The sequence below is a fragment of the Haematobia irritans genome, chromosome 3 (genome assembly GCF_050003625.1).
Source record: "Haematobia irritans isolate KBUSLIRL chromosome 3, ASM5000362v1, whole genome shotgun sequence".
In the NCBI taxonomy this organism is placed as follows: Eukaryota; Metazoa; Arthropoda; class Insecta; order Diptera; family Muscidae; genus Haematobia; species Haematobia irritans.
The window spans coordinates 70,581,455-70,653,543 of record NC_134399.1 but is presented as its reverse complement, the minus strand read 5'-3'; the positions used below and the strand labels follow the sequence as shown (position 1 = coordinate 70,653,543).

Below are 72,089 nucleotides of genomic sequence, written 5' to 3'. Positions count from 1 at the left end.
GACCATATACCAACACCATGTACCAAATTTCAGCTGGATCGGATGAAATATGCTTCTCTTAGAGGCTCCACAAGCGAAATCTGCGGATCGGTTTATATGGGGGCTATATATAATTAAGGACCGATATGGACCAATTTTTGCATGGTTGTTAGAGACCATATACCAACATCATGTACCAAATTTCAGCCGGATCGGATGAAATTTTCTTCTCTTTGAGGCTCGGCAAGCCAAATCTGGGGATCGGTTTATATGGGGCTATATATAATTATGGACCGATGTGAACCAATTTTTGCGCGGTTGTTAGAGACCATATACCAACACCATGTACCAAATTTCAGCCGGATCGGATGAAATTTGCTCCTCTTTTAGGCTCCCCAACCCAAATCTGGGGATCGGTTTATATGGGGGCTATATATAATTATGGACCGATGTGGACCAATTTTTGCATGGTTGTTAGAGACCATATACCAACACCATATACCAAATTTCAGCCGGATCGGATGAAATATGCTTCTTTTAGAGGCTCCACAAGCCAAATCTGAGGGTCCCTTTATATGGGGGCTATACGTAAAAGTGGACCGATATGGCCCATATGGTCAATAACATCCGACCTACATCGATAACAACTACTTGTGCCAAGTTTCAAGTCGATAGCTTGTTTCGTTCGGAAGTTAGCGTGATTTCAACAGACGGACGGACGGACGGACGGACATGCTTAGATCGACTCAGAATTTCACCACGACCCAGAATATATATACTTTATGGGGTCTTAGAGCAATATTTCGATGTGTTGCAAACGGAATGACAAAGTTAATATACCCCCATCCTATGATGGAGGGTATAAAAAGGAAGGTGTGATTGAAAACAAGTATATACAGCCGTAATATTATGTACACTCCACCATGGATTGTGTAGAAACTTCTACGAAAGACTGTCATCCACAATCGAATTACTTGGGTTGTGGTATCTTAAAACTTCTTAACATCGTTTTCTAAATTGTGAGTTAGTCCATACGTGGTATATAATGGACAAAAAAGTTATGTATAGGTAAGTCTACAAATAATTACGAATCGATATGGACTTTTTGCACAATACGTAGAGAGCCAGAAATGAAATATGGGGGTCGCTTATATGGGGGCTATATACAGTACGTCAAGAAAGTCTTTTGACATTGCCAAATATTTCAAATTCCAGAAATAATTGAAGTAAAAATCGAGTTGTTAATTCGTTTAGAGAAAAATAAAATATGTATACTTTGCAAAATACATAATAAAATATTTTTTAAAATTAAATTATATATAATTTTGGAACAAAACATAATTTTTATCCTATTGTCAAAACACTTTCTTGACATACTGTACATACAATTATGAACTTGATATGGACCAATTTTTGTGTGATTGGGGATCGATTTATCTGAGGGCTATATATAACTATAGACCGATATGGACCTAGTTAGGTTGTAACTGACTCGGATGAAATTTGATCCTCCAAGAGGCTCCAAAACCAAATCTCGAGATCGGTTTATATGGGGGCTATATATATGATTATGGACTGATATGGACCACTTTTGGCATAGTTGTTAAATATCATATACTACCACCACGTACCAAATTTCAACCAGATCGAATGAATTTTGCTTCTCCAAAAGGCACCGGAGGTCAAATCTGGGGATCGGTTTATATGGGATCTATATATAATTATGGACTGATATGAACCAATTCCTGCATGGTTGTTGGATACCATATTCTAACATCACGTTCCAAATTTCAACCGAATCGGATGAATTTTGCTCTTCCAAGGGCTCCGGAGGTCAAATCTGGGGATGGGTTTATATGGGGCCTATATATAATTATGGGCCGATTTCTACCAATTTTTGCATGTGTTTTTGAGGCCATGTAACACCACGTACCAAATATCAACTGAATCAGATGAATTTTGGTCTTCCAAGAGGCTCCGGTGGTCAAATCGGGGGATCGGTTTATATGGGAGCTATATATAATTATGGACCGAAGTGGACCAATTTTTGCATGGTTGTTAGATACCATATACTGACACCATGTACCAAATTTCAGCCGGATCGGATGAAATTTGCTTCTCTTAGAGGGGGCCCAATTTGGGGGCCCGTTTATATGGGGGCTATACGTAAAAGTGGACCGATATGGCCCATTTGCAATACCATCCGACCTACATCAATAACAACTACTTGTGCCAAGTTTCAAGTCGATAGCTTGTTTCGTTCGGAAGTTAGCGTGATTTCAACAGACGGACGGACGGACGGACGGGCATGCTCAGATCGATTCAGAATTTCACCACTACCCAGAATTTGTATACTTTATGGAGTCTTAGAGCAATATTTCGATGTGTTTCAAACGGAATGACAAAGGTAATATACCCACCATCCTATGGTGGAGCGTATAAAAATGTTCCTGTTTTTTGTACTGCATTTTGATATATGGTATAATTTATTTTTTTTTTTTGCAGTTACGTTTTGCGTTGGTTTATTTGATGGGCACGAAGTAAATATGGAATGATTACTTATTGTTGAAATTGAACAAAAATAGAGTGTATAAAAATATGTGATGTTTGCTTGCACGACATTATAAATACAAATAAACAATGAATTAGTTTAAAAATAAATAAAAACAAATAAATCAAGTTAATTTTGTGTTTTCTTTTCTCAAGTGGCGTCCGTTTTTCGACGACGAAAAAGGTTTTTTCATAAAGATCAAAACATTTTAGGTTGTGACCGTGTTCTTTTAACTGGAAGAAAAAAATTTTTGACGAATACCATAACATTTTAGATCGTGACCATTGTATTTGCATTTAATCAAAATTCTTTTTATCAATATAATAACATTTTAGATGAGGACAATTATATTTTTCTTAGAACTGTGTTCACTGAGCCAACATGGTTGCAAATGAAAATGTTACATGGTCGCCGCAAAAATAGTTCCTATCATATTATTTTGTTCTTCCAATAAGATTGTGACAATCATGTTTCATCTCTGCGTGTAGGAAAAAACTTTATATCAGAATGATAGTTCCGTCTTTTATGATAAGTAAAATTCGCATTCGTATTATTTAATAAGGACATGAAATCTTCTCACGACAACATTTTTCCAGTGTTCATTTGAGCAACATGGGCTTTAACGAAGCCCCACTAGAAGTAGCATAAAAGCGTTAAATCACACGATCTAGGCGGCTAATTGACCGGTCACCGAACTCGTCTCTAAATAATTCCATTGTTACGCGTGCTGTGTGGTATTTGGCACCGTCTGCAATTAGTAGCTATTGAAATGCTTCTGACTGATCCTCATTCAAAAAACGACAATTTAAATCGGCTTATGTCCTGGGATGAATCACAATGCTACTAACAAATATGGGAAATATTTAAATCTGTACCAATTTTGAGGCAACTTCGCAAAAGTGTATTTATGATTTATCGGTCGATAGATGCGTATTAGAGTAATAGGAAAATTTTAGTCATTTTTACAAGTTTTCGACTTAGCAGTGGCGATTTTATAAGGAAAATGTGGATATTTTGGCCATTTCGGCCTAAATCGGAAAAGCAATATCGAAATCTGAACCGATTTCAATAAAATTCCGCATACATAGTTACTACACACAAAAAAAAAATTGTTCTGATTCAATCACCAAATTAATTGATCCAATTAATTTTTTAATTGAAATGTCTTCAATCACGAAAATGATAGTATCAATCACAGTTTTAATTGGGCATAGAAAAAATTCTTGATTAAAGAATTAATTGATTTTTTCAGCAAATTTCAATTAATTTTTTAATTGATTCAATTAAAAATTTAATTGATGTTGATTGCAAAACTCAATTAATTTATTAATTAAAAAAGGTAACTATTTTTAATTACTTTCTGAATTGACTTAGAGTTTTTATTTGGATTAACAAATCATTGTTTGAAATACATTTTTAATTAAAAATTAAAAAAAAAATCAGCACTTTTTTTAACCGAATAAGTCTTCCGAATTTGATTAAAAAGTTAATTGTATCAATTAGTTTTTTAATTAAAAATTTTAAAATTTTCAATCACTGGCTTAATCAACTTAATGTTTCTATCATGATTAAAAAGTTAATTGTATCAATTAATTTATTAATTGAAAACATTTTCAACTTCAATTAACTTTTTAATTGGAAATATTTTGGTGATATTTTTTTCTGTGTATGTTAATTCTACTCCCTCTGCAAAATTTCACGTAAATCAGAGTAAAACTTTTGCCCTGTGGTCATATTACTCCAAATCGGGCGAATGATATATATGGGAGCTATATCTAAATCTGAACCGATTTCAATAAAATTTACCTTGACTTCACTACTAATTGTATTTCTTGTGCAACATTTCAAACAAATTAGGGTAAAACTCTGGCCTCTGGGGCCATATAAGTCCATATCGGGCGAAAGATATATATGGGAGCTATATCTAAATCGGAACTGATTTTAATCAAATTTGGAACACTTAACTATACTATTAAACGCATTCCTTGTGCAAAATTTGAAGCAAATCAGGACAAAACTCTGGCTTTTGAGGCCAGATAAGTCCAAATCGGACGAAAGATATATATCTTATTCGGAACTGATTTTCAGGCCAAAACTTTTGTGGTCATATAAGTGCAAATCGGACGAAAAATATATATGGGAGCTATATCTAAATCTGAACCGATTTGGCTGATATTTTGCATATTTTACGAGAGCCGCAAACCATTTGGCTGAACAAAATTTTAGGAAAATAAGTTGATAAATACGTCAGTTATGACCAGATCGGTAATAAAGATATATGGCAGCTATATCTAAATCTGAACCGATTTTCTTTTTCAAAATCAATAGCGATTGTCTTTGCGCCAAATTAAAACTCCGTGCCAAATTTTAGGACGATCGGACTTAAACTGCAATCTGTACTTTTCACACAAAATTACATATACAGACAGACAGACAGACAGACGCACATCGTTAAATCGACCCAGAATTTAATTCTAAGACGATCGGTATACTAAACGATGGGTCTCAGACTTTTCCTTCTTGGCGTTACATACAAATGCACAAACTTATTATACCCTGTACCACAGTAGTGGTGAAGGGTATAAATAGACAAAGCTCACCCGGTTCCAAAGATTTTGTTTTTAAACTAAAGATTTTGGTATTGATCCCGAGCCAAAGAAGCGGAGAATTGTAGTAGGGATATTTTTAAAACTCAAATTTCTTCTAAATGTGAGTTTTGGGTACTTGATACTAGGAAACAAATTTGAATAAATGTGTTTCTGTTTTTTTTCTGCATGTGCTATTAAGTCCTATCAAAAGGTGTTAAAGTCAACTTAATTTTCAAAATTCAAATTCGACTTTTATTAGGAATTATGCTATGTTTCAAGTAAAAAACTCATTAAAATAAATGTTGAAAAACAATTTTGATTTTTTTCTGAATTATTAAAGTCAAGTTGACCTTTGTAAAACTAAATTTACTTTTATATAAAGATACCCATTTCTAAGTCGTAACGACTTCATTGAGAAGTTTATCGACTTTTGGACTAGGAAAAAAACTTTATATCAGAATGATAGTTGCGTCTTTTATGATAAGCAAAATTCGCATTCGTATTTTAAGGACATGAAATCTTCTCACGACAAAATTTTTTCAGTGTTCATTTGAGCAATCGAGATATGGGTAACCAATTTGTGTGATTGCTTTAATACGGTGTTTTCGAGAGACCAACACTCATACTAACAAACACCGACGATAGTCGGTTGCATTTGATATTGGTGGTTGAAATTTTTTTTACCAATTGATGTTTTAAGATTGCAAATGTTGGTGTTTACTAAATACACTGGTAGGTTGCGGTAGATCGCAGCCGTTCTCTGGTACAGGATATAATATGTGCATTAGAGTTAAATTCTGAGTCGATTTAACGATGTCCGTCTGTCTGCCTGTTGATGTATTTTTGTGTGCAAAGTCCAGCTCGCAGTTTAAGTCCGATCGTCATCAAATTTGGCATAGGGTCCTTTTTCGGCTTAAAGACGAGCCCTATTGATTTTGGGAAAAATCGGTTCAGATTTAGATATATCTGTCATATATATTTATAACCGGTCTTGTCATAAATGACGTATTTATCAACCGATCTTCTTTCAATTTCGTATAATCGAATATTTTGTGAGTCTCGTAAATTTTGCAAAATATCAGTCAAATCGGTTCAGATTCAGATATAGCTCTCATATATAGCATTCGCCCGATTTACACTCATATGGCCTCACAGGCCAATCTTTTATTCCGATTCACGTGAAATTTTGCACAGGCAGTAGAACTAACATTATAAATATACACACCGAATTTGGTTGAAATCGGTTCAGATTTAGATATAGCTCCCATATATAGCTTTAGCCCGATTTACACTCCTATCGGCCCAGAGGCCAATCTTTTTTCCGACTTAGTTGAAATTTTGCACAGGGAGTAGAACTAACGTTATAGATATGCACACCGAATTTGGTTGAAATCGGTTTAGATTTAGATATAGCTCCCATATATAGCTTTCGCCCGATTTAAACTCCTATGGCCCCAGAGCTAAAAGTTTTACCCCGATTTACGTAAAATTTTGCACAAGGAGTAGAACTAAAATTATAAATATGCACACCGAATTTGGTTGAAATCGGTTCAGATTTAGATATAGCTCCCATATATAGCTTTAGCCCGATTTACACTCCTATCGGCCCAGAGGCCAATCTTTTTTCCGACTTAGTTGAAATTTTGCACAGGGAGTAGAACTAACGTTATAGATATGCACACCGAATTTGGTTGAAATCGGTTCAGATTTAGATATAGCTCCCATATATATCTGTCGTCCGATTTACAGATATGGCCACCGTAGATCAAAATTTTCCTCCGATTTACTTAAAATTGTGAACAGGGAATGGAAATATGATTTTTACTATGCATGCCAAATTTAGATGAAATTGGTTCAGATTTAGATATATCTACCAGAGGTCAAAATTTCACTCCGATTTACTTGAAGTTTTGCACAGACAGTAGGGCTAACATTCCTGCAACACATGCCAATTTTGGTTAAAATCGGTTCAGATTTGGATATAACTCCCATATATAGCTTTCGCCCGATTTAGATTCATATGACCACGGAAGCCAAAGTTTCATTTCGAAAATTTTGATGGTTTGCACTGAGAGTTCAATTATAATTTTAGCAATGTGTGCCAAATTTTATCAAAATCGGGATTAAACAAAGCCCCAATATAACATATATGAATTAGACAAAGCCCCCATATATATGTTCTTCCGATTTTAGCAAATATGGCCAAAATACCCATATATTCCATGTAAAATCGTCACTGTTAAGTCGAAAACTCGCAAAAATTATTCAAATTTACCTATACTCTAATTCGTATATATCGACCTATAAATTATACATGAAGATTTGCGAAATTTTATTAAATTTAAATATTTCCAATATTTTTTACTGACATTGTGGTCCGTCTCGGTCATAAACCAATTTAAATTTTGAGTCTAGACATTTTGTGAATGTTTAAAACAAATTGTCCAATTCGGTTCATATTTAAATATTTGTATATGGGAAAATAAACATTTATATAGCTCCTAACAAATTTGAAAGTGTTAAGATGTTGGTATACATAGTGGTGAAGGGTATAATATAGTCGACCCCGCCCGACTTTAGACTTTTCTTACTTGTTACAAATTGGAAGACTTCTTCGCTTCCACCGGGGGTGGTGGTGAAGGGTATAATATAGTCGACCCCGCCCGACTTTAGACTTTTCTTACTTGTTACAAATTGGAAGACTTCTTCGCTTCCACCGGGGATTGAACCTGGGTATGTTGGCACCATAACAGAACTCTTTAGCACACTCAGCAACAAACGCCATTGAACACGATGCAACAAAACGTCTATTCAAATGTTTGTGATATGAACCTAATATGACATCATGGAATGACATTCTAACTACTTCCTGAGATGTTCTTTATTAACTTGAATGAAGAACAAAAGAACGCTTGTTCAAATCTCACCAGCGACAATTTTTTTCAAATATTTTTCTAAAAAAATCGCTAAATTAGTGTGGGTAATAAATCCAAATTTGAAAAAATCGAACAATATTCTTTTGTAAAACCTACAAGTACGTATAAATACGATCGCCTAGTACATCAAAATTTGAAATTTGAGTAACATTGGTTAATAAATAAGAGTATTATGGCCAAATTTGGGAAAATCGAGCGATGCATATATATGGAAGCTATATGTAAATCTGAACCAATTTGCATAATATTCAGCGTGTTTGATTAATACCACAAAAGGTTACCTTGTGCAAAATTTGAGTAAGATTAGTTAAGAAATGAGGCCTCTATGATCAAACATAAGGTTATTAGGGTCAAATTTTTTAAATCGGACGATGCATATATGGGAGCTATAGCTACATCTTAACCGATTTCGATGAATTTTTGCACATACTGCTAGTACTATAGAAGATTAAATTTGGCCAAATTTGAGTAAGATCGGTTGATAAATAAGGGTTTTATGGCCAAATTTAGAAAAATCGGGCGGTACATATATATGGGAGCTATAGCTAAATCTAAACCGATTTCGATGATTTTTTGCACGTATAGTTAGTGCTATAGAAGATTGCCAACTTTGAGTAAGATCGGTTAATAAATAAGGGTTTTACGGCCAAATTTGGCAAAATCGGGCGATACATATATATGGGAGCTATATACAAATCTGAACCGATTTAGATGAAATTTTGCACATACAGTTAGTGCTATAGAAGATTACATTTGGCCAAATTTGAGTAAGATCGGTTGATAAATAAGGGTTTTATGGCCAAATTTAGAAAAATCGGGCGGTACATATATATGGGAGTTATAGCGAAATCTAAACCGGTTTCGATGATTTTTTGCACATATAGTTAGTGCTATAGAAGATTGCATTTAGCCAACTTTGAGTAAGATCGGTTAATAAATAAGGGTTTTACGGCCAAATTTGGCAAAATCGGGCGATACATATATATGGGAGCTATATTCAAATCTGAACCGATTTGGATGAAATTTTGCAGACATGAAGGGCGATGGAAAAGATTAGCTTTTGCCAAATTTGGTGACGATCCGTTTGAAAAAACGCACAACGTGACCCCATTTGTAAAAAACGGGCGATATATATATATATATATATATATATATATATATATATATATATATATATATATATATATATATATATATATATATATATATATATATATATATATATATATATATATATATATATATATATATATATATATATATATATATATATATATATATATATATATATATATATATATATATATATATATATATATATATATATATATATATATATATATATATATATATATATATATGGGAGCTATATCTAAATTTGATCCGATTTCTTCCAAATTCAATAGCGTTCGTCCTTTTGCCCAAAAAAATCCCTGTACCAAATTTCATCAAAATCGGTTAATAATTGCGACCGGAATCCTGTGAACAACAAATACATGTACAGACGGACGGACGGGTACCAAGCGCTAGATCGACTCAGGAGGTGATTCTGAGTCGATCGGTATATATTTTATGGGGTCTAAAATCAATATTTCTGGTAGGCACATTTTTTGGCAGATCAAACTTATTACACCCTGACCACTATGTGGTTTAGGGTATAAAAAATTCTGTCGTAAATTCAAGGATTTCATGTTTTTAAAATACGAAAATCGCTTAGCATAATAGACGCATAACTTTGATATAAAGGGTTTATCCTTGTCCAGAAGTCGATAATCTTTTCATTTAAGTAGTTTTGTCCTTATAGAATTCTATCTAAACATGGAATATCATGGAAGAAAATTTGTTTCGACTAAATTCAACATTTCTTTAATAGTTCTGAAAAATTCTTCAAAATTAAAGAAATCGTGTTTACATTTTTAAAAAATATTGTCTTAGATGTGTCCTTACTTTGATACTCCCCCTCTTTGACTCGGAATCAATACCAAAATCATTAGTGTAAAGACAAAATCTTTGGTACCGGGCATGCTTTTTTTTCAGTGTAGCACATTATGTCGTGGGTAATAAAGAATGCAGTCATAAACTCGTACTATAAACTCGTACTACATTACAAAATGGCTGACTGGTACTAAAAACATTACAAAGAGTCACTGTCACTTTCATATTTCCTCCAGTTTAATAACTGTCAAATTATAGCAAAAAGCAAAAGTAACCATATTGCGGAATCCCAGGAACCAGGTTAATGGTTTAAACAATTTCCAAATAATTGAAATGTTTTCCATTTATAATCATTTGTAAGTTTATATACTACGGAAACCACCTGTCCATTGCTGACTGCTATTTTTCCTAACATCCAAGGAATATTCATTTGTTGCTGGTTGTTACATTAAAGTGTAAAACTTAAGCTGTCCCATTAAAAGGGATAGACCAAAAAAAAAAAAAAAAAAGAAAGGAAACATACGATGTATTCCTTTAACTCTATGGAATATTCATTTCATTCCATTTCGTTGGTCTAGTTTTTGTTTTGCTATGGTGGTGGTCATTGCTATGTAGCCTTGATAATGGAAAACACCAGCTGTTCAAAGTCATATCAGCAAATACAAATGGAAATGAGAAGACGAAACCCGAATTTGATTAGAAATTCATTTAAGGATTGCAAAATAACAAGACAGAAATTTTCCTTGATAACCGAAGAAAACAACAAACCATGAATTTTAAAATAAGACTGCTAGTTTTCAAAAGCTATTTATTTTTAAATTACCAAGTACTTTTTCTTTCGTTCTTTTCACTGGATTCCTTGAAATGGTAGAAAATAGTCCGTTGTGTTATAAGAACATATTTAGTATTCCTACCATGATTACTAACCGGAAAACAAAAGGCTTTCGAAACAATACCCTTAGTGGTTCACCGAAAATACTTGAATTGCAATAAGTATTTTGAGAAAATTTTGGAATATATGCCAAACGTAAGTTGCTTTGATGTGTTCGCCACATTCTTTGGATTTTTGCACCCTGCACCACTTTGTGGAAAAGGGTATTATTAGATAGTGAATATGTTAGCAATTTTCTTCGTCAGTCTTTGCACACATTTTTCCAATCAAAGTCTAGATCGCAGTTTTAATCCAATCGACTTCAAATTTGGCACAAGTATGCGTATTGGGTCAGAATAGAAACACCAAACAATTTTGTTTAAAACCCATATTTTAAAAGTGATATGAAGATATTTTAAATTAAACAAGTATATACAGCAGAAAGTTCGGCCGGGCCGAATCTTAAATACCCACCACCATGAATCAGATATAATAGTTTATTTTGAAAACTCTTCGTAGTTGCGGGTTACTTGATAATATATAGGATTTCAGGGGCTTTGATGACAAATATTCTTCCAAGCAAATCAGTTCGTCCTGCAAGCTTCCCGTAGATAAATTTAAAGATTCTACTTATGAAGATTAGATAATATTCTGGATTTATAAGAACCAATTTTGTTTGAGTTGTAGAGAAATCATAAACACATAGTGTAAATGATGAAATAGCACCTTGATTTGAAATCTTAAATCGGTAGATTTTCACGGCGATCGGACATATCCCTCAACGGACATATCGCCAAAAATAATTTTTGGGCGTTATGACCTCCATTGGGGCGGTACATCGCCCAATTTTAGTTTGGGCTTTATGTCCTCCCTCATTGCGGTCATATGTCCCAAAAAATAGGCGGTCAAAACGCCCAATATTTTATGGGGATAATGAATGTTGGAATACATATTAAAAACTGTCCTAAATGAAGTAGTTTTGATCCCCAATTTCGGTTAGTTAAATAAAGGGTGGTTAAAATTTCAAGGGCCGATATCGATTTTGAATAAAACACAAACTATTTAGGAAATTATTGTTATTTTATTTTATTATGATATATTGGTATTACTCAATTATGTATGGAACAAAATATCGGCCAAATGGGCGCCGCGACCTCCGTGGCACACCTTCATCCGATGGTCCAAATTTTCGATGACGCTGAGGCGTAATGGATGTTCTATGCCGTTAATGTGCCGAATTATCTCATCCTTTAGCTCTTGAATTGTTGCTGGCTTATCGACGTACACCTTTTCTTTCAAATAATCCCAAAGAAAAAAATCCAACGGTGTCAAATCACATGATCTTGGCGGCCAATTGACATCGCCATTACGTGAGATAACACGGCCATTGAATTTGTTGCGCAAAAGAGCCATTGTTTCGTTAGATGTGTGGCAAGTGACACCGTCCTGCTGAAACCACATATCGTCCACATCCATATCTTTCAATTCGGGCTATAAAAAGTTCGTTATCATCTCACGATAGCGAACACCATTCACAGTAACTGCCTGACCGGCCTCATTTTGGAAAAAATACAACCCGATGATGCCGCCAGCCCATAAACCGCACCAAACAGTCCCTCAAAAATTTTAATCGCATTTTTTTTTACCGGTCCATTTGGTAAGGCATCGATATAGACAGATTTAACTTCTTGAGGGTACACCCAAAGCAAAAATATTTTCCTCCGGAAATAAATTTTAGACAAACGAAATTCGTTTAGATAAAACTAATCCGAGTTTTTGATTCAACGATTGTCTCTAAAATGTGTGTCTAAAGAAAACTTTGCTTGTCTAAAATTTCGTTCCTCAGAAAAGAAAACACTTCTTTTAGCATATAGCATGCGCACTGATCATGAAAATTGCTTGAAACTGAAAGCAGAATTTCTAGATTTTACTCCTCATATTCATTTAAATAGTGGCGGAAATATCTACAGATTTAAGATTTAAAATCAAGGCGTTATTTCATCATATAAACGATATGTTTATGTCTTCTCTAAAACTCAAACAAAATTGGTTCTCATAAATCCAGAATCTGATCTACTAGATCATAGGTAGAATCTTAAAATTTTTTCTTCGGGAAGCGGACTAGTTGAACTGATTTGCTTGGGAGAAGATTTGTCATCAAACCCCCTGAAATTCTATATATCATCAAGTAACCCGCTACGACGAAGAGTTTTCAAAGTATGCTACTATATTTGATTCATGGTGGGGGGTATTTAAGATTCGGCCCGGCCAAAGTTACTGCTGTACATATGTTTTTTACATAAACGTCATCCTTCGCAATGCAAATTATATAATAGAGTATATTTTCTTATTCACTTTGTTTTTAAGTAGTATAAAACGTTTTCTAAATTGCGTGTTAGTCCATACGTGGTATATATTAGACAAAGAAGTTATGTATAGTTAAGTCTACAAATAATTACGAATCGATATGGACTTTTTGCACGGTACGTAGAGAGCCAGAATTGAAATATGGGGGTCGCTTATATGGGGGCTATATACAATTATGAACTTGATATGGACCAATTTTTGTGTGATTGGAAATCGATTTATCTGAGGGATATATATAACTATAGACCTTTATGGACCTAGTTAGGCATGGTTGTTAACGACCACATACTAGCACAATGTACCAAATTACAACTCACTCGGATGAAATTTGCTCCTCCAAGAGGCTCCAAAACCAAATCTCGGGATCGGTTTATATGGGGCTATATATGATTACGGACCACTTTTGGCATGATTGTTAAATATCATATACGATCACCACGTACCAAATTTCAAGCAGATCGGATGAATTTTGCTTCTCCAAAAGGCACCGGAGGTCAAATCTTTATATGGGAGCTATATATAATTATGGGCTGATACACGCAAAAAAATAATTCTTTCCTCCCAAACGAAATTTTAGACAAACAAAGTTCGTTTCTTATTTGCTTTTCGCTGTAAGGAAGTGCATTTGGAAGAAAAGTATATACTTTTTGTGATAAACATTTATTCGTTTCCAGGATGTAACAACAATTTCATAAAGACTAATTAAAAAAAATGTTTCTTGCTAATTGCATTTTCCCTCACATCTTTCTCACATCCACGAGTTTTTTAGTTCTTAACACCTTTTCCTGTAATACCAACAATGTAGAAGAAATTATACGAATTTATAAATTTTAAAATTTTTTTTACCTTTCGCCTGGACGGAGAATCGAACCGCGGACCATGCACTTTGTAAGCCAACACACTAACCACTGAGCTATGTACCTGTTATGGTCATCAATAGATAATTATCCATATAAGTTATATTTATATAGCATAGCTTGCGGCGCCCACGAACTGAATAAACAAAGTTTATTTAACAGAAACAAACATTTAGTTTGGCACCGTGGAGCAGTAGTTGCTACGTCTGACTCTCATGCCAAGGGTCGTGGGTTCGATCCCTGCTTCGACCAAAGTTTTTTTTTTTTTTTACATACATTCCACATATGTTCGGAAGATTCCGAAAAAATGTTCAACATTACATTGTACTATATTAAATTTTGAACTGTAAAATGTGTTTTATTAAAGACCAAGAGTCAGAAAAGAACAGTGTTTGATATAAACGAAATGGACTCTGTTGTTGTTTCAAAAATAACTTTTTTTATTGAAAAAATAAAAACTTTGTAACAAACGAAATTTTTTGGTGGTAAAAGTTTAAAATTTTCGAAGCAATTCAAAAAACTCTAACAAAAGAAAAACGTTTTCGGTACACGTTTTCCAAACGTTTTTTTTTCTTTGCGTGTAGGAACCAATTCCTGCATGGTTGTTGGATACCATATACTAACATCACGTACCAAATTTCAACCGAATGGGAAGAATTTTGCTCTTCCAAGGGGCTCTGGAGGTCAAATCTGGGGATCGGTTTATATGGGGCCTATATATAATTATGGACCGATTTCGACCAATTTTGCATGGGAGTTTGAGGCCATATATTAACACCACCTACCAAATTTCAACTGAATCAGATAGATTTTGGTCTTCCAAGAGGCTCCGAAGGTCAAATCTTGTGATAGGTTTATATGGGGGCTATATATAATTATGGACCGATGGTCCATGGTCATTAGAGACCATATGCTAACACCATGCACTAAATTTCAGCCGGATCGGATGAAATGTGCTTCTCTTAGAGGCCTCGCAAGCCAAATCGGGGGATCGGTTTATATGGGGGCTATATATAATTATGGACCGATGTGGACCGATTTTTTCATGGTTGTTAGAGACCATGTACTAACACCATGTACCAAATTTCAGCCGGATCGGATGAAATTTGCTTTTCTTAGAGGCCTCGCAAGCCAAATTTGGGGGTACGTTTATATGGGGGCTATACGTAAAAGTGGACCGATATGGCCCATTTGCAATACCATCCGACGACCTACATCAATAACAACTACTTGTGCCAAGTTTCAAGTCGATAGCTTGTTTCGTTCGGAAGTTAGCGTGATTTCAACAGACGGACGGACGGACATGCTCAGATCGACTCAGAATTTCACCACGACCCAGTATATATATACTTTATGGAGCCTTAGAGCAATATTTCGATGTGTTACAAACGGAATGACAAAGTTAATATACCCCCCATCCTATGGTGGAGGGTATAAAAATGAATCATGATAATAATAATTTATATTAAAACATAATGAAATGATTACAAAATTTTGATAAAAATGAAAATATGTTTAAAATTAAAATTAAGTTGAAAGGTTTAATAAATTGAAAAAAAAAAGTTTTGGACATTTGTGTGTTTAAAACAAAGTAATTAATTAATAAATAAATTTAAAGTATCAAGTAAAAATACAAAACAGTTAAAATATAATATGTGTAAATGATTGATAACTGGATTAATTAATTTGCAAAGACTGCTAATGGGCAAAATTTTTTTTTTTTTAATTTCATTGTGTTGTTAGTTTGCTGCAAATTATTAGGTAGATTATTCCAGAGACGTATGGTGTAAGCAAAGAATAGGCTTCGATACCGCATTGGAACAATTTTTTTACCCCTGGGTTGATTATTTTTTGAAGGAATACAAGTGATCTTATATTAATCATATCATCAAATGATACCCCAAATATCAAGGATCTATATCGTGAAATAGGGTCACAACGCCTCAATCCGTATACACGCAAAAAAATAATTCTTTCCTCCCAAACGAAATTTTAGACAAACAAAGTTCGTTTCTCATTTGCTTTTCGTTGAAAGGAAGTGTATTTGGAAGAAAAGTATATTTTTTTGTGATAAACTTTTATTCCTTTCCAGGATGTAAAAACAATTTCATAAAGACTAACTCAAAAAATTTTTTTCTGGCTAATTGCATTTTCCCTCACATCTTTCCCACTTCCACGAAGTTTTTTAGTTCTTAGCACCTTTTTCTGTAACACAAACAATGTAGAAGAAATTTTACGATTTTATTAATTATAATTTTTTTTTACTATTCGCCTGGACGGAGAATCGAACCGCGGACCATGCAATTTGTAAGCCAACACACTATCCACTGAGCCATGTAGCCGTTATTGTCATCAATAGACAATTACCCATATAACTAAGTTATATTTATATAGCATAGCTTGCGGCGCCCACGAGCCGATTAAACAAAGTTTATTTAACAGAAAAATACATTTAGTTGGGCACCGTGGAGCAGTGGTTGCTATGTCTGACTTACATGCCAAGGGTCGTGGGTTCGATCCCTGCTTCGACCAAGTTTTTTTTTTTTTACATATATTCCAGATATGATCGGAAGATTCCGAAAATTTTTTCAACATTACATTCTACTATATTAAATTTTTACTATGAACTGTAAAATGTGTCTTATTAAAGACCTAAATTTAGAAAAGAACAGTGTTTGATATAAACGAAATGGACTGTGTTGTTGGTTCAAAAATAACTTTTTTTACTGAAAAAATAAAAATTTTGTAACAAACGAATTTTTTTTGGTGATAAAAGTGTATACTTTTCGAAGCAATTCAAAAAACTCTAACAAACGAAAAACGTTTTCGGTACACGTTTTCCAAACGATCATAATGATCTCAACTTAGTATATGCCTGACCTACCACAATATTAATATGATCCGATCACGACAACTTACTATTCATGACAATGCCAAGGTTCCTAGCAAAAAAACAATGCCTATTCGTTGTTGTCAATTCTGATATCCGGTTCATAAGGAATCTGTAAGCCCCGCATGTGTAGCACTAAGCACTTTGACTTCAATGGATTAACCAGATGAATGGCTACCAGATCATCATTAAGCCTCCTAATCAGGATTTCGTAAGAACACCCAGAAAAGGAATATGATCACCTCAAACATGTTTCAAGAGCACCATATTACTTTTTCACAGCGACCATGTAGCATTTTTGTCGCAAAAATATTCTGCTCTTGTCAAACATAACATGCTTTCCGAAATCATATACATAGAAAAAAATATCACCAAAATATTTCCAATTAAAAAGTTAATTGAATTTGAAATTTTTTTCAATTAATAAATTAATTGGTACAATTAACTTTTTGATCAAGATAGAAACATTAAGTTAATTAAGTCAATGATTGAAAATTTCAAAATTTTTAATTAAAAAGTTAATTGATACAATTAACTTTTAATCAAATTCGGAAGACTAAGTCAGTTTATGATGTTGATGAACATTTTTTTAAATTTTTTATTATTTTTTTTTTCAAACAACCAATTGTTAATCCAAATAAAAATTCTAGGCCAATTCAGAATTTAATTGAAAATAGTTACCTTTTTTTTTATAAATAAATTAATTGAGTTTTGCAATCAACATCAATTAAATTTTTAATTGAATCAATTAAAAAATTAATTGAAATATGGCAATGAAATCAATTAATTTTTTAATCAAGAATTTTTTCTTTGCCCAATTAAAACTGTGATTGATACTAGACATTTCAATTAAAAAATTAATTGGATCAATTAATTTCGTGATTGAATCAGAAAATTTTTTTTTGTGTGTACCTAATTTCCGAGAAAAGAACATGGTTTAGACAAACCTGCTACATGTTTTCCGTGAAAAAGTAACATTTTGCTCTTGGAACATGGTTGAGGTGACCATATTCCTTCTCTGTATGAATTAAGATCCTGTGCAAGATATATCTGAATATCGTCAGCATACATATGAATCTTGCTATTGAGTAAAATGCCTGGTAAATCATTAATATATACAGAGAAAAGATGTGGCCCTAGCGTCGAACCCTGTGGAACACCTGGTGACATGTGGAATGGGTCTGATATTCCATTTTCCGTATGAACCGTCTGTTCCCTTCCAGCAAGATACGATGCTAAAAGACGCGTCGCGCTTCGAGAGAAATTAAAAATGTATCTCAATTTGAGACATAGAAGGTCGTGATCCACTGTGTCAAATTACTTTGAGTGATAAAGTAAAACGAGCATAGATACCTTTCCACTATCTTGTTCCTTTCTCAAATCCTCGCAGACATCAACCAAAGCAGTCACATAACTACACCCAGAAAAAAGTGACCCCTTCTTTAAGTTAAAATTAACTCATTGTGAAGAAAGTTGAACTTCGTATAGCGCCAAAGACATTTTTATTTGTTTGAACGATGTGATTTTCGTAGAAATTAGGTATAATGCATTCCAAATATTAGTTAACATTTTCCTATATTTATGTACCACTATACTACAGAATGAAAAAATTTAACTGATTTGAATTCATATATGGAATGATTTTATTGAAATCTTTTCATTCGCATGGACAAATCTTACACATTTGTGGTAAAACTTTTACTTCATAATTAGAACTGCTTACCTTCGTTTTTAAATACAATTTTATTTATTTATATAAGCAATTTTATCTTCAATAAAAGACATGTTTTATTAATATATTGAATATATTTATTAAGAATCAACAGCATCGAATCTCCTTGAAATATTAGTTTATTATTCCGCTGTTTCCAATTTCCTTGTGATATTATCAACTGTAAAACGCACTTTTTCTTCTTCTTGTACTTTTCACTTTTAATAAGTTGCTGCCTAACGATTTTGTCCTCCTTTTACAATTTCAATACCTACAAATATAAAAAATCATAAACCATTTTTGTTACAAAAGGTTAGCGTCACTGAATATTACCTGATAATTGAAGATTCCAAAATGAAGACAAATGAAAGGGTTGTTATTCTGCTGGTGTTTTCTTTCTTTATATACTATCACGAACATTGATAGATTTATTTTCAAAAAACGAAAATTTTTCTCACTAATTTAAAATAATAAATATTTTATATATTTTATTTGTTATTTATTATATTATTTTACCATATTATTTTTTAACAATCTTTCCGTATACCACAACAACGCGATTCCAACTAAAAAACAACCCACGCGCAAACATATCGATTACACCCACGCGCAAACACATCGATTGCGATGACAGGTATCGATTACAGGTATACAATAGAAATATAGGAAAATTTCCTATATTCTAACAAGTGTGTTTCCTTAAGTTTTGAAAGGATTGCATACTTCTTAGTACGAATGAACTAAAATATTTTTCTATGCCAAGTGTTGTTCGTATGTATGAAAAACTTTCTATTATAAAGGAAGTCGCAATTATCATTTTATAAGAAATTTTACTAATTTTGAGGAAACTTGGTTTTAGTTCGGTTTTTGTTTATTTTTACGAATGCTTTGTTATCGGTGAATAAAATTTTCTTGTTCAGTAGTAAATTCTTATACCCAGCGAAGAAAATAGTATGAGTAAAATTCCATGCCTTATTCTAGTTAATGAACTATTCCTAACTGCTTACAGTTTAGGATTTTTTTACTGAAACGAGTAAATTTTATTATTTCTCACAAAAATTTACCTTAATGGAAATAAAATGGATAAACTATATTGATGAAAAATTTTTCCTTTAGTTTCGAAGGCACTTTTTTTCTGGGTGTATGATCCGAGCGAAATCCACACATACCGCGAAAAGAAAATGAATATTCGATAAATGAGATCTGTAGCCCAATTTTAATTTTATTGATCCTAGATTTAAAGCCAGACACGTCGCTAAAAATGTCTTTATTTTAAAGAATCTGCTTCTTTGGCTCGGAATCAATACCAAAATCCTTAAGGGAAGGTTAAAATTTTTGTATCCAAGTAAACTTTTTTTGAGTGTGAATAACTTTATTAATATATCGCAACAAGATAATGCAAATTCATAGGTTGGGATCTGTATCCTAATGTCAATTTTTATTAATCCTAGATTTAAAGCCAGAGAGGTCCCTAAAAATGTGTTTATTTTAAAGAAGCAGCATTTTTGGCTCGGAATCAATACCAACATCGTTAAGAGAAGATCAAAATCTTTGGATCCAAGTAAACTTGTTTTTGAGTGTAAAAAACTATTTTAAGTGAAAGAAAATTTAATTTTGAGTCTATTTCCAAATGTAAGTCATTTCATAATTTTGCTGTCGATTACGAGTAGAAAGTATATGTACAATATCTGTCAAGACAAATAGTTTCAAAAATTCAAAAACAGGATTCTTGTACTTTCGAATAAAAATGCACCTTCTAAAATATAGAATTAAAATTTTAATTGAGTTTTAAAAAATATTCAATTAAAAATTCAATTGATTCAGCAAATTTTTTAATTGAAACAAAAATCAATCACAAAAATTAATAGTATCAATTAATTTTTTAATTGGATCAATTAACTTTTTAATTGACCTTCAATTAATTTTTTAATTGATACTATCATTAAAATTTTAATTGAGTTTTAAAAAATATTCAATTAAAAATTTAATTGAATCAGCAAATTTTTTAATTGAAACAAAAATCAATCACAACAAGTATATACGGCCGTAAGTTCGGCCAGGCCGAAGCTTATGTACCCTCCACCATGGATTGCGTAGAAACTTCTGTTTCTATTTCTTCTGTCATTCACAATCGAATTACTTGGGTTGCGGTAACTTTTGCCGATGACAAGGTATCTTAAAACTTCCTAATACCGAAATATATACCACGTAGTCCATACGTAGTATACATTAAACTTAAAATGGCCCATTAAATACGTATATAATTAAGTTTGACAAAATTTTCTATAGAAATAAAATTTTGACAAAATAAAATTTTGACTAAATAAAATTTTGACAACATTTACTATAGAAGTAAAATTTGGACAAAATTTTCTATAGAAATACGATTTTAACAAAATTTTCTATAGAAATAACATTTTGACAAAATTTTCTATAGAAATATAATTTTCAAAAGATTTAAAATTTTGACAACATTCTCTATAGAATTAAAATTTTGACAACATATAGAAATAAAATTTGACAATATTTTCTATAGGAATAAAATTTCGACAAAATTTTCTATAGAAATAAAATTTTGACAAAATTTTCTATAGAAATAAAATTTTGCTAGATTATTTTTGCTCAAGTGGCAAGCATGATAATGAACCGATATGGCCCAATTTTTGTGTGATTGGGGATTGGCTATATATAACTATAGACCGATATGGACCAATTTTGGCATGGTTATTAGCGGCCATATATTAACACCACGTTGCAAATTTCAACCGGATCGTATGAATTTTCGTCGTCCAAGTGGCCCCGGAGTTCAAATCTGGGGATCGGTTTATATAGGGGCTGTATATAATTATGGACTGATATGGACCAATTTTTGAATGGTTCTTAGAGACTATATACTAATACCATGTACCAAATTTCAGCCGGATCGGATGAAATTTGCTTCTCTTAGAGGATCCGCAAACCAAATCTGGGAATAGGTTTCTATGGGGGCTATATACAATTATGGGCCGATATGGACCAATTTTTGCATGGTTGTTAGAGACCATATAGTAACACCATGTACCAAATTTCAACCGGATGGGATGAATTTTGCTCCTCTTTGAGGCTCCGCAAGCCAAATCTGGGGATCGGTTTATATGGGGGCTATATATAATTATGGACCGATATGGATCAAATTTTGCACGGTTGTTATAGACCATATACTAATACCATGTACCAAATTTCAGCCGTATCGGATGAAATTTGCTTCTCTTTGAGGCTCCGCAAGCCAAATCTGGGGATCGGTTTATATGGGGACTATATATAATTATGGACCGATATGGACCAATTTTTGCGTGGTTGTTAGAAATCATATACTAACACCATGTACCAAGTTTCAACGGGATCGGATGAAATTTGCTTCTCTTAGAGCAATCGCAAGCCAAATTTGGAGGCCCGTTTATATGGGGGCTATACGTAAAAGTGGACCGATATGGACCAATTTTTGCATGCTTGTTAGAGACCATATACTAACATAATGTACCAAATTTCAGCCGCATCGGATGAAATTTGCTTCTCTTAGAGCAATCGCAAGCCAAATTTGGGGGTCCGTTTATATGGGGGCTATAAGTAAAATTGGACCGATATGGCACATTTACAATACCATCCGACCTACATCATTAAAAACTACTTGTGCCAAGTTTCAAGTCGATAGCTTGTTTCGTTCGGAAGTTAGCGTGATTTCAACAGACGGACGGACGGACATGCTCAGATCGACTCAGAATTTCACCACGACCCAGAATATATATACTTTATGGGGTCTTAGAGCAATATTTCGATGTGTTACAAACGGAATGACAATGTTAATATACCCCCATCCTATAGTGGAGGGTATAAACATTAATAGTATCAATTAATTTTTTAATTGACCTTCAATTATTTTTATACCCTCCATCGAAATATTGCTCTAAGACCCCATAAAGTATATATATTCTGGGTCGTGGAGAAATTCTGAGTCGATCTAAGCATGTCCGTCCGTCCGTCCGTCCGTCTGTTGAAATCACGCTAACTTCCGAACGAAACAAGCTATCTACTTGAAACTTGGCACGAGTAGTTGTTATCGATGTAGGTCGGATGGTATTGAAAATGGGCCATATCGGTCCACTTTTACGTATAGCCCCCATATAAAGGGACCCTCAGATTTGGCTTGTGGAGCCTCTAACAGAAGCATATTTCATCCGATCCGGCTGAAATTTGGTACATGGTGTTGGTATATGGCCTCTAACAACCATGTAAAAATTGGTCCACATCGGTCCATAATTATATATAGCCCCCATATAAACCGATCCCCAGATTTGGCTTGCGGAGCCTAAAAGAGAAGCAAATTTCATCCGATCCGGCTGAAATTTGGTACATGGTGTTAGTATATGGTCACTAACAACCATGCAAAAAGTGGTCCACATCGGTCTATAATTATATATATCCCCCATATAAACCGATCCCCAGATTTGGCTTGCGGAGCCTCAAAGAGAAGAAAATTTCATCCGATCCGTCTGAAATTTGGTACATAATGTTGGTATGTGGTCTCTAACAACCATGCAAAAATTGGTCCACATCGGTCCATAATTATATATAGCCCCCATACAAACCAATCCCCAGATTTGGCTTGCGGAGACTCAAAGAGAAGCAAATTTCATTCGATCCGGCTAAAATTTGGTACATAATGTTGGTATATGGTTTCTAACAATCATGCAAAAATTGGTCCACATTGGTCCATAATTATATATAGCCCCCATATAAACCGATCCCCAGATTTGGCTTGCGGAGCCTCAAAGAGAAGCAAATTGCATCCGATCCGGCTGAAATTTGGTACATGGTGTTGGTATATGGTCTCTAACAACCGTGCAAAAATTGGTCCACATCGGTCCATAATTATATATAGCGCCCATATAAACCGATCCCCAGATTTGGGTTGCTGAGCCATAAAGAGAAGCAAATTTCATCCGATCCGCCTGAAATTTGGTACATGATATTGGTATATGGTCTCTAACAACCATACAAAAATTGGTCCACATCGGTTCATAACTATATATAGCCCCCATATAAACCGATCCCCAGATTTGGCTTGCGAAGTCTCCAAGAGAAGCAAATTTCATCCAATCCGGTTGTAATTTGGAACATGGCGTTAGTGCCAGAATTGGTCCATATCGGTCCATAATTATATATAGCCCCCATATAAAACGTTCTCCAGATGTGATCTCCGGAGCCTCTTGGAGGAGCAAAATTCATCCGATCCGGTTCAATTTAGGAACGTGGTGTTAGTATATGGTCGCTAACGACCATACCAAAATTGGTCCAATCACACAAAAATTGGTCCATATCGGTTCATAATCATGGTTGCCACTAGAGCCAAAAATAGTCTACCAAAATTTTATTTCTATAGAAAATTTTGTCAAAATTTTATTTCTAGAGAAAATTTTGTTAAATTTTTTTTCGGTTCATAATAAAATTTCCATCATTGTCAAAATTTTATTTCTATAGAAAATTTTGTTCAAATTTTATTCGGTTCATAATCATGGTTGCCACTCGAGCCAAAGATAATCTACCAAGAGTTTATTTCTGTAGAAAATTTTGTCAAAAGTTTATTTCTATAGAAAATTTTGTTAAAATTTTATTTCTGTAGAAATTTTTGTCAAAACTTTCTTTCTATAGAAAATTTTGTGAAAATTTTGTTAAAATTTTATGTCTACTTTGTCAAACTGAATTATATACGTATTTGATCGATCTTTTTTGATTTAATATATACCACGTATGGACTTACATACAATTTAGAAGATGGTGTTAGGAGGTTTTAAGATACCTTGCCATCGGCAAGCGTTACCGCAACTTAAGTAATTCGATTGTGGATGGCAGTGTTTAGATGAAGTTTCTACGCAATCCATGATGGAGGGTACATAAGCTTCGGCCTGGCCGAACTTACGGCCGTATATACTTGTTTTAATTGATACTATCATTAAAATTTTAATTGAGTTTTAAAAAATATTCAATTAAAAATTTAATTGATTCAGCAAATTTTTTAATTGAAACAAAAATCAATCACAAAAATTAATAGTATCAATTAATTTTTTAATTGGATCAATTAACTTTTTAATTTACCTTCAATTAATTTTTTAATTGATACTATCATTTCTGTGATTGAAGACATTTCAATTAAAAATTAATTAATTGCAATTAATTTCGTGATTGAACTAGAAATTTTTTTTTGTGTGCATGTACTAAATTTCATTGGAATAGGTTCAGATGCAGATATACCTCCCATTTTCTTCCGATTTACACTCATATGGCTACTGAGGCCAACGGTTTACTCCAGCGTTGACATTCTAGCAATGCCTATTAGAGGGGGAAATCAGAATTCTATAGAAGTGCACCAAATTGTATCTAAATCCGTTCATATTTTAATATATGGGAATATAAAAATTTTATATATAGCTCCCAACATTTTATTTTAAATGGTATCATAAATGTTGGTCTACAGAGTGGTGAAGAGTATAATATAGTCGGCCACGTCAGACTTTCCAGACTTGTTCTATTTCATTTAATTGAGGCTACCTTCTGAGATTCGCTTGCAAATCATTGTCAACCGCATTGACCTTCCTATATATCTAGGCGAACGATTTTAATTTTAGGTCACATTGGGTATAGAAGTTATCAGCGTAATAGTCAAAGGGAATACACCAACGCACATTACTTATATCGCGAAATAAGCAGCACATCCTGTTTTCATCATTATGCCAATGCAATGAAAAGTTTTTCTTGATAAACAAATGGAGAAAACTTTAAATGTGATTTACCATGTGGCGCACCAATCCCAACTTGTGAAAGTAAACAGCGCTAAAATCTTTGTAGTTAATATTTTTGAAACTTTTTCTAAAAATACAAAACTGATTATATTAACTTGGGGTAAAATCTGCGACGTCACAGCTTTAACGCTTTTATATTTGTAATTTACTTATAAGTCTAGGTATGAAATAAATAAATTACTTAAGACATCACACAAAGGTAGGTATTCAATTTACAGTAGGTGATTCTGAGTGATAGAGCGTAGAGAATTGCTTCAAAAGTTTTTTGGTAACAAGACAATTGAAATGGTCTACCATAACTCATTTCATTTTTTATATTTATTTTGAAACTAATCAAGTCTATAGGCCAATGGAAGATGGTTACAAAAATACTAAAAAAAATCAAGTGTTTTTTATACCCTGCGCCACACTGTGGATATTATTAGTTAGTGGTATTATAAGTAAGTGCATATGTTTGCAACACCCAGAAGGAGGCGAATAGACACATGGTGTCTTTGGCAAAAATGCTCAGGGTGGACTCTTGAGTCGATATAGCGATGTCCGTCTGTCCGTGAACACATTTTTGTAATCAAAGTCTAGGTCGCAGTTTTAGTCCAATCGACCTTAAATTTGGCACAAGTATGTGTTTTGGCTGAATGAATAGATCCCTGTTGATTTTGGAATGAATCAGATTTACATATAGCTCCCATATACACTGAAAAAAATATTGACCTAATATGGAAGATTTAATTTTAGGACTCGAAATTTACGCAATGATAAGGACAAAATTCTTTAAAATAATGACATTTTAATTAAAAGAAAATTTATAATCCTTGCTTCAAAATTTTTTTTTTTCATTAAATTTAGGACACAAATCTTGAAATTTTGCGTCCCTCTGTTGAAGTTGTAGATCTTTGAATTAAGGCAAATGTTCCTTAAAATAAAGAAAAATATTTTTAATTTAAACAAATCGTCTTTAACTCAACTGACATATTGAATTTTTAAATTTAAGGTAAAAATGCTTCAAATATAGGCTAAGACTTATTTTAAGGATTTGCATCTTTGTTTTAAAATTTTTTTTAGCATTAAGAAAACAGTTTTTACTTTGAAGTACTTGGTATAATTTGGATTTTGAAACTGGAATTTGTTTGTACATCAATATCTCTATTAATATATCGCAAACAGAGAATAAAAATTCGATGAATGTGATCTGTATCCAATTTTAATTTTATCGATCCTAGATTTAAAGCCAGGGAGGTCCCTAAAAAATGTCTTTATTTTAAAGAAGCCGCATCTTTGGCTCGGAATCAATACCAAAATCCTTACCGGAAGGTCAAAATCTTTTTTTTTTTTTTATTAAGTCTATAGATACAAAATCCTTACAGACTAATATGTACAAACAAAGATAAAGATAACTACTGGTTTAAGTGTAAAATAATATTTCTCTTCAGAACGACTCGTTGCTCAGACAGATTTATAATGGCATAATATTTATTGAACTGAAGGCATTACCTTCGTAACGGATCGTTGTTTGCATAATCTGATCTATAATACGGAATTTTTAGCTCTTCAAAATTTCTGCTACATCTAACAAGTATGTTAAATGACAGTTTGTTGAGAAGAAACTCAGAATCAATTTCACCTTGAATTATATTCATTATGAAAGAAATATTTAACATAATTCTACGACTTTGCAGTGAGGGTAATTTTATAAGATTTAGGCGAAATTGATACGATGGTAAAGACTGGCGATCCCAACCTCTGTGTCGAAGGCAGAATAGAAGAAATTGCTTCTGGACGGATTCAATCTTATTTGAGTGGATTGTATAATATGGATCCCATATTATAGAACCGTACTCAAGGTTGCTTCGTACTAATGAAGTGTAAAGTATCTTGGTAATTGAGTAATCTCTAAATTCTTTACTCCAACGTTTCATGAATCCGAGAGTAACAAGTGCCTTACTGATGGCCATAGACACATGTTGGCGAAAGTTCAGTCGCTGGTCCATTAGCAATCCAAGATCCTTGAAAGAATCTACTGCTTCCAGCTCGTTAGTCCCAATAGAATAACTCGACTCGAATACAGTTCTTCTCGAAAAGCGCATCAATTTACAATTCGAGATATTTAATTCCATTAAATTTGTCTCACACCAATCGTAAAAGTTATCAAGGTCGAACTGAAGATACCTTCGTTCGTCGGGATTATTATAGGAACGAAATATCTTTACGTCATCCGCAAACATAAGAATATTAGAAAATTTTACAACTGATGGGAGGTCATTGATGAATAGACTAAATAAAACAGGTCCGAGGTGGCTGCCCTGAGGAACACCCGAGGTAACAGTGATAGGTCTAGATGTCGCACTACCAACTTAACATATTGTGTCCGACCAATTAAATACGAATGAAACCATCTCAATAAAGGTTCGCTGAAGCCAATCATATCCAACTTATGTAAAAGGAGAGCATGATTGACTTTGTCGAAAGCTTTACTAAAATCAGTGTATATTGTATCTGTTTGAAAGCGATCCCTAAAAGCATCATTAACCAAACAAGTAAATTCCAAAAGGTTGGTTATGGTCGATCGTTTTTTCCTAAAACCATGTTGATTCGCAGATAATAATGAAGAAATCTGATGGGAAATAGAACTTGTTAAGATCTTTTCCATCAACTTCGGAATGGCACAAAGATTCGAAATACCTCGTGAAATACCTTTAGTGACTTATTAAACAGTAAAGAAAGAGGATATGAAAGTATATCGGCACATTGTTTCAGAATACAGGACGGAATACCATCAGGGCCAGCATTAAATGTAGATTTCAGAGTTCTAAGATTACTTAAAATGGTGCTCTCATCTATGTAAGAGATATCAATTCTGTTACAGTTCCTAGTCATGTATGGATAGATGTTGTTACCATCATAACACTTATCCGAATATGTTGTAGCAAAGAAATCTGCAATTATATTAGAAATGTCTACATCATTGTCGGCAGTTGAGGACTTATATTTAAGATATGTTGGTAGGCCACTAGATTGGCGTTTTGAATTCACAAATTTGTAGAAAGACTTAGGATCAACTCTCAGTTGATCTTTCATTCTATTTAAATAGTCTTGATTGTACATCTTGTTCTTTTGATTCTTCAGCTTCGATAGAACTCTGGTATTCCATGGCGGTCCAGAATTGTCGTTTATAATAATTCGAGGCACTGATTTGGATATGCAATCCTGTAGGATTGAGTAAAAACGGGATGCTAGTTCGGTAATATCATTAGAATCAAGAATATCGTCCCAATTTACGGCGGAAAGCAATGAATTTAGTATAGTATAATTCGTCTTAGCAAAGCAATACTCTCGGTTCGAATTGGTGTACCTAGATCGTGGGAGATTTGGGGCTGCAACATGCAATATTATAGTAGGGTGATAACGATCTTCAGGTTGCGTTAAAGCATGACAGGATTCCAAACTTATATTAAATGTTCTATTAACAAACACCAGATCAAGTAATCTGCCGTGTGAATTGAAAATATCATTTATTTGAAAAAGGCCAAGATTAAGTAATGAGTGAAGAAAATTATTAGAAATACTATTTGAGATTACAGGAATTAAACTCTCAGATTCAGAAGAGTGTAGCCAGGAGACATAAGGGAGATTGAAATCGCCTAAAACTATTAATGTATCAGATGACGATAATAAAGATTGTGATGCTGATGAAATAGCCGAAACGTGTTGAGAATAAATTTCGTCGTTATCCAAGTAAACTTCTTTTTTGAGTGTATATATTTCGCCCGATATGGACTTATATGGCCCCAGAAGCCAGACTTTTACCCTAATTTGCTTAAAATTTTGTACAAGAGAACAATTAGTACTAGAGTAAAGTGTGCCAAATTTTATTGAAATCGGTTTAGATTTAGATATAGCTCCCATATATATCTTTCGCCCGATATGGACTAATACGGTCCCAGAAGCTAGAGTTTTACCCCAATTTGGTTGAAATTTTGCACTAGAAGTACAATTAGTAGTGTAGCCAAGTATGCCAAATTTTATTGAAATCGGTTCAGATTTAGATATAGCTCCCATATATATCGTTCGCCCGATTTACCACAGTGGCCAATCTTTTACTTCGATTTAATTGAAATTTTGCACAGGGAGTAGAATTAGCATTGTAGCTATACGTGCCAAATTTGGTTGAAATCGGTTCAGATTTAGATATAGCTCCCATATATAGCTTTCGGCCGATTTACACTCATATGACCACAGAGGCCAATTGTTTGCTCCGATTTAGTTGAAATTTTGCACAGGGAGTAGAATTAGCATTGTAGCTATGCGTGCAAATTTAACTCCCATATATATGTTTTTCTGATTCCTTGTAAAATCGCCACAGCTTGGTCGAAAAGTTGTAAAAATGACTCTAAATGACGATAAAACATAAATAAACTTTTGCGAAGTTTCCTTAAAATTGCTTCAGATTTAAATGTTTCCCATATTTATACCCACCACCATAGAATGGTGACGAGGGTATAATAAGTTTGTCATTCCGTTCGAAATATCGATTTCCGACTATATAAAGTATATATATTCTTGATCGGGGAGAAATTCTAAGACGATATAACGATGTCCGTCTGTCTGTCTGTTGTAATCACGCTACAGTCTTCAATAATGAAGCAATCGAGCTGAAATTTTGCACAAACTCGTCTTTTGTCTGCAGGCAGATCAAGTTCGAAGATGGGCTATATCGGTCCAGGTTTTGATATAGTCCCCATATAAACCGTCCTCCCGATTTGGGGTCTTGGGCTTATAGAAACCGTAGTTTTTATCAAATTTGTCTAAAATTGGAAATCTAGAGGTATTTTAGGACCATAAAGAGGTGTGCCGAAAATGGTGAGTATCGGTCCATATTTTGGTATAGCCCCCATAAGAACGATCTCCCGATTTAATTTCTAGAAACCGTAGTTTTTATCTGATTTGCCTGAAATTGTAAATATTCTGGTATTTTAGGCTCACAAAAACGTGTATCGGATTAAGTTTTTATCGGTCCATTTGGTAATGCTTCCATATAGACCGACTTCACTTTTTGAGGGTGTAGAAGGCGCACTGATCATGAAAATTGCTTGAAACTCAATGTAAAATTTCCATATTTTACTTCTACAGATTTAAGATTTCAAATCAAGACGTTATTTTATAATTTTCTTGCACACTTACAAGAGATGTTAATGATTCCTCCAAAACTCAAACAAAAATGGTTCTTATAAATCCAGAATCTGATATAGTAGTCCTCATAGGTGAAATCTTTAAATTTATCTTCGGGAAGTGTCCTCAAGCCCTCCTGAAATTTCAAAGGAAAACATAATATTTGGTTCATAGTGCTGAGTATTTAAGATTCGGCCCGGCCGAACTTAGTGCTGTATATACTTGTTTTTTTTTTTTTTTTTAATTTTTTCATGAAATGAAATTAAGTTTTTAATAGGACTAATAAAAAAAAATACTATCACGCTAGATCGTGTAAAACTCCCGAATATGGCTATGTTTTGCTCTGAAAGTCGCGGAAGTTCGCTAACGTGAACTCTCTTGGTTTTAACATAATTAGTTCCCGTTACCGCGAGTGCACTGTAGTATTAAAACTTCATTTAAATATCGAAGTTGGTGAGAATCCAATTTGCTACAAATAAAAAAAAGTTATCCTTCTTTTCACTTTAAATTTCAATTATCCCTACAGCCACTTGTAAGAAGTAGATATAATACCCTATTTAAATCTGTTATGTTGATGATGTTTTTTTTTTGTTTTTTAATAAAAAATGTTCATAAATCTAGAAATTGAAGCGAAAATATGAGCCACGTCATAGTCGAAGTAAAAAAAAATTTTGCTTTTTTTCACCCTATAATGAAGTAGAGCAGCGTTCTTCATAATAGCATGATTTTATAGGATTTCTTTCCATCTGCTTAAACTTGACTGGCAAGAGATGATGGTTTGCAAACACCCTTAAGTGTAATACCTTAGTATGGGATTACAGAGTTAATAACTTAGACTTAAGTTTGCATTGCAACATTCTCAGTAATTAATTGTAAGTCCCTCCCAAGGTTGCTTACCGCATACCATACCCACTGGCAGTGAATTCTTTAGCGGATTACAATGATGCAAGTGCAAGTGGTGACGTGGACCACAATCGCATAATGAATACAAAATGCGCCCAACTTAACTGTAACTTATGTTCAGGAAATGTACATAATCGCTATAAACATCCATGACTTATGAGGAGTTTAGAGTTAACATAACACATGGATTAATGCGGACACATGGAAGCAAGTTTGTTTCTTGTATTCTCAACAAGGATAAAATGTATACACAACGCTGTATGATTAAATAGTGTAACACCGTTTAGTTGAAATGGAATTTGTTGGGATCAAACCCCCCCCGAAATGAATGAATATTTTTATATAAATAAATATATATTTTTAGCTGCATAGAAAAATCTTATCGAAGATGTTGAAGAAAAGCTGGAGGTTTTATTTTGAAAAACGCTTGCCTATAAAACTTGCACAAATCATAGAATACTAGTTGAAAAGCCCGTCAAACGACGATTTTTGTTCTCGCACCACAAATTTAATTTTTGGAAAATGTATTTCTGCTTTTTATGTGTGTTTGTTGTTCTTTTTGTGAACATGACTCGCTTTGTTTGGCCATAGCAACAACAACGAAACAGCCAAACACACATGTGTAAATGAAATGGCGCAAAACCTGCGAAAAGAACCTGCCTAAATCAGCGATGGTAGCAATAAAGAGATTTTTCCAAACGTGCATATTCTTTTAAAAATTTTGGTCACTTTGGCAATAATCTTCCAGTGAAATTTTTGTTGAAATTTAGTAAAAAGTACCTTTCCGCTCAAAAAATACCTTTTTTGTACTTTCTTAAAAATTGTATTTTCCATCCCTGCAGTTACTACGTGCTCATCCAAACGTTCATTTTCAACAATGAAGAGATTAAAGACGTATCTTAGAAATTCGACTAGCGAGAGTAGACTCAAAGGATTAGCATTAATGTCGGTTCATCGCCGAATAAATGTGCCGACTGAAGAAGTCATTGATTTATTTGCTGCCCAAAAAGCCCGTCGGCTCAATTTAATATTATAACAAGTATATACAGCACTAAGTTCGGCCGGGCCGAATCATAAATACCCACCACCATGAACCAAATATTACGGTTTCCTTTGAAATTTCAGGAGAGCTTGAGGACTTGAGGATATTCCCGAAGATAAATTTAAAGATTTCACCTATGAGGACTATATCAGATTCTGGATTTATAAGAACCATTTTTGTTTGAGTTTTAAAGGAATCATTAACATCTCTTGTAAGTGTACAAGAAAATTATAAAATAAAGTCTTGATTTGAAATCTTAAATCTGTAGAAGTAAAATTTGGAAATTTTACATTGAGTTTCAAGCAATTTTCATGATCAGTGCGCCTTCTACACCCTCAAGAAGTGAAGTCGGTCTATATGGAGGCATTACCAAATGGACCGATAAAAACTTAATCCGATACACGTTTTTGTGAGCTTAAAATAACAGAACATTTACAATTTCAGGCAAATCAGATAAAAACTACGGTTTCTAGAAACCCAAGGAGTTAAATCGGGAGATCGTTCTTATGGGGGCTATACTAAAATATGGACCGATACTCACCGTTTTCGCACACCTCTTATTGACCCGAAAATACCTCTAGATTTCCAATTTCAGGCAAATAAGATAAAAACTTCGGATTCTAGAAGCCCAAGAAGTAAAATCTTGAAATCGGTCTATATGGGGGCTATACCAAAATATGGACCGATACTCACCATTTTCGGCACACCTCTTTATGGTCCTAAAATACTTCTAGATTTCCAATTTTAGACAAATTGGATAAAAACTACGGTTTCTATAAGCCCAAGACCCCAAATCGGGAGGTCGTTTTATTGGAGACCATACAAAAACATGGACCGATACTCACAATTTGTGGCACACGTATTTGTGGTCCTACAATACCTCTAGATTTCCAATTTCAGGTAAATTGAATAAAAACTGCGGTTTCTATAATCCCAAGAAGTAAAATCGGAAGATCGGTCTATATGGGGGCTATACCAAAACATTTTTGGCACACCTCTTTATGGTCATAAAATACCTCCAGGTTTCAAATTTCAGGCAAATTGGATAAAAATTACGATTTCTATAAGCCCAAGACCCCAAATCGAAAGGTCGGTTTATATGGGGACTATATCAAAACCTGGACCGATATAGCCCATCTTCTAACTTGACCTGCCTGCAGACAAAAGACGAGTTTGTGCAAAATTTCAGTACGATTGCCGTCACCATTCTATGGTGGTGGGTATAAAAATATTGTATACATACCTATGCATAAATAAAATTTTCTACACATGAGATTATATGAATATTTTTTTTTAAAGTTGAACAATTTCGCAGAGTATCAGTTGAACTGGTTGAGATTTAGATAAAGCTCCCATATATATATATTTGGCCCGATATGCACTTATATGACCACAGAGGCCATAAATTTACTTTTACTTCGATGAAATTTTGCACTGAGATTAGAATTACCATTCTAATTGTGTATGCCAAGTTTGATTGAAATTTTTTAAGTTTTAGATATAGCTCCCATAAATAGCTTTCGCCCGATTTACACTCCAATTGCCTCAGAGGCCAAATTTTTACTCCGAGTATAATTTTGCCAGGGAGTAAAATTTACATTATAATATAAAATGCATACAGCATTTGGGTAAAATGGGTTGAAATTTCGAAATAGCTCCCATATACAGTGCTGTTCAAAACATTTGTAACCAGCCCTACCATGAACTTAATATAAGTATACCTCCCATAATAAGAATTTTCTAGTTTAGCTTCCAATTAAAAAATAATCTTTATGGAGTGGTATTTCCAAATTATTATTGGGTAAATGAATGGGCTGTTGTAAAATATTGTTATTTACCAAAAGATAAAGAATGGTATAATTCGACCTGTTCAAAATATTTGCATCTACCTAGCACCCTGTAATATTTTCTTCTTTAATGACATTATTTTTGTATTTCTATCCTGCGCCACACTGTGGAACAGGGTAATATAGATAGACATATGGTGTCTTTGGCAATATTGCTCAAGGCGGGTTACTGTGTCGATATAGCCATGTCCGTCTGTCTGTGAACACATTTTTGTGGTCAAAGTCTACGTCGTAGTTTTAATACAATCGACTTCAAAATTGACACAAGCTTCAGTTGTGGGTCAGAATAGAACCCTATTGATTTTGGTAGAAATCGGTTCGGATTTAGATATAGCTCCCATATATACCTTTAGCCCGATATGCACTTATATGGCCACAGAAGCCAGAGTTTTACCCTAATTTGCTTTAAATTTTGCACAGCGAGAACAATTAGTACTGTAGTCAAGTATGGAAAATTTTATTGACATCGGTTCATATTTAGATATAGTTCCAATATATATCATTCGGCCGATATGTACTAGAGGTGTGCACGTGAGTAATATTTTACTCACGCTCACGCGCACTCACGACGGAAAAATCTTACTCACGCACGATTTTGTTTGGTGAGACTCACGCTCACGCACACTCACGAAAAGAAAATTTATATTCACGCACACTCACGCACGAAAATATTGTGACTCACGAAAAATGTGGTTACTCACGAATAATTTTATAAGTAATTTACCTGAATTAGCATGATGAAAATCGAGAGCGTTATTAAACTCTTAACATCCCAGGCGTTACTAAAATTGTAAATGAATTCATCTCGTAAGCGTTTTATGTCCGTTGGAGGGATTATTTTCGTGAGCTATTTTTCGGAAATTCGTTACTCACGCAGACTCACGAAGAAATTATTTTCGTGACTCACGCTCACGCACGACATTTGATTTGTTAATAACGCTTACGCACACTCACGCCGTCGTCATCAGCGTGAGTCACGAAAATTTTCGTGAATCTCGACAATTTCGCGTCACGTGCACACCTCTAATATGTACTTATACGGTCAAAAAAAGCCAGAGTTTTACCTCAATTTGGTTGAAATTTTGCACAAGAAAAACAATTGGTACTATAGTCAAGTATGCCGAATTTTATTGACATCGGTTCAGATTTAGATATAGCTCCCATATATATCTTTCGCCCGATTTAGACACATATAACCAGAGAGACCAAAGTTGTACTCCGATTTACTTGAAACTTTGCACAGGGGGTAGAATTAAGGTTCTTGATGTGCGTACTAATTTTGGTTGAAATCGGTTCAGATTTAGGTATAGCTCTCATATATATTTTTCGCCCGATTTTCCGTAATATGACCACAGAGGTCAAAGTTGTAATCCGATTTACGTGAAATTTGGCACAGTGAGTAAAATTAACATATTTACTATGCATGTCAAATTTGAAATCGGTTCAGATTTATATAAAGCTTCTATATATATGTTTTCCGATTTGGACAAAAATGGCCAAAATGCCCACATTTTCCTTATAAAATCACCACTGCTTAGGTGGAAAACAAAACTAAACTCCCCCGACTGAAATTTTACGGAAAAAAGTTGGTGAGGTTATGAAATTTATATCAGGTTCCTGGTTTTTTTAATATTTTGTCAAGAAAAATAAAAGGCCATAGGGAGACATCAGCTTCTCTTTAATACATACAGAGAATCAATTAAACTTTACCAAGTTACTTGAAATTTACAGAGGACTGGGGAGAGGTTACGATATTAATATTTGATACCTAATTTTGTGATATTTGGACGCACTCTTGCCCTGCTTTTTGAAATTTGGACTTATAATTTGCTTGGCATTTTCTGGGACTTTTGCAAAAGATACGCTACATCACTTTTCGATATTTGGTCGGGGAGGAGGACATCCTCTAAAACTGAAAAAAAACAAAAAATCTTAAGTTTTCTTGAAATTTACAAAGGCAGTGGGGGAAGGTTATGAACGGTGAGGCTACCTTCCTTGCCCCACACTTGAAGGAAAGTTTCAAGAATTTTCAAGGAAACTGTTCACTTCGGTGTTTGTCGATATTGTATCGGGGAAAGTGACGTCCCTTTAAAACAATAGAGAAAAATTTTAACTTCTCCGATCTACTTGAAATTTAAAGGGAACGTGGGAGGAGGTGATTAAATTAATACATGATTTTTAAATTGGTATATGATTTTTCGATATCTAGTTGGGGAAGGGGAAAAGTGAAATAAACTTTGTCGATTTACTTCGAGTAGTTGTGAAATTAATATAGGGTACGTGATTGTCCGATATCAGGTCGGAGTGGAGCGAAGGTGGGGATAGGGTTCCCTTTTGTCCGTTTTTATACCCACCAACATAGAATGGTGACGGGGGTATAATAAGTTTGTCATTCCGTTTGTAACACATCGAAATATCAATTTCCGGCTATACAAAGTATATATATTATTGATCAGGGAGAAATTCTAAGACGATATAGCCATGTCCGTCTGGCTGTCTGTTGTAATCACGCTACAGTCTTCAATAATAAAGCAATCGTGCTGAAATTTCGCACAAACTCGTCTTTTGTCTGCAGGCAGGTCAAGTTCGAGGATGGGCTATATCGGTCCAAGTTTTGATATAGTCCCCATATAAACCGACCTCCCGATTTGGGGTCTTGGGCTTATAAAAACCTTAGTTTCAATCCAATTCGCCTGAAATTGGAAATCTAGAGGTATTTTAGCACCATAAAGAGGTGTGCCAAAAATGGTGAGTATCCATATAGACCGATTTCCCGATTTTACTTCTTGGGCTTCTAGAATCCGTAGATATTATCCAATTTGACTGAAATTTGAAATCTAGAGGGATTTTAGACCATAAAGAGCTGTGCCGAAAATGGTGAGTATCGGTCCATGTTTTGGTATATCCCCCATATAGACCGATCTCCCGATTTTATTTCTTGGGCTTCTAGAATCCGTAGTTTTTATCCAATTTGCCGGAAATTGGAAATCTAGAGGTATTTTAGAACAATAAAGAGGTGTGCCGAAAATGGTGAGTATCGGTCCATGTTTTGGTATAGCCCCCATATAGACCGATCTCCAGTTTTTACTTCTTGGGCGTCTAAAATCTGTAGTTTTTATCCAATTTGCCTGAAATTAGAAATCTAGAGGTATTATCTACAGATGTTAGATTTTAAACCAAGGCTTTATTTCATTTTCATTTCATTTTCTTGCACACTTGCGCACGATGTTTATGATTCCTCTAAAACTCAAACAAATATGGTTCTTATAAATCCAGAATCTGATCTAGTCTTCATAGGTACACGCAGAGAAGGAATATGATCACCTCAAACATGTTTCAAGAGCAAAATGTTATTTTTGTATGGTGACCATGTAACATGTTTGTCAAATATAACCTGCTTGCCGAAATCAGATACATGATTTCCGAGAAAATAACATGGTTGCGAAAACCATGTTACATGATCACCACCCAAAAATAACATTTTGCTCTTAAATCATGTTTGAGGTGATCATATTCCTTCTCTGGGTGTAAAATCTTAGAATTTATCTTTGGGAAGTGTACTGGTTGAACTGATCTGCTTGTCACCAAATCCCCCTGAAATTTTCACAGGAAACTATAATATTTGATTCATGGTGGTAGGTATTTAAGATTCGGCCCGGCCGAACTTACTGCTTTATATACTTGTTTTTTTTTTTTTTGGACTATGCGACTTTTTCAAAGTTTCCAACGGTATAACTGCATATAAGTGCATATCGGGTGAAAGTTTTATATGGGAGCTATATTTAAATCTGATTCGATTCCGACCAAATTTGGCACAAACAATTAGAATTGTAATTCTACTATCTTTGTAAAATTTGACCAAAATCGGAGTAAAATTTTGGCCTTTGTGGTCATTAGAGTGTAAATCGGGCGAAAGGTGTATATGGGAGCTATATCTAAATCTGAACCGATTTCAAACAAATTTGGCACACTTGACGATGCTATCAAATGCAACAATTTAAACAAATCATTTTGAATCTCTTGCGTCTGAGACAGTAGATGATTCAGCCGTCTGATATCCCTTGAAGTATAAGTGTATTTCCAAAGTCGCCCCACTAGACGTTGTCCAATGGATTTCAGGTAGTTTAAATTATACTCAAGGAGAGTGAATTCACAAAACAAAATCCATTATTTGATTTAATTGTTTTTCGAATTATTCCTAAAATATTCGGTAATTAAACATACCTCTAAACATTAGATTTTCCATATTTTGTTATTATTTCTGAAAGTGCTGGGGCGGCGCAGTACACTCAAAAGAAGTTTACTTGGATCCAAAGATTTTGACCTTCTCTTAAAGATTTTGGTATTGATTCCGAGCCAAAGATGCGGCTTCTTTAAATAAAGAAATTTTTTAGCGACCTATCTGTCTTCAAATCTAGGACCAATAAAATTAAAATTAGGATACAGATCTCATTTATCAAATTTTCATTCTTTTTTCGCGGTTTATTAATAAAGGTACTCACGGACGAACAAATGCCAGTTTAAAAATTCAAATCATAAAATTCAAATCATAAATCAAAATGTTTTCTTAATTCCAAATAAAGCTTAAACCAAAGAAGCGTTTTATCTTAAAACTAAAGTTTCAATATTTCAGTTAATTTAAGAACAATTTCTTTAAAACAAAAATGTGGTTCTTTACTTTAAGGAAAATTAGCCTTAGTTCAAGACATGGGACTTAACCGGAGGGATGCAAATTTACAAAATTTGTGTCCTAAATTTAATGAAAAATAAATTTTAAGCAAAGATTATAAACTTTATTTTACTTAAAATTTTATTATTTTAAAGAAATTTTTCCTTAATATTATGTAAATTTCGCATCCTAAAATTTAAGATGCGTAATCTTTAATATCACGTAAATATTTTTTTCAGTGTATACAACACATGTGTAAATGAATGTTTTCTTGCAGCCAAATTTATTATAATGGAAATAATACTGCTTATTTCTATTTCCTTTTAAAACATTTTTACTGTATCACAAGATAATTAGGTATGGTGCAGAGGTTTCCAGCAACTTATTATCCTCGTTGTTAAGCTTATCGCCAATTATTTCCATACATATATAGGGAAACTGAGGTATTTGAATTTAATTAATAACGTATCGTTAATACGAAACCACTCAGTTTCCAATGGAAGTTATTCATTCGTTGTGGTCAAGTGGTTTATTGGCTATTATGTAAATTAAAACGAATATAAAATTGAAAATTTAATTAACAATAGAGTGGAAATTATAGATATTCTGAAAAACATTTTTTTTTTGGAGCGAATTAAAGATTGTGTTGCAAAGTAATATTATTGTAGTGTCAGTAAATGTATGTTATCAGTGCTGATGTCGGTCGAGAAGTTATTGGAGTAGGCATATTCGAATGAAAATCAGGACTCCTAGTTAGTCAATAAAATGAATCGGAAAACTCATGTGGTCCAAGACGTAATTGTCTTAGACGCATCGTTTTAAAATTACATTTTAGTCTAGTTAGCTATGTCTTTTCATATATATTTCTTAAAACAATCGCTATTAATTTTGGAAAAAATCGGTTTATATTTAGCTGGGGAGCCACCGTAGTGCAGTGGTTAGTATACCCGACGTGCATACAAAGGGTCGGAGAGTGGTTCCAAATCGCTTTTTTTTTTTTTGAAATAATTCTGCAACTTTTGAACGGAAAAAGATCTCAACACAAAGATATTTTAGTGCGAAAGCTGAGGTGTTTTTCTCTAAGTTTGCAAGTTTTTGAGGCCTTAGTTGGTCCACGGGCTGGCCTCTAGACCTTGAAATTTGGTCAACTCGGGGCTATCTTGTTTTCGCTCTCAAATCCGCAATTATGAACATATTTCGAAGGTTTTTGCTCGATAGAACTTATAAAACCCTTCAAAAAAGATCGGGAGCGTGTGCCAATATATTTTATAATTTATATTTTTTTTGCAAAATGAGGGGTCTATATTATGAACAATGAGGAGTCTATATTATGAACCTACAGGGTCCGTTCCTTGTTTTCGTTTATAACTGCAGTCCCCACAAAAATCTACGAATTTAGAAAATCGTGTACCTATGTGCTTTATATTAAAAGTTGTAAACTCCACAATTTAGAATTTGAAAAAAAATACAGAATTTTGACCAATTTTTATCAAAAAGGCACCTACATTAGATAGGGTCACGAAAAAAAGTTGATGCGGTCACCCCCCAGTTTTGTAGCATATTCGAAGACAATTTCAGAACACCAAAACTTTTTTTTCCGTGCATCCTACGACCCCCCAAAATACAATTTATTGTGCTGTGTCGTCATTTGAAGTCCGATCGAAAAGAAACGCATATCGTTATTCGTGGTTGATCAGGAGCTATATTTCGTGCATTGGTCATTTTTGACTCCGACGTCAAATTTGATTTTTAATTTTTTTATTTCGCTTCGTATACCCCTATGATGCCCATTTCTTATAACCATTATAAAGATCTTAACAAAATATGAAACTTTTGCTTTTGAAGTATTTACTTATATTCATAAACAAAAAAGTTACAAAGATTTTAAAAAGTCAAAAGGTCACCCTACACACCACCAAATAGTTTTTGCTGTGTTGTCATGATGTCCGATCGAAACCACATGCACATCGTTATTCACATCTACGAAATTAATTTATAAGGCATTTAGAACACATAACCTGTTTATCTGTAAATTTCTAACGGTACCATTGTATACATACTCGTTGTTTGCACTACGGAATTTTCTGCGTTATGCAAAGTGCATGTGTTTTTGCTAGAACAATTTGAAAGCCTACTGTTTTAAAATTCTAACAATCACTTTCGCTACATGATTTTTTAAGTCTGTCCATACTTTTGTGAGAGAAGGCTGTTGATAGTATTTGAAAAAAGTGAAAACAACAGCCTTCTCTCACAAAAGTATGGACAGACTTAAAAAATCATGTAGCGAAAGTGATTGTTAGAATTTTAAAACAGTAGGCTTTCAAATTCAATTTCAATTCATATTTTTAATTGACAAAAAATGGAATTAAAAAAAAAAAAAAAAACAAAATGCTTCCTTACCCCAAAAACATTCAATTTTCGTAATTTTTGTTTTTCTCGTTAATATAATTGTCATTGAGTTAAAGATGGAATCAGCAGTGATAAGAGAGAATTTCACCAATGTGGTATCGCAATGGACTGAATTCGAATCAAATTTTGTACCTCGGAATATTTTGTGACTCTCATAAAACTTGTAAAATATCTGACAAATCGGTTCAGTTTTAGATATGGCCCCCTATATATCTTTTGTGCGATATTTCCTTATATGGCCTCTAAGACCATATTTACATATTGAACTGCCTCAAATTTTGCATAAGGAGTACATTAGATAGAGTAATTAAGTTTACCTAATTTGGTTGAAATCGGTTCAGATTTAGATATTGCTTCCATGTACACCTTTCGCCCGATTTATACTTTTATGACCACAGAGGCCAAAGTTTTAATTTTTACGATGTGCTTGAATTTTTGCAGATATAGTATAATAATCAGATGATATCAAAATGTTTAGTCTGTAAGGTGATGAAGTGTATAGGTTAGGTTAGATTGCAGCCCGATGTATCCGGCTCACTTAGGGCGTTTTCGATTCGCAAAAAATATGGTGCCTTGGTGTTACACTACTTTTTCCCTAATTGACATTTCGACCAAATGATAGTGTAATTCTAAAGTTATTGTTAATTTATAATATTGTGAGGTATAAAGGATCTAAAATCTATGACAGTGTCCTTGATATGTTGCAATCAATTTCGAGAATGTTGTACCTTTTTTCCCAATCGAAATCGCCATTAGACTATTCAGTCCATTGTGATACCACAATGGTGAACTTCTCTCTTATCACTGAGTGCAGCCCGAATCCATGTTAAGCTCAATGACAAGGGACCTCCTTTTTATAGCCGAGTCGAACGGCGTTCCACATTGCACTGAAACCACTTAGAGAAGCTTTGAAACCCTCAGTAATGTCATCAGCATTACTGAGGTGGGATAATGCACCGCTGAAAAACTTTTTGGTGTTCGGTCGAAGCAGGAATCGAACCCACGACCTTGTGTATGCATGGCGGGCATGCTAACCATTGCATCACGGTGGCTCCATGCACGCACAGAAAAAACATGTTTGGACATGGTTGCCGCATCCATTTAATGCTTATTTAGAGTATGTAATTGTCGCGAAAACCATGTATTTTGTCTTTGTAAAAATAATTTTCGAGCAGAGAAAAATATATGTTGGCAATAAGCATTTAAATGGTTCTCAAATGCCGCAAACATGTTCTATTATTTAAATGATAGAATTTGAGACCATTATATGGTCAGGAAAATCATGTATCTGACCATTCAATTTTTTTACTTTTTTGCAGAGAAAAAAATATTTTTATAGTTTACGTATAGACATGTCTACAACCATTACATGGCCATAAAGACCATGTACATTGTTTTCGTGACCATTTAATTTTTTAATTTTTTTGCAGCGACAAGAATTTTATAAAAACATTGAGCAGGTACACACGATTTTCATTTTGCGCGTCAGTCGTGTGTTGATTGTTTCTTGGAATGGACGGAGAATACGGAATTATTGTGTATTGTGTTAATTTATTTATTCAGAAATGGCACGTGGTTTTATGTGAATACAAACAAGGAAAGTGTAATTGAAAAAAATATACCTGGTTTTTGTTCTGCATTTTGGTATATGGTATAATTTATTTTTATTTGCAGTTACATGATGTCTGCGTTTGTACATTTGATGGTCACGAAGTAAATATGGAATGATTACTTATTGTTGAAATTGAACCAAACTAGAGTGTGTAAAAATATGTGAAGTTTGCTTGCACGACATTATAAATACAAATAAACAATGAATTAGTTTATAAATAAATAAAAACAAATAAATAAAGTTGATTTTGTGTTTTCTTTTCTCAAGTGGCGTCCTTTTTTCGACGACGAAAAAAGTTTTTTCATAAAAATCAAAACATTTTAGGTTGTGACCATGTTCTTTTAACTAGAAGAAAAACATTTTTGACGAATAACATAACATTTTAGATCGTGACCATTGTCTTTTAATGGAAACAAAATTCTTTTTATCAATATAATAACATTTTTGATGAGGACAATTGTATTTTTCTTAGAACCATGTTCACTGAGCCAACATGGTTGCAGGTTAAAATGTTACATGGTCGCCGCAAAAATAGCTGCTATCATATTATTTTGCTCTTCGAATATGATTGTGGCAATCATGTTTCTTCTCTGCGTGTGAAGTGTATAATATTTTCGAACCTGTCCGAAGTGCTGCAATAAGCCCTCTGTAGTTTTTTCACTCAAGTTAATATACTTATTTTTGAGTCTATAACCCAAATCTTTTTATTGGAGTTTCAGATTGAGTCGGTTTTCGACAGCTTGTGAAGCTGATGGATTTTTTTTTCGACCCACTCTAGTGTTAATATGAGTAATCACTCATATGAACATTAATTTGCTGTTTAATGCGACTGAAATAAGATAAGCAAAATTATCACCGACATTAATGAAATTTAAAAACGTATGACAATGAATCCGATAGATAGAGAATAATTTACTCTGCATCGCGACTACTTTTAAATAAATAGGGTCATACATTTATATCCATTACAGTGATAAAATATATGGACAAACATACTAAATGTATATATGGAGTTAGATGTGATTTTATACAAATTTCCAAATTTTATATTGACAAATCTTCATTAGATTAGGTTAGATATACCAATTTTGTTGTTTGATTTACTTGAAAAACTTAATTAAGCCTCAATGAAATGTTTGCGAAACAGTAAACATAAACTTAATTATTTAATCTCAATTTTTAGAGTATATATATTTTTTCTTAATTGTGATTATATAGAATTTTTTTACTTCCTTCATCCTAATTTGTGCAAATTTAAAAATTCTACTTTGTACCACTAGGTCCACCATTATAAGAAAACAAACAAGTAAAGTAGAAAGTCGGGCGGGGCTGACTGTATCATACCCTAAACCACCCTTACTTAATTAGTAATCATAAGCATTTGTGGAGTAACATTGATATAGGTCTGGGAGATAAACCGTAGTTGCATATTTAAGAAAATTAAGGGGTACGGCGGAGGATTATCCCACCTCAGTAATGTTGGTGACATTTCTGAGGGTTTCAAAGCTTCTCTAAGTGGTTTCACTGCAATATGGAATGCCGTTCGGACTCGGCTATAAAAAGGAGGTCCCTTGTCATTGAGCTTAACATGGAATCGGGCAGCACTCAGTGATAAGAGAGAAGTTCACCAATGTGGTGTCACAAAAGACTGAATAGTCTAAGTGAGCTTGATACATCGGGCTGCCCCATAACCTAACCTATCCTAACCTAAGGCGTACATGTTTATGGGAGCTTTGTCTCACTCTGACTATAGCTTATATACTGAATATGAGCTCATATACTGAATTACCACGGAAAATGTTCGGTTTACCCTACAAGGACTAAAAAATGTCCCTACTTTCCCATACATTCCCAAACAATTCCCCTACAATATTTTTCGTTAAATTAAATTTCAACAAGAAAAATATTAATTTTTATACCCTCCACCATAGGATGGGGGTATATTAACTTTGTCATTCCGTTTGTAACACATCGAAATATTGCTCTAAGACCCCATAAAGTATAAATTCTGAGTCGATCTGAGCATGTCCGTCCGTCCGTCCGTCTTTTGAAATCACGCTAACTTCCGAACGAAACAAGCTATCGACTTGAAACTTGGCACAAGTTGTTGTTCTTAATTTAGGTCGGATCGTATTGCAAACATTAGCGTAGCTAGACAATTTTCCTAGGGGGGGCTATAGCCCCCCTAGCTAAAACTTAATAGACGGAACTTATAGGTTCAAGTAATGTTTTATTTCATAAAATTGAATAAAAAAATAGACATCAAAATAACTCGACAATCAATTTATAATAAAGCAACTAAAAGTACCCTACGGGAAATTGGTGCAAATTGCCACTGACGGACCTATCACAGCACTGGTACCTGTGCTCCAGTTAGTTGCAATTTTCACATTTAGTGAAATAAAATTATCAGAATAACGTTTTGTTCGACATATTTCAAAAGTTTTTTTTTCATTTCGGGTTCGATTAGGAGCCCAAATTGAAAGAGATTTCTAAGAGTTTGTCCGAGACTGGTTCCTGAGGACCTGTTTATGGGTTGCTTCTGCTAAATTGTCCCAGGACGTGTCCTTTGGGATGAGTCCAAGACGCGTCCTAAAATGTAAGTTTACTCCGTCAATGACAAACCCATGTTAAAGTCGACGGTCCCTTACATACGTTTCGATCAGAACTGGGACTGGTTCATACACACCAGGGACTAGTCCTGTACCAGTTCCGTGGTTGATCCATTTCCCGTAAGGTAGTTCCACACTTTTCCCAGCAAACAATTGGGAGTTGTTCTAAAGGCACAACTTTAAAAGCACTTCCAAAAATGTCCTCACAAAGAAGTTAACTATTTTAACTACACAGGAAGTTTGCTTTATTCATTTTTTTTATATTTTAATGCGTAATTTTTTGTTTTCTTTTTTCAAATAGTAAGAATAAATAAAATGGTACTAATTATTCAAATTTTGCCACAAAAATTCTAAACCCATTATAGAAAAGTCGATAATATTTGAAAAAACGTTTCAAACAAGCGTTAGAATGCATTAAAAATCATAAAAAAGTATAAAAATTATTTATTTGGGAAATTATCACAAAATTTTTAATTCACATTCAAAACACTGAATTCAGATCACACCTTAAGAAGTGATGCAAATTCATTGCAACGGTTGTTGAAACGGTGGACATTCGTTCTATGACAAGTTCATATTACATTCATCGCTTCTCCGCCAATTTTGTACCACTTTCAGACCCAAAAAGAACATTTTCACTTCTTTTTTGGCGACGCTTTTTTTGTAGCATTATTAAGATATTAATTTATGAAAGAATAGTTTTAATATCAATTACTATTTTTTATTCAACTAAATCATAAGTTCAACCACAGCTTTATTTCATAAATATCGGACTTCTACCACAACCCAAGTAATTCGATTGTGCATGAAAGTCTTAGGTGAAACTTTGTGCGTTGTACGAGTATATACAAGTTTAATTTTTATAAAAATGTAAAATCGTAAATAGGTTTTCAAATTCTGGGGGGGCTAAAATTTTTCTGGGGGGTCTAAGCCCCAGAGGCCTTCTTACGCTTATGATTGCAAATGGGCCATATCGGTCCACTTTTACGTATAGCCCCCATATAAACGGACCCCCAACTGTAGCTTGCCGATCCTATAAGAGCAAATTTCATCCGATCCGGCTGAAATTTTGTACATGGTGTTAGTATATGATCTCTAACAACCATGCAAAAATTGGTCCACATCGGTCCATAATTATATATAGCCCCCATATAAACCGATCCCACGATTTGGTTTGCGGAGCCTCTAAGAGAAGCAAATTTAATCTGATCCCGCTGAAATTTGGTACATGGAGTTGGTATATGGTCTCTAACAACCATGCAAAAATTGGTCCACATCGGCCAATAATTTTATATATAACCCCCATACAAACAGATCCCCCCATTTGGCTTGCGGAGCCTCTAAGAGAAGCAAATTTCATCCGATCCGGCTGAAATTTGGAACATGCTGTTGGTATATGGTCTCTATGCCAAAATTGCGCCACATCGGTCCATAATTATATATAGCCCCTATAAAAACCGATCCCACGATTTGGTTTGCGGAGCATTTAAGAGAAGCAAATTTCATCCGATCCGGCTGAAATGTGGTACATGGTGTTAGTATATGGTCTCAAATGACCATGCAAAAATTGTTCCACATCGGTCCGTAATTATATATAGCCCCCATATAAACCGATCCCCAGATTTGACCTTCGGAGCCTCTTGAAAGACCAAAATTCATCTGATTCAGTTGAAATTTGGTACGAAGTGTTAATATACGGCCTCAAACACCAATGCACAAATTGGTCGAAATTGGTCCATAATTATATATAGCCCCCATATAAACCGATCCCCAGATTTGACCCCAGGAGCCCCTTGGAAGAGCAAAATTCAACCGATTCGGTTGAAATTTGGTACGTGATGTTAGTATATGGTATCCAACAACAATGCAGGAATTGGTTCATATCAGTCCATCATTATATATAGCCTCCATATAAACCGATCCCCAGATTTGACCTCCGGTGCCTTATGGAGAAGCGAAATTCATCCGATCTGCTTGAAATTTGGTACGTTTTGGTAGTATATGATATTTAACAATCATGCCAAAAGTGGTCCATATCAGTCCATAATCATATATATCCCCCAAATAAAACGATCCCAAGATTTGGTTTTGGAGCCTCTTGGAGGAGCAAATTTCATCCGAGTCAGTTGAAATTTGGTACATTGTGCTAGTATATGGCCGTTAACAACCATGCCTAACTAGGTTCATATCGGTCTATAGTTATATATAGCCCTCAGATAAATCGATCCCTAATCACACAAAAATTGGTCCATATCAAGTTCATAATTGTATATAGCCCACATATAAGCGACCCCCATATTTCAATTCTGGCTCTCTACGTACCGTGCAAAAAAATCCATAGAAATAACATTTGGGAAAAATTTTTATAGAAATAATATTTTGAAAAAAATAATTTATAGAAATACAATTTTGACAAAATTTTCTACAGAAATTAAAGATCAAGCCTTGTCGGCTTCTAATTTCCTCCTCCAGAGCCACCAAAATGTAAAAATTATTACAAATTGTGTTGAGTGAGAATGTGCCTACATTGTAGCCGTATGTCCTACAAGTCGTTAAATATTAGAAAAAATCTTCATATAGGGAATTTCCCCAACATCTAGCAACACTGGCTGTAGTTGATATTGCACCTACGGGGTTAATATGCCAGTAATGCTGAGCCCATTAATAAAAAAAGAGAAAATCGCTCAATTAGTGTGGGTAATAAATCCAAGCAATTACGATCGGCTAGTACATCAAAATTTGAAATTTGAGTAACATTGGTTAATAAATAAGAGTATTATGGCCAAATTTGGAAAAATAGAGCGATTCTTATATATGGAAGTTGTATGTAAATCTGGACCAATTTGCATAATATTTTGCGAGTTTGATTAATACCACAAAAGGTTACCTTGTGCAAAATTTGAGTAAGATCAGTTAAGAAATGTGGTCTCTATGGTCAAACATAAGGTTATTAGGGGTAAATTTTTCAAAATCGGGCAATACATATATGTCAATCAAAATCGATTTCGATGAAATTTTGTACATACAGTTAGTGCTATAGAAGATTACATTTGGCCAACTTTGGGTACTATCGGTTGATAAATAACGGGTTTGTAACCATTCGGATTCGATCGGTATATCTTTTATCAATATTTGTGGTAGCCACATTTTTTTGCAGATCAAAGTTATTGTACCCTAACCACTATGTGGGTATAAAAAGAGGAAACGCTCAATTAGTTTGGGTAATAAATCTAAATTTTTGCAAATCGGCCAATATATTTGTGTACAAGCTACATGTTTGGCTAAATAAATCGTCTAATACATGAAAATTTGAAATTTAAGTAATGTTGATTAATAAATAAGACTATTACGACAAATTTTGGGAAAATCGAGCGATGCATATATATGGGAGCTATATCTAAATCTGAACCGATTTCTTCCAAATTAGCAAAAAAAACGTAACCTAACCCCATTTGTCGTAATCCTATTTCTTCCACATTCAATAGGGTTCGTCCTTGTACCCGCCAGAGATGGTCTGTATCAAACATTTTAAGGTTTGCGACTGTCGCAAAGTTGTAAACGTCGTAAACGTCACATACACGTCGTAAATGTAGAAAAAGTAGCAAACGTCGCTAACTCCAAATACTTCAGACCCTTCAGATAGGTAGCGAATGATATCCAAAATGATGATATATGCGCAGAAGTTTCAATTCTCAGGAATGTTTATAAAAATATTTGTGAGTTTAAAAAACTTGAGAATATAGTTATTTCAATTGGAAACTCGAAACTAAAATTACTATAAACTACTCGATGGTGCAGTAAACGTGACGATCGGTACTCGCTCATAGTTAACTTTTCACAAATTACTGCAGAAACTGGAAGGAAGGAAAACTACTTAAGTCTTATATAAGTGAATTGCTGTTTAGAGAAAATTTTATAAAATCACTTTTTGGCTTATTAGAGCCAAGTCACAGATTGCGACAGGTCAACCCTGGTACCCACAAAACACCCTGTACCAAATTTCATCAAAATCGTTTAATAATTGCGACCGGAATCCTGCGAACAACAAATACATGCACAGACGGACGGACGGACACCAAGCGCTAGATCGACTCAGGAGGTGATTCTGAATCGGTTGGTATATATTTTATGGGGTCTAAAATCAATATATCTGGTAGGCAAATTTTTTGGCAGGTCAAAGTTATTATACCCTAACCACTATGTGGTTTAGGGTATAAAAAAAAAACAAATTACGGCCATAAGTTAGAATCTTATGTACCCTCCACCATGGATTGGGTAGAAACTTCTACGAAAGAATGGCATCCACAATCGAATTACCTGAGTTGTGGCAATACTTACCGATGGCAAGGTATCTTAATTCTTCTTGTCATCGTCTTCTAAATTGTAAGTTAGTCCATATGTGGTATATATTATACTAAAAAAGCAGATTAAATACGTATATAATTCAGTTCTTGGCCACTATACATAGGGAAGTTCGCAAATAATTACGAACCGGTATAAACTTTTGCGCGGAAATTAGAGAGCCAGAATTGAAAAATGTCGATCGATTTATATGGGGGCTATATACAATTATGAACCGATATGGAACAATTTTTGTGTGATTGGGGATCGGTTTATCTGAGGGCAATGTATAATTATAGACCGCTATGCTAGCACAATGTTTGGTACATTCATCTCCTAAATCGGATGAAATTTGCTCCTTCAAGAGGCTCCAAATCAAATCTGGGAATTGGTTTATATGGGGGCTATAAATGATTATGGATCGATATGGACTAATTTTGGCATGGTTGTTAAAGACCATATACTTGCTCCTCCAAGAGGCTCAGGAAGTCAAATCTGGGGATCGGTTTATATGTGAGCTATATATATATAATTATGGACCGATATGGACCAATTTTGGCATGCTTATTAGAGACTATATACGTATCCCACGTACCAAATTTCAACAGGATCGAATGACTTTTGCTCCTCCAAGAGGCTCCGGTGGTCAAATCTGGGGATCGGTTTATATGGGGGCTATATATAATTATCGACCGATATGGACCAATTTTTGCATGATTGATAGAGACCATATACCAACACCATATATCAAATTTCATCCGGATCGGATGAATTTTGCTCCTACAAGAGGCTCCGGAATTCAAATCTGGGGATCGGTTTATATGGGGGCTATACGTAAAAGTGGTGCAATAAGGTCCTTTCTCAATACCATCCAACCTACATCAATAACAACTACTTATGCCAAGTTTCAAGTCGATAGCTTGTTTCGTTCGGAAGTTAGCGTGATTTGAACAGACGGAAGGACGGACGGACCTGCTTTGATCGACTCAGAATTTCACCACAAACCAGAATATATATATTTTATGGGGTCTTAGAGCAATATTACGATGTGTTACAAACGGAATGACAAAGTTAATATACCCCCCATCCTATGGTGGAGGGTATAATTAAAATTGAGATAAACTGCATCATTTCCATATTGAATGAATGGGTAAAGTTCTTGCTATTCAAATTACTGCTTTCAATTAGACTTTTGGGCCCACTAACAATTTTGGTATCACAAGAAGAGATCTTTATTGATTTTGTTGTTCGTAGTTTCTTTTTTGGCGGACGTACAAGAATGTGTGAAAAAAAAATCATACGAAAACCAAAGGATACAATGAATTAGCTTATTTTATAGGCTATCATAGCTCGCATTTATATATGTATCGCTCCATTTTACGAACTTTGAGCATAATATTTTTAACTAAGTGCATATCGGGCGAAATATATATTTGGGAGTTATATCTAAATCTGAACCGATTTCAACCAAATTTAACATGCATAGCTACAATATTAATTCTACTCCATGTGCAAAATTTAAAGAAAATTAGGGCAAAACTCTGGTTTTTGGGGCCTTATAAGTGCATATCGGGCGAAAGATATATATGGGAGCTATATCTAAATCTGAACCGATTTCAACCAAATTCGGCAGACTTTACGATACTATCAATTGCACTTCTTGTGCAAAATTTAAAGGAAATCAGGCTGAAATTCTGGCTTCTGGGGCCGTATTAGTAGATATCGGGCGAAAGACATATATGGGAGCTATATCTTAATCTTAAGCGATTTCTTCCAAAATCAATAGGGTTCTATTCTGACCAAAAATATATAATTGTGCCAAATTTGAAGTCGATTGGACTTAAATTGCGACCTAGACATTGATTACAAAAATGTGTTCACAGACAGACGGACGGACGGACATGGCTAGATCGACTCAGGGGCCGACCCTGAACAATATTGCCAAAGACACCATATGCCTATCTCGTCTCCTTCAGGGTGTTGCAAACATATCCACAGTGTGGCGCAGGGTATAAAAAACATATTTTAATTTATTTTCAGATCAAAGGAATATCTTCAGAACGTTTTTTATCCAATTTTTCTATCAAATTTATTTCACTAACATATATTTTGAAAAGGTTACATTTAGTGGGAGTATATTTTAGAATAGGGTGATTCACAGTCTTTGCGTTGTGGTCATTAATTTTAGTATGATCAAACCGAGTAGTTTTAAAGTGCTTATACTCGTAGTAAAGAGGAAACATTTCAAACCTAAAAACATGCCTGTTGTGAACGCCGTATTATCGAAGAACACAAATATAGTTAAATTTGAAGGACACACAGCAATTAGTAGACTATATTAATTTTTTAGTGAATTTTTATAGAATTTTTTTATTGAATTTACTAGAAATCAGTAAATTTACTACTGTGTACTTAAATGGCAGGAAAGAACAATTTTGAAACAAAATATGTATAAAAGAAATACATGCATGCAATTGTAAACTATTAATTCTATACTGCTAAATATTTCCAAGTGTTTGTGTTTTCCTAAAAAATTCAGAAAAGCTTTGCAAGTAATTTTGTATATAATTAATATATAATATATAATTATATTTGAACTTGGTTCAACGTTATATTAGCTTGACATCACTATGTTGTAGCATGCTTGACTAATTTTTGCCTATTTGTGGCATATTATTTTGCTTTTATAATAAAATTTCAATAAAATTCGTTTGTTTTTGCGGCATATTAAAATATGAATTTAACTGATTTATGTATAATATGTGTTTGTGTTTACTCGTATTTAAATAATATGTTTTGTGTAAATATTTACATTTTATAGCTCAAAATTAATACAAAGTGTTTTGGGATTATGCAAAATAGTGTTTAGACTATTATCATATACAAAATAGTATTAGTTTAATTTTTTGCAAATATAATAAATACAATTCAGTCATATGTTAATAAATGTCAAAATATAAGCATATATTTAAATATAAGCATGTATTTAATGATAATATATGAGCATTGTTTGCCCTTAGGCTATGGTGGCGTATAATTTAGGTTTCGTTTTTTTTTTCTGAAACTCATACGCAGTGATGTACTATGGTACTACATACCTATTTTGTTTGATATACTATGCACAGCTACTGTGGAATACGTTGATATAACTAAGTGTGTTTTTGCACCAGAACAATAGATTTTAGATAGGCCCATGGTATCTTTGCGGAACCTTAAATGTTCATATCGTCATATTATATCCACATTTATAATATGACGACTTCTGATTCATGATTTTTTTAGTGCAATTTTTATCAGGATGTTTATTTCGTGATGGAATCTGAAGAGGAATATAATTACTCGTGAGCCCAAAGCAAAAACAAAATAATTTGTCTTGGTCACTCCAGATGAGTGTAGGAGAGCGCCAGAATTTGCGTAATTGAAGGAAAAGAAAAGAAACACCAATAAACAATTAGGTTGGGTTGGATAAAACTTGGATTTATTTTGTCAGAATAAGTCTTACCAGTCTAACAATGGATAATGAGACAATATGCCCACTAACATTATTTGGCGCTTTGACCAACGAAAACCAAATTCAAGCAACATTCAAAGTGAATAGTCGAATATCAATGCGCACTCCCCGACAATCTTTACCGGCCTCAGTAAAAAATAATTTTAACAATATGGTAATGGCAGATAAAGACTTTTACATATCCTCATCAATTGACATACTTATAGGCACTAAAAAAAATCATGTCCTTAAAATACGAATGCGAATTTTGCTTAGGATAGAAGACGCATTTTTCTGATATAAAGACTCGTCCAAAAGTCTATAGACTTTTAAATGAAGTCGTTTTGTCTTTATAGTTAAATGATTTGACTTAAAACTAGGTACCTTAACATGAAAGAAATATTTATTATCAACTTGGATTTAATAGTTCTGAAAATGTCTTCAAAATCAATGAAATCGTCTTTTAATTTGTAGACTTTTTGTATCAAAGCAAAAAACCGTTCAAAAATAGGAGATTTCTTATTTTAAAGATGTTTTGTACTTGAATCATGGCACAATTTCTACTTAAAGTCAAGTGGGAAGTTGAAAATTTGAAGTTTCTTTAACCCGTTTTTGAGGGACTCTTATAGCATATGAAGAAACAAAGTAAAAAAAAATAAAGTCCACAGTCGACTATATTATACCCTTCACCACAGTGCACAATGTCGCGCTTTTTACGGCAAAAAGTCAGTTTTTTAACTTTAATTTTTTAATATTTTCTAGATGGGGCTTACTAACGAACATATTGATAGTAAAAATTCAAACTAAATTGTTACTGTTGGCAACCCTGTTTATGCACAAACAGTCGTTAATGTTGACAAAACTTTTAATAGGTGGTTACAAGAGTAAAGCAGCGCAATTTTTGTACAATTAAAAACAGTGTTCACACCCTAAACCACATAGAAGTCAGGGTATAATAAGTTTGATCTGCCAAAAAATGTGCCTACCAGAAATATTGAGTTTAGACCCCATAAAATATATACCGATCGACCCAGAATCACATCCTGAGTCGATCTTGCGCTTGGTGTCCGTCCGTCCATCCGTTTGTTCATGTATTTGTTGTTCACAGGATTCCGTTCGTAATTATTTACCGATTTTGATGAAATTTGGTACAGGGAGTTTTTTTTGGGAACAAGGACGAACGCTATTGAATTTGGAAGAAATCGGATCAAATTTAGGTATAGCTCCCATATATATATATTTGTATCGCCCGATTTCGACAAATGGGGTCACGTTGCGTTTGTTTTCAAACGGATCGTCACCAAATTTGACAAAAGGTAATCTTTTTCATAGGTCTTCAAGTCTGCAAAATTTCATCCAAATCGGTTCAGATTTAGATATAACTCTCATATATATGTATCTCCCGATTTTCACACATTTGGCCACAAAACCTTTTTCTATCAACCGATCTTACTCACAGTTGGCTAAATGTAATCTTCTATAGCACTTACTATATGTGCAAAAAATCATCGAAATCGGTTCAGATTTAGCTATAGCTCTCATATATATGTACCACCCGATTTTTCTAAATTTGGCCATAAAACCCTTATTTATCATTCGATCTTACCCAAATTTGGCTAAATGTAGTCTTCTATAGCACTAACTATATGTGCAAAAAATCATCGAAATCGGTTCAGATTTAGATATAGCTCCCATATATATGTATAGCCCGGTTTTCCCAAATTTGGCCATAGAACCCTTATTTATTATCCGATCTTACTAAAAGTTGGCTAGATCCAGTTTTCTATAGTACTAACTATATGTGCAAAATTTCATCGAAATCGGTTCAGATGTAGATATAGCTCCCATATATGTATCACCCGATTTTAAAAAATTCGCCCCTAATAACCTTATGTTTGACCATACAGGCCTCATTTCTTAACTGATCTTACTCAAATCTTGCACAAGGTAACCTTTTGTGGTATTAATAAAACCCGCAAAATATTATGCAAATTGGTTCAGATTTAGATATAGCTTCCATATATATGCATCGCTTGATTTTCCCAAATTTGGCCATAGTACTCTTATTTATTAACCAATGTTACTCAAATTTCAAATTTTGATGTACTAGCCTATCGTACTTATACGTACTTGTAGCTCTTACATATTGCTCGATTTTTACAAATTTGTATTTATTACCCACACTAATTTAACGATTTTCTCTTTTTTAATAATGGGCTCAATATTAGTGGCATACTAACTCCGTGGGTACAATATCAACACAGCCAGTGTTGCTAGAAGTAGGGGAAATTCCCTATATGTAGGGTTTTTCTAATATTTAGCGTCTTGTAGGGACATAGGGACACAATGTAGGACATTTTCACTCAACACAATTTGTAATAATTTTTACATTTTGGTGGCTCTAGAGGAGGAAATTAGAAGCCGGCAAGGCTTGATCTTTAACAATGTGTGGTAAACTTTATTCCTGTAGAAGATTTTGTCAACATTTTATTTCTATAGAACATTTTGTCAAAATTGTATTTCTATAGAAATTTTTTTTCAAAATATTATTTCTATAAAAATTTTCTCATAATTTTATTTCTGTGGAATTTTTTCTCAAAATTTTATTTCTATAGCATTAATTGTCAAAATTTTATATCAATAGAAAAATTTCTCACAAAAATTTGTTTATAGAAACTTTTTCCAAAATTTTATTTTTATAGAGATTTATCAAAAAAGATTAATTTAACGAAAAATATTGTAGGGAAAATTGTTTGGGAATGTATGGGAAAGTAGGGAACTTTTTTTGTCCTTGTAGGGTAAACCGAACATTTTCCCTGGCAACATTGACTATGAGCTATAGTCAGATTGACACAAAGCACACATAGACATGTACCCCTTAATTTTCTTAAATATGCAACTGTGGTTTATCTCCCAGGCCTATATGTTACCCCACAAATGCTTATGATTACTAATTCTGTAATGGTGGTTTAGGGTATGATATAGTCGGCCCCGCCCGACTTTCTACTTTACTTACTTGTTTAATAATGGGTTCAATATTAGTGGCATACTAACTCCGTGGGTGCAATATCAACACAGCCAGTTTTGCTAGAGGTAGGGGAAATTCCCTATATGTAGGGTTTTTCTAACATTTAGCGTCTTGTAGGGACATAGGGCCACAACGTAGGATATTTTCACTCAACACAATTTGTAATAATTTTTACATTTTGGTGGCTCTAGAGGAGGAAAATAGAAGCCGGCAAGGCTTGATCTTTAACAACATGTACCCCTCGTGCCAAAAGAAATCTAACAAAATTTGAAGATTACCACAAATATACCAAACAAATATTTTTATAGAAATTTTCGTCAAAACTTTATTCCTGTAGAAAATTTTGTCAACATTTTATTTCTATAGAAAATTTTGTCAAAATTGTAATTCTATAGCAATTTTATTAAACAAATATTTTACACTACAAAATATTATTTCTTTAAAAAATTTTCTCAAAATTTTATTTTTATGGAATTTTTTCTCAAAATTTTATTTCTATAAAAAAATTTCTCATAAAAATTTGTTTATAGAAACATTTTCCAAAATTGTATTTTTATAGAGATTTAACAAGAAAAAAATACTATTTTGGGTAGAATTCTACCAACTATGGCAACCGTGGTGGTAATACAAATTTATATTCTAAGTTATATACGTTGCATATTCATGCTTTAAGATAATAAAGTACTTACAACCATTTTTGTTTTGTAAAATTTGTTTAAATTTAACGAAAAATATTGTAGGGAAAATTGTTTGGGAATGTATGGGAAAATAGGGAACTTTTTTTGTCCTTGTAGGGTACACCGAACATTTTCCCTGGCAATACTGACTATGAGCTATAGTCAGATTGAGACAAAGCACCCAGAAACATGTTCCCCTTAATTTTCTTAAATATACAACTGCGGTTTACCTCCCATACCTATATCAATGTTACCCCACAAATGCTTATGCTTACTAATCAGCAAGTGTGGTTTAGGGTATGATATAGTCGGTCCCGCTCAACTGTCTACTTTACTTACTTGTTTTTTCTTTTTTTTTTTAAATCAGAATAAATCTTTGGCCTCTGTGGTTAAATCGGCTGAAGGATATATATGGCAGCTATATCTAAATCTTAACCGATTTCAAATCAGGCTGAAATTCTGGCTTCTGGGGCTGTATTAATAGATATCGGGTGATATATATATATGGGAGCTATATCAAAAACCGATTTCTTCCAAAATCAGAACACTATTGATTAAATTAAATTAAAAGGTAACATGAACCACGTACCGCCTTTTTTCTTCACGTGAATTGTAGTAAAACCCTGGCCTCTGTGGTTATGTGAGTGTAAATCGAGCGAAAGATGGGATATATTCTGATCGAAAATAGATACTTGTTCCAAATTAAAAAAAAAACAAGTAAGTAAAGTAGAAAGTCGGGCGGGGCCGACTATGTCATACCCTAAACCACCATTGCAGAATTAGTAATCATAAGCATTTGTGGGGTAACATATAGGTCTGGGAGATAAACCGCAGTTGCATATTTAAGATAATTAAGGGGTACATGTTTATGGGTGCTTTGTCCCAATCTGACTATTGCTCATTGTCAATGTTGCCACGGAAAAGGTTCGGTTTACCCTACAAGGACAAAAAAAGTTCCCTACTTTCCCATACATTCCCAAACAATTTTCCCTACTATATTTATCGTTAAATTTAAAAAATTTTACAAAACAAAAATGGTTCTAAGTACATTATTATCTTAAAACATGAATATGCAACGTATATAACTTAGAATATAAATTTGTATTACCACCACGGTTGCCACAGTTGAAAGAATTCTACCCAAATTAGTAATCTTTTTCGTTAAATCTCTATAAAAATAAAATTTTGGAAAAAGTTTCTATAAACAAATTTTTGTGCGAAATTTTTCTATAAAATAAAATTTTGACAATAAATTCTATAGAAATAAAATTTTGAGACAAAATTCCACAGAAATAAAATTTTGAGAAAATTTTTTATAAAAATAATATTTTGAGAAAAATTTCTATAGAAATACAATTTTGACAAAATGTTCTATAGAAACAAAATGTTGACAAAATTTTGGTAAGATCGGTTGATAAATAAGGGTTTTATGGCCAAATTTAGAAAAATCGGGCGGTACATATATATGGGAGTTATAGCTAAATCTGAACCGATTTCGATGATTTTTTGCACATATAGTTAGTGCTATAGAAGATTATATTTAGCCAACTTTGAGTAAGATCGGTTGATAAATAAAGGTTTTGTGGCCAAATTTGGGAAAATTGGGCGATACATATATATGAGAGCTATATCTAAATCTGAACCGATTTGGATGAAATTGGATGAAAGGCGATGGAAAAGATTACCTTTTGCCAAATTTGGTGACGAACCGTTTGAAAAAACGCGCAACGTGACCCCATTTGTCGAAATCGGGCGATACATATATATGGGAGCTATATCTAAATTTGATCCGATTTCTTCCAAATTCAATAGCGTTCGTCCTTGTGCCCAAAAAACTCCCTGTACCAAATTTCATCAAAATCGGTTAATAATTGCGACCGGAATCCTTTGAACAACAAATACATGGACAGACGGACGGACGGACACCAAGCGCCAGATGGACTCAGGAGGTGATTCTGAGTCGATCGGTATATATTTTATGGGGTCTAAAATCAATATTTCTGGTAGGCACATTTTTTGGCCGATCAAACTTATTATACCCTGACCACTATGTGGTTTAGGGTATAAAAAACTGCTACCTAGACTTTGATTACAAAAATGTGTTCACAAACATACGGATAGACGGACTTGGCTGAATCGAGTCTGGGGTCGACCCTGAGCATTATTTGCAATGATACCATGTATCTATGTCGTCTCCTATTGGGTGTTACAAACATATGCACTAACCCTGTCCCACAGTGTGGCGCGGGCTACAATTAAGGTCATATCTATCAGAGCAATTTTGGATGTACATTAAAAATAATAACATACAAAGAATTTTAAGAAAAGTATACATTGTCCTTTGTTAGCAAATACAATCGAATAAAATATTAAATACAAATTAAATTGTATTTAATGACAATATGTGAGCATTATTTGCTTGTGGGATATTTTGGCGTATGATTTATGTTAATATTTTTTTTTTTTTTTGAGAAATTCATACGCAATGATTTATTGTGTAGACTTTGCCTGGTATTCGGTTTGTTAGCTGAATCTAATTAATTATACCGGGCAACGTCACTATGGTATAGCGTATGTTTAGTGGGTGTCCACTGAAATTTATGTAGGCCAATGCTCTAATTGACAAAACTACTGAAGGTTAACATGGCAAGATTCAATTTAATGATGCCTTTGGTCAGGAACACGCCATAGGCCGATTAACTAATAGCCATTTATTTATAGACATAATTTGTAATCAATGTGGTAGAGTGTATTTTATTTTTAATCGACTTGAATTTAAAGATGCAATGTGAATGCTTTAATACGGGAACACCCACATAGGCAGTCTTACACAAGTTTACATACCACTGATTTTTTTAGCTCTTAACTAATGATTTTCCTTGTTGTTTATAAAGAATATCAACAAAATCTTCTTGAAAATTAACAAATGCGTTTTTTTTTTCAAATCTACTACAAATAAAGCATATATATGCATATTTTCTTACATTTTATTATTTAAAGAAACTACAAATTATTATTAACCATATGTAAATTTGTGTAAACTTAAACTTAATTTTGTAGCAAATCATTTAACATAAATATTTAATATGAATATAAGTATGTAAAGGTGATTCAGAATAAACGAAGAGTAAATACTTTTCAGCTATGATCTCCGTATCAAGTAAATTTATAGTGAAAAGCAATAGCGATTGACACAAACATAATGAAAATGATTTATCGGGCAATACATATGTATTAGAGTTATAACAGTATATACGATATAACAGTATATAACCAATTATGTGGAAAATCTGGAAATGTCATCGCTAAAGTTGTGTGTAAAATGTAGGTATTCTGACCATTTTTTCCTAAATCTGAAGAGCCTACAACCCCATATAGTTGTATCAAATATGAATATATTTGTGCCAAATTCGACATAATTAAACAGAATGCAAATTATATTCTCTGTGCAAAATATCAAAACTGGTGTAACATTTCAATGAAATTGGATGTAAAATATGAAATTGTACATCACATTTCTACAAATCACGCCTTTTCACAAATAACATATAGACAATTTTTTAAAAATTCTATTTCTGTAGAAAATGTTGTCGAAATTTTATTTCTGTTGAAAATATTGTCAAAATTTTATTTCTATAGAAAATATTCTCAAAATTTTATTTTTATAGAAAATTTTGTAAATTTTTTTTTCTATAGAAATTTTTTTAAAAAAATTATTTCTATTGTTGTTTTTGATCTCAGCTTAAAGCCATGCATTGACTAAACTACAAGTGTAGCTTAACCAAAAGAGGAAAAGTATGCTTGTCAAATTTATTTGGGCAAAGCCCTATAGACTGCAAGATGGTTGGATGTACAGCTGTTTCGGAATTACCACATTCCTCATCAGCATCCTCTACTTGCAGCAAAACTATCAACCAATTATCAGAATAAATTTTTAAGCTACACTTGTAGTTTAGTCAATGCATGTCTTTAAGCTGAGATCAAAAACAACAATAACGATTGAAGAGAAGCCAACAATAACAAACAAAACGAAGAAATTTATTTCTGTAGAAAATTTTGTCGAAATTTTATTTCTATAAAAAAATTTGTCAAAATTTTATTTCTAAGAAAATTTTATTGTAGAGAAAATTTTTATTTCTATAGAAATACATTTTTGGAAAAAAATTTCTATACAATAATATTTTGACAAAATTTTCTATAGAAATAAAATTTTGACAAAATTGTCTATGGAAATAAAATTTCGACAAAATTTTCTATAGAAATAAAATTTTGATAAATTATTATATTAGAGTATAATAATTTATCAAAATTGTATTTCTATGGAAAATCTTGTCGAAATTTTATTTCTATAGAAAATTTTATTGTAGAGAAAATTTTTATTTCTATAGAAATAAAATTTTTGAAAAAATTTTCTATACAATAATATTTTGACAAAATTTTCTATTGAAATAAAATTTTTACAAAATTGTCTATGGAAATAAAATTTTGACTAAATTTTCTATAGAAATAAAATTTTGACAAAATTGTCTATGGAAATAAAATTTTAACAAAATTTTCTATAGAAATAAAATGTTGACAAAATTTTCTATAGAAATAAAATTTTAACAAAATTTTCTATAGAAATAAAATGTTGATAAATTGTTATACTCTGTGGTACAGGGCATAATAAGTTTGTGCATTTGTATGTAACGCCAAGAAATACCAGTCTGACACCCATCGTCTAGTATACCGATTGTCTTAGAATTCAATTTTGAGTCGATTTAGCGATGTCCGTCTGTATGATATTTTTGTGTGTAAAGTATAGCTCGCATTTTAGATCCGATTGTGCTCAAATTTGACATAAGGTCTTATTTCTACTCAAAACACGATGCCTATTGATTTTGGAAAAAACAGTTCAGATTTAGATATACCTGCCATATATAGTTAACACCTATCTGGTCATAATTGGTATGTTTATCAACCGATATTCTTCATATTCCGTAAATTTGAATATTCTTCGAGTCTCAAAAAACCTGCAAAATATCAGCCAAATCGGTTCGGATTCATATATATAGCTCCAAGGTCTATCTTTCGCCCGATATGTACTTATATGGCCCCAGATTTACACTCATATGTTTAATAATAAGTATTTACGTGAAATTTCGCACATTGAGTAGAATTGACCTTCTAGCTATGCATAAAATCGGTGCAGATTTAGATATACCTTCTATATATATATATATAATTAGGCCGACATTGATTTAATAGGTAGCAGAGTCTACATTTTTGCATTTACTTCCTTCAAATTTTGCACAAAGAGTACAACTGATGGTATTGTCAAGTGTGTCAAATGTTGTTGAAATCGGTTCATATTTAGATATAGCTCCCATATACATCTTTCGCCCGATTTAGATTCATAGGACCAACTGAGACCCAAGTTTCATTCCGTTTTACATGAAATTGTGCACTGCGAGTAGAATTAATATTTTTGCAATGTGTGCCAAATTTAGTTCAAACTGGAGAAGGAGATATAATAGAAAATTTCATACATTGCACGTATCTGCAATGAGGTTTTACTTCAATTATCTTGACATTCTATCTGTGTCGAATTTGATCAAAATCGGACAAGATTTATATAAATCGCCATATATTCTTCCGATTTAGGCGTCATCGATAATTTCCCCAGACTTTCCACAGAATCGGATAAGATTTAGATAAATCTCAGGCATGCGTAGATATCGCTTGATGTGGTCAAAGTTTGTCACAAACCCCACAATTGACCACCTATCTTGGCGAGACCTAGACTATATTTTTGTAAAATCGTAGCAAAAATTTTAAAAATGTCTCAAAATATATAGAACGCCTAAAAGTTTTTCAGCGGTTGATTATTACCTCTCCGAGGCACTTGTGACATTTCCGAGCGTTTCAAAGCTTCTCTGAGTTGTTTCATTGTAGTATGAGACGCCATTCGGACCCGGCTATAAAAAGGAGGTCCATTGTCATTGAGCTAAAAGGGGTTGAATCCATGACCCTTTGTATGCTATGCAGGCATGCTAATCATTGCTCCACGGTGGTAAATGTTCGACAAATTGATATCTTTGAAAATAGTCTTCAAAATTGACTTACATTTCTTTGTGGCAACACCAGTGCCCCAAACCCCAATAATTCATCTTTGCTGTTCTCTCACTCCGTATGATTAATAAAAAATTTTGGTTTGTATACTAAGTGCAGGAATATAATGTTGGTTTTTATCAATTTCTTTATTGTTAATAGAATTCAGTGATGTATAAATTCGCTCTGTTTGCTATGGGATTGACGAAACTACTGGTAATACATCAGGATTGAAGAGCCACTACGATAATTCTCGGTATAATAAATTAACTCAGTTAACACAATGAGTAGACATGCCATTTATCTCCATGATCATTGTTTAGATGAAGTCTAGACGTTACATTAACTTTGGTTGCCAAGCGTAATAGAACTAATCATTTAAATAATGTTGCTTCCCCTCTATATTTTATGTATATTTCTATATTTCAGACATTTTTAGATTGAAATGTTACAAAAGGTTTTTTTTTTTTTTGTTGAAATTTGCTATGGAATGTATTTGGACTATTTGTGGGGGTGTGTCTTGTTTTGAGGGCGTATTAGCACGTTTTCATTTGTGGCCATTTTTAATATTATTCTTACTTTTATAGTAATCATTATATTTTCCATAGGCCTAAACTAACTCCAGGTTGTCTTTTATTTGCTCAAGGTAAGTATTGGAAGGGGAGGAATACAGGGAAATTTGAGGTTGCAAAACTGAAACTTGTCACGTTTAATTTGTTCGTACAATAAATATTAAGTTATAAAACAAATACACTCTAGAAACGGGGTGGGGGGACTAAAGTCAACTTAAAGTCAACTTAAAAGTCAACTTAACGTTTTTTATTTAAGCAATTGATATTGTCGCAAAGTGTGCCATATTTGGTTGAAATCGGTTCAGTTTTAGATATAGCTCCCATATATATTTTTTGCACTACTTACGATGCATGAGGCCAAAGTTACGTAAAATTTTACACAGGGAGTAGCATTAACATTCTGACTACGCATGCCAAATTTGGTTGACATCGGTTCAGATTTAGTTATAGCTCCCATATATATATATATCGCCCGATTAAACCCATATGACCACCGTAGACGAAATTTCATTCCGATTAACTTGAAATTTTGCAGAGAGAGAACAATCAACATTTCAGCAATGTATGCCAAATTTGGTCCAAATTGGCACAGACTTAGACAAAGCTTCCATATATATGTTTTCCATTTGTGCAAATATGGCGACCATATGGTGCTAAGTCGAAACTTGTAAAAATGACTAAAATTTTTCTATGCCTATAATGCATATACAGTCGGTTTATATGGGGGCTATATATGATTATGGAGTGATATGTACGACTTTTGGCATGGTTGTTAAATATCATATACTACCACCACGTACCAAATTTCAACCAGATCGGATGAATTTTGCTTCTCCAAAAGGCACCGGAGGTCAAATCTGGGGATCGGTTTATATGGGGGTTATATTTAATTATGGACTGAAATGAACCAATTCCTGCATGGTTGTTGGATACCATATACTAGCATCACGTACCAAATATCAACCGAATCGGGTGAATTTTGCGCTTCTAAGGGGCTCCGGAGGTCAAATCTGGGGATCGGTTTATATGGGGGCTATATATAATTATGGACCGATTTCGACCAGTTTTTGCATGGGTGTTTGAGACCATACATTAACACCACGTACCAAATATCAACTGAATCAGATGAATTTTGGTCTTCCAAGAGGCTCCGGAGGTCAAATCTTGTGATCGGTTTATATGGGGGCTATATATAATTATGGACCGATGTGGATGGTTGTTAGAGACCATATACTAATACCATGTACCAAATTTCAGCCGGATCGAATGAAATTTGCTTCTCTTAGAGGCTCCGAAAGCCAAATCGGGGGATCGGTTTATATGGGGGCTATATATAATAATGGACCGATGTGGACCAATTTTTGCATGGTTGTTAGAGACCATATACTAACACCACGTATCAAATTTCAGCCTGATCGGATGAAATTTGCTTCTCTTAGAGGGTCTGCAAGCCAAATTTGGGGGTCCGTTTATATGGGGGCTATACGTAAAAGCGGACCGATATGGCCCATTTGCAATACCATTCGACCTACATCAATAACAACTACTTGTGCCAAGTTTCAAGTCGATAGCTTGTTTCGTTCGGAAGTTAGCGTGATTTCAACAGACGGACAGACGGACATGCTCAGATCGACTCAGAATTTTACCACGACCCAGAATATATATATACCTTATGGGGTCTTAGAGCAATATTTCGATGTGTTATAAATGGAATGACAAAGTTAATATACCCCCATCCTATGGTGGAGGGTATAATAAGATCAAGGGATTTGATTAAGATGATGATGTTAAGATAATGATTTCTCCATAAGAAGTTAGCATAAAGCGAACAAAATTCAGTTATCTCTCCCAACCAGATGTATACTAAAGGCTGTGGAAAACTTCATTCGCCCGAACTGAAACATATACAGTCCAGGCGTGTATAGATTTGTATTTGGCGTTTTCTTTTCAATGCTTCTATTGATCAAATTTCTTGATCTACTTTGTCCATAGAGCTCGAAAAATAATTTATTGTAAAATTAAGTTTCGTAATTTTTATTAAAATCGTTCGTACTTTTTTTGAAAAATGCTCGAACTTTTAGAAAAAAAAAATTATAGACCAAAGTACATTTGGTTGTAGTAACAAGTTTGAAAAATGTCATCACTACTTTATATCTTAAATTTTTGAATAATTTTTAGTTTTATTGTTTCACTTTTAGTCCTATCATGATATAGACATGCATTAAAAATATAAAGAAGTAATAAACTCAAGCACATTATCAAAGAAAATTTTATGTCGAGAATGGAAATTTTACAACTTCAATGAAACTTCTTCGTTATTTTAAAGAAAACGTTTTTTTTACTTTTTATGAAAAAATTCTAACGCAGAATGTTTCGTAATATATTTATAAATTCGTAAAAACTTCTTCACAAAAATCATGGAATTTGGTTAAAAGTATGAACTTTTTACGAAGAAAAGTTGTAGAATGTAGAATATTTCGAAGACGTTTCGTATATTCGTAAAATGTTCTTTGTAAAAGTTACGAAATTGAATGAAAAATTCCGCTGTTTTAATGAAGAATTCTTCGTAAAATTAACGGAGAGAATTCTTTCGGTGTATGCATGCCGAATTTGGTTGAAATCGATTCAGATTTAGATATATCTCACGTATATGTCTTTCGACCGACTTACACTCTTATGACCTCACAGGCCACAGTTTCACTCCGATTTACGTGATAGTTTGCTCAAGAAATATAATTAATATGCCTACTATGTTTGCCAAATTTGGTTAGAATATGTTCAGATTTAGAAATAGCTCCCATTTATATGTTTTTCCGATTTGTAAAATCGCCACTGCTAAGTGGAAAACTTGTAAAAATGACTCAAATTTTTCTATAGCTCTAATAAATATTATCGCCCCATAAATCATAAATGTAAATTTGCGAAGATGGCTAAAAATTACTTTAGATTTAAATATTTGTATACCCTTCACCATAGAATGGTGATGCGGGTATAATAAGTTTGTCATTCCGTTTGTAACACATCGAAATATCGATTTCGGACTATAAAAAGGAAATATATTTTTGATCAGGGAGAAATTCTAAGACGATATAACCAAGTCCGTCTGTCTGTTGTTCTTGTTGTAACAGTTTTTAATATACTTCCATCCATTTTCTTCTATGCTTTGGTGCTTCAACTGGTGTCCAGATCTAGGAACTGTTAGACAAGGGTGGGGTGCGTCCAGTGTGATCTGGTAGTGAGTCGGGTAGGTTTAGCAGGGCAAACGAAAAGGTGACGAGTGTCATGTGGCCCTTGGTAACAGATGGGACACACGTCAGCTACGCTGCCATCAATCACTGATAGGTTTGAATTGAGGCGGCTGTACGTGCCTGATCTTCATTGGACTAAAACCACCCTAGTCTGTCGTGGGAGGTCTCTTTCCCGCGGTGCTATGGGCAGTGGTCGGACTCCGAGAACAGGATTAACCTTGTAGCTTCTCACCGCTTCAGCTACAGTATCCTCATGAATCCTGTTCAGACTGTCTGATATGCTGCCTGATATAGAGGCTCACTTTTGTAACGTTGGATCTCGCGCTCTAGAAGGTGAAGATCAACCCTTACATTCTTGGGTGGAGGTTGCCTATCCACAAGATGGTGATTTGGATGACAACTTCAATAGCAACCCAGGAGGTACTGCTTTTACAACATGTAATTGCGTCGACGCACCGGGATGATCTTTGTCTCCGTATAAATGTGATCCAAGAGTGTACTGCGCAGACATCCTGTTGCAGTTCTAAGGGCAGCGTTCTGACAAGTCTGGATGTTATTCCACTGCGTGTCGCATGTTTGAGATGTCCACACTGGCGCTGCATAGTTTACCACGGACCGGCCAATTGCCTTGTATGTAGTCAGCAAGGTTCTTTGTCCGCACCACACCCACGGAGCCACCGTGGTGCAATGGTTAGTATGCCCGCCTTGCATACACAAGGTCGTGGGTTGGATTCCTGCTTCGACCGAACACCAAAAGTTTTTCAGCGGTGGATTATCCCATCTCAGTAATGCTGGTCACATTTCTGAGGGTTTCAAAGCTTCTCTAAGTGGTTTCCCTGCAATGTGGAACGCCGTTCGGACTCGGCTATAAAAAGGAGGTCCCTTGTCATTGAGCTTAACATAGAATCGGGCAGGGAGCCACCGTGATGCAATGGTTAGCATGCCCGCCTTGCATACACATGGTCGTGGGTTCGATTTCTGCTTCGACGGAACACCAAAAAGTTTTTCAGCGGTGGATTATCCCACCTCAGTAATGTTGGTGACATTTCTGAAGGTTTCAAAGCTTCTCTAAGTGGTTTCACTGCAATGTGGAACGCCGTTCGGACTCGGCTATAAAAAGGAGGTCCCTTGTCATTGAGCTTAACAATGGACTGAATAGTCTAAGTGAGCCTGATACATCGGGCTGCCACCTAACCTACCTAACCTAGAATCGGGCAGCACTCAGTGATAAGAGAGAAGTTCACCAATGTGGCATCACAATGGACTGAATAGTCTAAGTGAGCCTAATACATCGGGCTGCCACCTAACCTAACCTTGTCCGCACCCCAAGTGCTGCCGGTAAGTGAGTTGAGGACCTTGTTTCTACCGCGGAGTTTGTTACAAATTGCAGTGACATGGGCAGACGACTTAAAAGGGCTATTGAATGTGATACCGAGTATCTTGGGGTAATTTACTGTCGGAATTATTTCGCCATCGACTCTAACATTAAACTGCCTACGTATTTCTGCCGTCCATGTAGTGAACAGTGTGGCTAGCAGTGAAATAACTGGTAAGATCAGCAATGTAGACGTTTAAACGATCGCATATGTCCTCAACAATGGGCCCCGATGCCATGATTGTCTGTCTGTTGTAATCACCCTATAGTTTTCAATGATGGAGATATCGCCCTGCAATTTGCCACAGATTCGTTTTTTGTTTGCATGGAGGTCAAGTTCAATGATGGACTATATCGGGAAGCCAATTGTGATATAGCCCCCATATAAACCGACGCCCCGATTTGGGGTCTTGGGCTTCTAGAACCCGTATTTTCTTCCCGATTTGCCTGAAATTGTATATCTAGAGGTATTTGAGGACCGCAAATAGGTGTGTCGAAAATGGGGCCTTTCGGTTCATGTTTTGGTATAGCCCCCATATTTACCGATCTCCCGATTTTACTTCTTGAGCTTCTAGGAACTGTATTTTCTATCCGATTTGTCTGAAATTAGAATTCTACAGGTATTTTAAGACCACAAAATTGTTTACCGAAAATAGGGTCTATAGATCCATGTTTTGATATAGCCCCTATATAGACCAATCTCCCTTAGTCTGTATCCAATTCACCTGAAATTTTAAATCTAGAGGGTTTATTAGGGCCATAAATAGGTGTTCCCAATATATTGTGTATCGGTAGAAATTTTGATTTTTCTCCCTTATAAACCCGCCCTGCGATTGGGGTCTAAATTCTGTAAGTTTTTCAGAACCACAATTAGGAATGCTGAATTTGGTGTGTATCGGTGTGTAAGGCGCACTGATCATGAAAATTGCATGAAACTGAAAGTTAAATATCCAGATTTTATTTCTCGTAGTCATTTAAATAATGGGGGTGAAAATCTAAAGATTTTGGATTTCAAATCAAGGCGTTAGTTCATCATTTTCTTACACACCTACACGAGATGTTTGTGATTCCTCTAAATCTCGAACAAAAGTGGTTTTTATAAATCCAGAATCTGATCAAGTGAAGACTTGAAGACTAGGTAGAATCTTTAAATTTATTTTCGAGAAGCGTACTGGTTGAATTGGACTGCTTAGGAGAATATCTGTCATCAAACCCTCTTAAAATTCTATATATTAGCTACAACGACGAGTTTTCAATGGAAACTATTGGATTCATGGTGATGGGTATTTGAGATTTGGCCCGGTCGAGCTTACTTCTGTATATACTTGTTTTATACTAACACTGTGTTCTACCCTAGACCGTTAACCAACTTAAATTAAGTATGTAGAAATTTCACAAATTTTAGCCAGATTGGGTCAGAATTAAATATATGTGTGGTGTATGTGAACATAAACTTTTATACAGAGCACCCAAAAAATTTGAAGGATTTGGGATCGTGTAGAAAATGAAGATGTACAAAGTGGTGCAGACTTTCCTTACTTGTTTTTAATGCAGACATGCAATATAGAAATGCAAAGCCACATCGTGTGGGATTTAGGTTTTTATCCAAACTTATTTTAATAATACACCTAATATGCTTTAGGGGTGGTTTGGTTTACAAATGCGTAAGGGTGGTTTGTGTCGGCCCCTTCCGACTTTACTCACTTACGACAACTTTACTCACTTATTTTCAAATTAAATCCGCAATACTTAAATAGCACCGCTTCTTAACTGCTAAATCAATGCAAATATTTAAAAGGATAATTTCCGCCTTATGACAAGCTCATGTTAAATTCCAATTTTGCACCAATTCCAGATTGAAAATTTTCATTGATACGCTTTTTTTCTGCTTGTTAAATAAATATACAAAAATTCTCACACCCACCACTTGTATTCGGCAAGTACATACATGTAAGAATACATAGACATATTTCCTATCGCAATGAATGTATCGATAAAACTACTTTGTGGTCATTCAAGTGAAATTGTATGCATGAAATGCCGAAAAGTCTTTTCTTCATTCAATCGAATGAATAAACCACAGGCTTATTCTGTCCATTTCTGGATGCACACAAATAAATGTACACTCAAAGATAATTACATTCATACACACACACACCTCATAACCAGCGTTGCCACAATTGTTTTTTTATTTTGACCAACATTTTTCCGAAATTGGACAAAAATTCGCACCAGCGGACCATTTTTCCAAATTAAATTAATGTAATTTAAATGTCAAAATTTTGTCAAATTTTTATTTCTATTAAATTTTTTTTAATTCTATACACTGAAAAAAATATTTACGTGATATTAAAGATTACGCAACCTAAATTTAAGGATGCGAAATTTACAAAATATTAAGCACAAATTTCTTTAAAAGAATGACATTTTAGTTAAAATAAAGTTTATAATCTTTGTTTCAAAAATGTTTTTCATCAAATTTAGTAGACAAATTTTGTAAATTTGCGTCCCTCCGTTAAAGTCATGTCTTTGTACTAAGGCCAATTTTCCCTAAAGTAAAGAAACACGTTTTTGATTTAAAGAAATTGTCATTAAATTAACTGAAATATTGAAACTTTAGATTTAAGATAAAATCGCTTCAAATATAGGCTAAGACTTACTTTGAGGATTTAGCATCTTTTGTTTAAAGTTTTTTTTTTTGGAATTAAGAAAACATTTTCTAATTAGAAGTATCCGTTATAATTGCGATTTTTAATCTGGCATATGTTTATACGTGAGTACCTTTATTAATAAACCGCGAAAAGAGAATGAAAATTTGATAAATGATATCTGTATCCTAATTTTAATTTTATTGGTCCTAGATTTAAAGCCAGATAGGTCGCTAACTAATTCTTTATTTTAAAGAACCCGCATATTTGGCTCGGAATCAATACCTAATTATTTTCTAATTAGAAGTATCCGTTATAATTGCGATTTTTAATCTGGCATATGTTTGTACGTGAGTACCTTTATTAATAAACCGCGAAAAGAGAATGAAAATTTGATAAATGATATCTGTATCCTAATTTTAATTTTATTGGTCCTAGATTTAAAGCCAGATAGGTCGCTAACTAATTCTTTATTTTAAAGAACCCGCATCTTTGGCTCGGAATCAATACCAAAATCCTTAAGGGAAGGTCAAAACCTTTGAATCCAAGTAAACTTTTTTTTTTTTGAGTGTAGGAAATTTTGTCCACATTTTATTTCTATAGAAAATTTTGTCCACATTTTATTTCAATAGAAAATTTTGTCCAAATTTTACTTCTATAGAAAATTTTGTAAAAATTTTATTTCTTTGGAAAATTTTGTCAAAATTTTATTTCTATAGAAAATTTTATCCAACTTTTATTTCTATAGAAAATTTTGTCCAAATTTTATTTCTATAGAAAAATTTGTGCAAATTTTACTTCTATAGAAAATTTTGTCAAAATTTTATTTCTATAGAAAA

The 72,089-nt window shown here is 33.8% G+C and overlaps 1 protein-coding gene across 1 annotated transcript; it reads right to left on the bottom strand.

Annotated features, from left to right (window-relative positions):
- Window positions 1-27,760: 27,760 nt before the first annotated feature.
- On the bottom strand, window positions 27,761-63,264 carry LOC142230979 (uncharacterized). The gene is made up of 3 exons (XM_075301598.1): window positions 63,189-63,264; window positions 28,213-29,204; window positions 27,761-28,171 (listed from the first exon to the last, which is right to left on the bottom strand). The coding sequence occupies exons 1-3, from the start codon at window positions 63,262-63,264 to the stop codon at window positions 27,761-27,763; spliced, it is 1,479 nt and encodes a 492-aa protein (XP_075157713.1).
- Window positions 63,265-72,089: the final 8,825 nt, after the last annotated feature.

Coding starts and splice junctions, on each gene's coding strand:
- LOC142230979 (XM_075301598.1), bottom strand. CDS start 63,264: ATGGCGTCTCATACTACAATGAAACAACTCAGAGAAGCTTTGAAACGC. Junction 29,205..63,188: donor GTCACAAGTGCCTCGGAGAG/GTAATAATCAAC, acceptor CTATTTCATCAG/CATCACAATCTTTATTATCG. Junction 28,172..28,212: donor TGTTTAATAAGTCACTAAAG/GTATTTCACGAG, acceptor GCCATTCCGAAG/TTGATGGAAAAGATCTTAAC.